The sequence below is a fragment of the Mytilus californianus genome, unplaced genomic scaffold (assembly GCF_021869535.1).
Source record: "Mytilus californianus isolate M0D057914Y unplaced genomic scaffold, xbMytCali1.0.p SCAF_2, whole genome shotgun sequence".
NCBI classification, from domain to species: domain Eukaryota; kingdom Metazoa; phylum Mollusca; class Bivalvia; order Mytilida; family Mytilidae; genus Mytilus; species Mytilus californianus.
Window position 1 is genome coordinate 14,051,724 of NW_026262668.1, and position 63,215 is coordinate 14,114,938.

Here is a 63,215-nt window from a genome sequence, read left to right on the forward strand (position 1 = left end):
AGATTTATGACAAAACAATAAACGAAAAAAACACAACAAAAAAACCAGACAGCAACAAACTACAACCACTGATTAACTGAATGAAGACAAGCACAGAAGGAATTTGGCAGGGTTAAACATGTTTTGATCGCTGAACCCTCCCTTAACCTGGGACAGGGGTGTTACACAGTTGGAAATAACTTGACTCATTATATTGACAAGAAGCACACAACACAACTAACATAAAGAATAAAGACAAACAGTACCTATCACAGTTACTGAAAGCTAGGTCAAAGCCATATATATCAATCATTAGATTTAAGGCAACAGTAGTTTACCGATGTTCAAATCTCATAATCTATTAAAAGGAGCGATGCCATGTGTATCTTCAGCATAAACGTCCTCTACTATGCATGCATCACCTGTCATGCAAATCAACAATCAGTCGAGATTATGACAAAATCATCAAATCTACAGATCAGACGAATATTCTGTTATTTAAAGATCCATGACCGTTAAATTATGTCGAGACACAAACACATCGTATCAACCAATTATTGTTGTTGACCGTAATACTTATAAAATGTCGATTCAGTCGGAGTAGTTCTTGTGGTGTATTTGTATACACCATAAGATGGGATAAAGGGTATACTTCTTCCGAAAAGTTGACAATTGTAAAGTTGAAATCTTGTCAGTCGTCGTCCATCCGTGTTAATAAAGAGGAAGATCAAGATATGTAGCCGGTCTTTTAATTTCGGTAGTACCCAGAAGTTACAAAAAAATCATTTTACAGAGAGACAAGACAAGTGTCTATAGCAATTCATTTAGAATTTGTTAGTAATATTTCCATTGAAGGGATTAATGTTAACAGTATTTCGTAGAAAGGAATTATGGTCAAGCTAATGTTGTAACTCCCTTTGACAACGATTTATACAAAAAGACATGGCGGATACATTTAGGTTTCTTTCAGCATTGATGCTCTTGTCGCGAATATTTTTCATGTACTTTCCTTTCTAAACATTTGTTTTAATACTATTACAAGACGAGCGGGCAAAGGAAGTCTAATTATATTTCCTCCTAATTTATTTTTTTTCTCAGTGATATACTGATATATATAACTACTAGTAGGTCGGTACCTCAGTTTGTTGAGTTTCCATCGTCTAGGGTACTATCTGGTTAGTTGTCAGTGCTTTGATATTGGCAAGATTTAAATGACACTTACTTTAAATCGTTAAACCTTACATATATATAAATACTAAGGCTGGAAATCTTTCAGCCAGCCGATCAGTCAGCACTTCTGTGTTGAAATAAATTATGATTGATATGGTCATTTATAAATTAACTGTTTATTAAACTTTGAATTGTTCGAAATACTAGTATTAAGGATTTTCTACCCCATGTTAAGATTACCTTAGCTGTATTTGGCAAACCATTTCGGAAATAGTTCCTAAATGATCTTCAATTTCGTGCTTTATTAAGCCTTTTAACTTTTTTTATTCAAGCGTCACATATGAGTCTTTTGTAAACTGACGAACAAAATGATAAGCCTGTCATCTTGAATTTTTTACCAAATACTGTTGAAATTTGGAATTTGATGTTTTGATAAGGTCATTTCATATCTTGGTGGAACCTTGGTGCCTTAAGGAAATAGTATAACCACCATGATACCATGATATTGGACATATTGATTTTTTTCATACAATAATTTATGCATTTTTTAAAGTGCAGAGGATCATAAAACAAAGATGTTTAAACTATATGGTTATACAATATCTAAAAAACTGAATTTCGAGACAATTTCGTAGCGTTAAAATTGGGCTTTCACTGCGAGATGTCGTATTGCAAAGGACTCTTCAGGGTTCGCCAAATTACGGGGGAAATTATCTCATTCAGTACCCCAAAAAAATGTAAAATGTTCTCGGATTCTAAACGAACAACTCTGCATAGCCAAGTTTACAATGTGGACAAAGGAATTTAAGTAATTACTACGACTGTAGAATTCTTGTGTTACGTTCTAAACTGTGCGACCATAGACACTATAAATATATTTATTCAAAATTAATTTTGGCGCCTTCCCATCCAACAGTTTGACTTTTTTCTTGTAATTCTTTATCCAACCATTCTGTCAATGGGCTGAAATATTCTGTTATAGCATCGGCTTTAATATCCATGGTGCCAGTCAGAACTTTCATTGCTTCACGCCAAGGTTTACTGTGCCCCAACTGCAGAAATGATCTGAAAAGATTTACAAAATAATGAAATACTTATAAGACACATGAAATGGAATTCCAATGTTTAAAGGGAAAGCTGGTACTTTTTACTTTGTGAAAAGTTCAAAAACCTTACAAAGATAACTTTTTTTCTGAGTTTTTTTAATTTGTAGCTTCGTTGTGTTTTATTTTGGCAGGTAATTTGTTATTCCTGATGCAAGTTTTATTCAGTTTCCGTTCATTTCTTTCAAAAATCGATTTAAAATTCATAGTTTTACATACGTTTTTCTATCTTTCTTTCTCAAGAAGCTGACATTAAAAAAACGTATATTCTATATTAATATGTCTAAATGTTTAAGCTAGATTATCTATGTTTATGGAATACATGAATTCATAAATTGTAAGTATTTGAGAACAAAACATGGGAAAACTATACATAATCATATACATTTACCTTAATTTATCACCTGCTCCTTTAGACCGATAGTAATCACAGGTATGCAATGGACCTGTATGCCCGCTCGCCTTACAAAGGGATTCATAGAATTGAAACTGTACTATAAAACTGACGAAGTAACTAAAATATAAGAAATATTAATGAAATTACATTAATATTGAAAGTAACATGTTTTCTTCATATGCTATATGCTATTGAAACAGTTTCTACAGATTACATATTTTCCAAAAAAATGTAGCTTTAAAAATGTTTCAACCAATCTGCAAAGCCTGACCGACTCGAGTAAACGACAGGGGATAACATGTCTTCTCAAACCGTCAGGTCAGTATCTTGCATATAATATAAAAAAATGATAGAAAGAAAGACTGAATTTGCATGGTTTATTTTTAAACAACAAATAACATACCATATATACGGCGAGTTGGATGGTATGTGGAATTTTGCTCCCGGATCAAAATCTTCGCTTGTTCTTACAACAGGGGAAGACAATCCTTGGTATTCTAACCTACAATTATTATAAAACACTGTATATAAAATATCGTTCAGCAAAATGAAATCATTTTCAACATATAACAAGGAGACGAAAGTTGCGCGTCAATGAGACAGTACCTCAACGACACAAAAAAGAAAAAGATATATAACTGTATGTGTAGAGCAAAGCTTTAGGTTGGAAGTTGTCTCTTATTCAAAAACAAAGACCCGTGGAATCAAAGTAAAACATACAGTATGGCTGTGTTTATGTACTTGTGGGACTATTATCATGAATATGTATCACAAGGTGTGACACAGTGTTAGTGGTACTGCAAAATATATATACTAGAGGCTCTAAAGAGCCTGTGTCGCTCACCTTGGTCTACGTGCACATTCAACACAGAACACTCTCCAACATCTGTTATGTTGATCTTGTATTACTGATCATTTAGTCTGTTTAGTTTCTCTCTATCTTCTTTAGTTTTTGCTCAAAACACAAAAGAGGGTGAAAAATCCTCATTTTAGGGCAATCACTCCTATAAAGAGTGATAGTCTACTAACTATATCGACAAAATTTGACTTGTTAGTAGATCTTGCCTTGTTGGTCATTTTTGTGATTTAAAGTGTCTATTTATCTTATATAATATTTATCATATAAAACAAAACGCCAAAAAAAAAATGGTAAAAATCGTCTTTAAAGAGCAATAACTCCAATAAGGAGTCGTCCGAAAATTGCCTCCATTTGTCTTAATTGTAGATCTTGTCTTGCAGGTTATTTATGCTTAATTAAGGTTTCTATCTATCTATTATAATTTTTAGAATATAAGGCAAAAAACGCAAAAATTGATAAAAATCTTCATCAAAGGGCAATAACTCTATAAGGAGTCGACTGACGATTTCTCGACCATTTGAAACTTATTTGAAGAACTTGTCTTGCTGATAATTTTTGCAATTTAAAGTTTCTCTCTATCTATTATTGTTTTCAAGATAGTAGGCAAAAATAAAAAAAAATATTAAAATTTGTCATTTGAGGGCAATAACTCCTACAAGAAGTCGTCTGACAGTTTTGACGTTTATGGACAATTAGTAGAGCTCAACATTCTGAGCATTTCTGCTCCGGTAAATTTTTTCTCTATTTATAACGGTTTTTAAAATAACAGACAAAGCTAGCATTTTACCCCTATGTTCTATTTTAGGCATGTCGGCCATCTTGGTTGGCAGGCGGGGTCACCGGACACATTTTTCAAACTAGATACCCAAATGATGATTGTGGCCAAGTTTGGTTAAATTTGGCGAAACAGTTTCAGAGAAGAAGATTTTTTTAAAAGTTAACAGATGACGACGACGGACGACGGACGCCAAGTGATGAGAAAAGATCACTAGGCCCTTTGGGCCAGGCGAGCTTAAAAACATTAAGAGATACGAAAGAGGCTGTCAGAAAGCACAATCTATTAATACGGACATCAAATTTAAAAAAGAACCTTTTGATTTTCTCCAAACATGGGATTTTGGGTACAGTTGTGCAGCTGGGATTTAAAAAAACACCCCCATTCATATATTGAATAATTGTGAAATCCCTACCTATACATATATTTCACAGCGAAATCATTACCCTTTCATATATTTATCAGGTCAAATAGTACTTATATGCATGTACAATCTTATTATATATTAAAAACACTGGTTACGACATTAGGAACATAACCGCTATCATCTGTAAAACGGATATTTCATAACAGTCAACCAACTCGTGATGGCGTCTGTAAAACTTACGAAGGGATGATTTCAACTTCACCACTTTGAACTCTTGGTTTAATAGCTTCCTTGTGAGCAGCAACCCTCTATCAAGGAAATCATGATAGGAAATACAAGCCCTGGAATATCGTATCAACTGGGAGATATATTCTCCATATGCAGGCGCTGCTGGAATGTTGCTACATAGAAATGGAAAGTTCACACTTTGGAAGCTGAAATCATCTTTTATGTTGTAAAGTTTTGTTTTCAACCGACCCTCATTGTCAATTTCTAGATGTAAGTCAAGTTATGAGGCATACTTAATTGTATCTGTTGTATCCTTTATTTCAAGTTCGATGGGATAGATGTATTAAAGGATTGTGCATTGCTGTTCAAGAGAATGACATTGAAACAGTTTACAAAATGTTGAAATGTTTATGAAAAAGAAATTTGCATCGAAGAACATCCGTTACTAAAATGAATTATTTGGTATCTGAAAGACAAATGACAATATCTATATATGTAAAATTTCGGTTTTGAAAGAGAATGTCGTTCTACTTCATTGATTTGGAGAAAAAACAGTTTTTGAGAAATACTCGAAATTTATCTATTTTTTTCAAAATTGCATTCTTTACCCATCTTTTAGCATTTGATAATGCGGATAGTTATTCCGAAATGTGAACTAATGATGTTACAACCTGAATGAAAACATACAAAACTGTATTACTGTAAAATTTAGTAAAGATTGACGGACTTGTGTGAAAAAAACATAAGGAGAAACTGAGCCTACCTGTGTATATAGTTTTGTATTTCCCAAAATATTGAATTTATGGAAATACAAAAAAAAATTCCATTACATTTAATATAAATTATTAACAGAGATCTTACCTCAGTTTCCACCATTGTTTATTGTAATCACCCTCATGAATCGTACCGTCAAATACCCGAAATCTCCAAAGATCGATCAGATAACCATAAGGCAGGAAAGCTATCTTAAACAATGCTTGTTTCATTAGCATGTTCAAATCCCTTTCTGAAAAAAGAAGAATGTGCATGTACATAATCTTGTGAAATGAACCGGTTAGCTTGCTTTCTTGTTTTTAACTACAAAAATACACGCTGTTGTAAAAATTAACGTTCCGCAATTTTGTTCAATGTATAGAATTTTAGTCTTCTTTTTATTAATGCTTTTGTTTGTGAAATCTTCTTTGCGATAACCGATCTGTAGGTTTTGATTCAAAGGTAGATATTAGAAAACGGAGAAAGAATGATATAGTGAAAAAAAAACGAAATATTTAACGGAAAGAAAATAAACCAAATGTTTGGGTATTGTGAACCCCATTAAATTGATTTTATGAATTGGTATGCGTTTAACGCCGCGTCAGCAAATAATGGTCATGTTGAGGCAAGGAGAAAAGTATCAATTAAAAAATAAAATTATTTCATAATAAAAAAGGAGCGCAGCAAATGTAGGAATGGGGTTGGATGAGACCCAGGATTAATTCGCACCCTTACTAATGAGCACATTCTATATGTGCTTGTCCCAAACCAGGGGCATGTAGTTCAGGTGGTTGTCGTTTGTTGCTGTCTGTCGTATTTGTTTTTCGTCTATTGTTTTGTCATAAATCAGGCCGGTTGTTTTCTCGTTTGAATGGTTTCAAATTTTCTCATATCAGAACCTTTACTAGCTGATTATAGTATACAGTATGGGTTTACTTATTATTGTAGGCCGTACCATGGTAGTTAGTTGCTTATATCCGCGTCATTTGGACTCTGACGTATAGTTGTCTAATTGGCAATCATACCACATCTCCATATTTGATATACATAACATTTACTTTTTTCTTCCTCCAGATTGTTTGTATGATCTTTAGGAATGAGTCCGACAGCTTTTAGATGTTTGTTTGTATTTACAGATAATGATATGGTATCACCAATGGCCTCGTGGAATGCTTGGTTGGCACCGTCTCTGAACACGACTGGTTGGTTCCTATATTCCATGAAGTACTGTATATGGCCCATCTCATGATGTATAGTTTCAAAGTATGTAGAATCGACCACAGTACACATTTTGATCCTACCAACATTGAAAAATAATGATTATGGTAATCAATAAAATCAAATTTTATTTTTCAAAATGTTTCACCTCTACTTCCTTACAAGAAAATTTTACCACATTCCGAACATTAAACGAGATTCGTTTTTGAGTTCTTTGATGCTAAAAAATATTGCATGCATTAACATGAATACCAATTACAGATAAAGTATGAATAAGAATATTTGAGCTCATGATTGCTATATTCACAAACGAGCGATTGAAATGTGTTATTTTTATTCTATTCAGTGGCCTTTTAAGAACACCCCCATTCAATAAAGATATTTAGCATTAAAGACAACAAGTCTTGTCGACGACACTTTCTTTTCGACATCATTTCCCAAACTTTAATATATAACTACCTGAAGTCATCATTTTGTTCGTCTGATTCGTCAGTAAAAAAATCGGTTGCTGAAGCATGGCACTGAATTTTTTTATTTTTAGGTCGAACCAAAATTGACTTTTTCCAAAAGGTTTTTGTCATTGGATCCAAACCAAGAGACATGTAAAATTTTTCCGCCATGGTGAATAGTTTATGTACATCATAGTTTTGTTTCGACATTTCTTTCGTGACGTCAGTTTCTGATACATCCGGGAAAGGTTTGATAATTTCATAGACGCCTTGCCACTCTTGTGCCCACATATTTCCTGTATAAAAATTGCAATTCATTAGTACTCTTTTATACCCGGTTTGATTTATACATCTTTAGGAACTTAAACTATCAGCTGTTCATCAGTTAGTGTAGTTGGAATCATCATTTTAGACATATGAAACTGTCTTCATGAAAAATAGTAAAAATGTAGCCATGACAGGATTTCAAAAGAATATAAAAAGTTCACATCATGATTGACATGAGTATAAAGTTAATTATAAGTTCACGTGACCGCAGCTTCATGGTTAACTACCTTAACCAAAAATGCTATCACATTTCTATGTTCAGTGAACCGTGAAATCGGGCTCAAAATCTTGGCGCACAAATGAAAAAAGTTTACATAATAGTGAACATGAGTATCAAGTTTCATTTTGATGTGACTACACCTTCATGGTAGTTTTAGACCTAGACCAAATACTTTGACCAGATAATGATCGAACAAACTGAATTTCGAACGTTGAGACGCACAGTAAACGTAAAGCCCCACTCTTATTGTAGGCGGACGTATAAAGCTAATCTGGTATCAAGAGAGTACAAGGGGAAAAGGGCACTGAAAATGCTTTCGGTGATATTTTGTTTCTAATGTAAATGAAAAACTATTCTCATTATTAACATAAATACATGACACTAAAATTATATTCATATGCTCATAAAAACTCTTTAAATATATATATATATATATCTGTGAAAGGAAAATAACGTGATGAATTTTACTTGCATGCATAGTAACAATATACATATCATCTTATTACCAAGTAGATGTGCTGGTATTGTTCCGTCAGTTGGAAACTTATAGCTTGGAAAGTGCTTTGAGTAGTAATCTTTTAGTCTCATTCTTACAAAGGCATGTAGCTTTTTGTACAGATGTGAAACTTCTTTCCATAATGTCTCGCACATTTGAAGTAATTCAGGTGTATCATCAAACTGACCTTGTCTCCAAGCGTCACCATAATCAGAATATTCTAAAAAAAAAAATAAAAATAATATTTTTTCGACTTTCTTATTATTTGTTTATTATATTTTTTTTAAGCGAGTACATTTCTGTATAAGACTTATCTCGAAAGACGTATATTTTGAAAATAAATGTATTTTGGTAAAAAAAATATATACATTTCTCACAGAAATCCAGAATATTTTCACTATTTTCCTCTATTTTAGAAGTTGTTTTATTGCTTTTTGATATTTCCTATTGCGGGAATGTTGATCCCTACCATTTTCTTCTGCTCCCAAGTTTAATAATTTGACCATTTCTGCATATAAAGACTTCATTTGTTTGCCCGTCTCGTTCCGCCATCCTTTCCATGCCCAATTTAATACATCTGGGTCTCTTTCCTCTTGCATTAGTTTTGTAAGTTCTGGTTCCATGTTATAAACCTTGCCGTCTTTTTGAAGGGTACCAGCAGCATAAATATTTTCAAGTTTAGATCGAGTTTTCGTCAATTGCCTTAAAAAGTTGAATAGAGTTAGAAATTAGCAACTAAAAGTTAAATGTACCCTTTCTAATACCGGGATATTCTTTATGGTTTAATCAAAGCAGTGGTGGCTTAGAGGGCGTACGCCCCCTCTTTTACGGATCGATAAAAATCTTTAAAAAAATTCGACTGGCTACGCTCGACGGCTTTTTTATCATTATGTACTATTTCCTCCCCCTTTCCTTGGACCCTGATACGAAATACGAATGATCGATTGTTGGTTGCTTTATACGTAGCGATAAATATTACTTGCATATTCAGAAGAACAAGTTAACAATTATCGGTTTGTAGGATGTAATATCTTTACGGATATTGAATGGGACATTGTATTTCCTAATGTCTGTATGGCAACAGACTCTCTTCAACAATATACATGTTTTTTTATAGAATATGTCCAGCGCTAAAGTAACCTGAATCTCGAAATTTTTTTTGAATAGTTCAAAAAAAAAAGAAGAAAAAAACGTTTGTTGAATTTTTATTTTATGAATAGGCTATAAAAAATACTGACTTCTCACTAACGTCTGTCGATAATTTGATAATTTAGAGTTGTTAGTTTTAAGATGGATTTGGTATTCTGGTGCTTCAAAGAACTACATATAGAAACTGTTCTTCTTTCGTAACTTATCAGAAGTATCATTGAAATGCTTACTTCAGCAACTATTATTTCAAGTCGGAATATGTATAAGGTGACAGAGGAAAATAAATATGAAGTCAGGTATCCAGTACAATATGAAATTAATATATTAGAGTGGATTTCAGTTAAATTTCCTTTCAAATTTTGTAGAAAGTTAGTTTTGTTTTGGTTTATTTGTTAATTTTCTCGATTAAATTTCTTTTTTTTTACTCTCATCATTTGACGATTTGATTGTTTTCTTGATATTATATATCTTCTCTTAACCACGTGACTGTGACATGTGTTTTTTCTTACAACAAACTTACTCTAAAACCTTTTTATCAGTTGGATCAGAAAACTGTGACAGTAATCTGAGCCTCCGCCTGGTATCTTTTCTCAAATAGTGCAGTTTTTGTTTTTCTCTAGCCTTTAACGCTATTTCTCTCATTGATCTGGATGCCTTAATTGCCATGTGAACATGCTGTAAAATAATAAAAGTATTATACAGCTAAAGCTTCAGTTGTTGACTATGAAACTTTAAAACAAAAAGCTTTGCATTAGCTGTCAATTTGATGTTCACCGATTTCACTCAAATTCTCATATTTGATTTACAACATACTAGAACGTATATCCAAATTACAAAAAGTTCAAAAGAACATTTACCAAAATATTATGAACTCGTTATAATGTATCATTATTGTGTGTGTATTTTGGACTCGACGCCATCTAGTTAACGATCGAGATGACCTACGAAGACTGCCGATATTCATATCATCCGATATAAACATAAATATAGTCATAAAAACACAGATAAGCACTTTCAATCGTATAATGACGATTTTTATAGGTCTGTTTAATTTCGTGTCATAGATTAAAATATTTTAACATTTTTTTTGTGGGTAGAATCGGTCATCGAAATGGTTCTTCCTGTTGGCTTCCTATTTTCACTTTCAATGTTGACACTCCTTTTTATTTACAAATTTTATTACTGAACGTTCTTAGCATTTTGTTTTAAGGGCGTTTTCTAAAATAATTGAAATTTACAAAATGTTTTCTCGACAAAAGATCAATTATTACAAAACTTTTTAAGTAATTTTGAGGTCTCGCAGATTAAATTAAATCTATCAAAACTCCATGATTAAGGATTGCTGCTTACAAGGAAGATATTAGTAAGGTTGAATGAATCTCCTCGAAAGTTTTAAGGACGTCATCATGATGTGGTTGACTGTTATGGAATATCTGTCTTGGACGACAACGAAAACATACAAGTTATGGCAAATATTATTCCCGTCCTCTTTTGCAATTCAACAAATATATGCTCGCACAACGTAACGTTGTTTACCTCAGTTTCTGTTTTATTGGACATATTTGTTTCAAAGTCCCATTCAGCATTAGCATACTCATTGTTTAAGCGTCTCATTTCCTCGTCAATAGAACTGAACCATCTTTGAACATGATTTTCATCTAAAAGTACAGTTATAATTATAAAATAGCTATTAACTATTATTCTGAGTCCCTTATAAGCATGACAATGGAATTATAAGTTCAATTGGTTCATTTACATTAAAGGGAGAAACAATTGTTGTTAAAATTTTAACTTTTAATTTAATTTTGAAAAAAAAACAACATCTGTAAACATTTCTATATTCTATGCTAATATTTCATAATTTTAAGCAAACTTTTTTTTTCATTTTTCATATTTTTTATTATTGGCTTGAACTAGCTTTTTGTATCTGCGGTACTCAGTTGTCTCTTTCGTGTTTTTGTTAGTTGTTTTTGTGTGTTTTGTATCAATCTGCTGAGTTAAGCCCTTTTCAACTGATTTTTATATAAAAAGGAGATGTGGTATGATTGCCAATGATACAACTATCCACTACAGACCAAATGATGTTGAGGTTAGCAGCTATAGGTCGCTAATGAACGAAACCCATACCTCATAGCAAGCCATTAAAGGCCCCGACATAACAAAATGTAAAACAATTCAAAAGAGAAAAAACCAACGTCCTGATATTTTGTTCTTATGTTACACCACTTTCACAGGTTAAGGGAGGATTGGGCGCCCGAAAACATGTCTCATCCTGCCACATTCTGTATGTGCCTGTCCCAAGTCAGGAACCTGTAATTCACTGCTTGTCGTTTGTTGCTGTATCTCATATTTGCTTTTCGTTTGTTGTTTTGTACATGAATCAGTCCGTTAGTTCGCTTGTTTGAATTGTTTTACATTTTGTTATGTCGGGGTCTTTTAAAGCTTGCTATTCGGAATGGGTTTTGTTCATTGTTGCAGGCCGTGCGGTGATCTATAGTTGCTAAGATCTACACCATTTGGTCTTTGATAAATAGCTGTCCCATTTGCAATCATACCACATCTCTTGATCAAGTTCATATTAATGATATTATAACAATAAAAATCTTATTAATACGAAGATGTAACTAGATGGTATAAACAATGATTTTCTTCATGACACAATTCCGTTGTAAATACGATTATAATTATCAAAGAAATTTCATAAACGTTATTATACACGTAATTTTTTGCCTTATTCCAAAGATTGCACTTACCAAGTTGCATACATGTTGTGAGAACTAGTTATACACTTAAGATGCAGTTTACATCTAATTCCTACGAGTCGTTTTCAATTTCTTCTATCTTAGCAAGGTTTGCAATTAAACACTTTGACGGTACTTTGATTAATGAAGAGCATACATTTGCACAAACCTCTTTGAAATTCATGTTCTAATTCTATCAAGGCATTTTTTAGTCCGTCTAACTTAGCTTCGGCTTGTATAATTAACCCTCTGTTAAGTGATGCCACCAATGTAACGCTCCATAATAAACACACGACTAATTTCATCCGTCACAATCTACAAAATATTTCACAAGTTTGTCACATTCAACTTAATCGCTATAACTACCATATTATGTCATGGTTCCAAAATTGTTTAGGTTTGTATGATTTCGTTAGAAATAAAAAAGGCATGTTGTGATGTTACACTATTGTTTCAGAAAAAGGGTGAAGGTTTGGTACCATTAAAACGTTTAAACCTGCTGCATTTGTTTGCACCTGTCCTAAGTCAGGAATCTGATGTTCAGTAGTTGTCGTTTGTTGATGTGGTTCATAAGTGTTTCTCGTTTTTTATGTAGATTAGACCGTTGGTTTTCCCGTTTGAATGGTTTTACACTAGTAATTTTTTGGGGCCCTTTATAGCTTACTGTTCGGTGTGAGCCAAGGCTCCGTGTTGAAGACCGTACTGTGACCTATAATGGTTTACTTTTATAAATTTTGACTTGGATGGAGAGTTGTCTCATTGGCACTCATACCACATCTTCTTATATCTATGTACTTTATTTAAAAACCAGTTGTTAGCATGACACGGGTTATGTTCTTCTCATATATGTTATGATGGTATGATACTAAACCCCTAACGGGAAGGATTGTGCCTGATATTCATATGATGAAGACATAATCTTTCAATCAGTCTGGAGCTGGCATGTCAGTTAACTGCTAGTAGTCTGTTGTTATTTATGTATTATTGTCATTTTGTTTATTTTCTTTGGTTACATCTTCTGACATCAGACTCGGACTTCTCTTGAACTGAATTTTAATGTGCGTATTGTTATGCGTTTACTTTTCTACATTGGCTAGAGGTATAGGGGAGGGTTGAGATCTCACAAACATGTTTAACCCCGCCGCATTTTTGCGCCTGTCCCAAGTCAGGAGCCTCTAGCCTTTGTTAGTCTTGTATTATTTTTAATTTTAGTTTCTTGTGTACAATTTGGAGTTTAGTATGGCGTTCATTATCACTGAACTAGTATATATATTTGTTTAGGGGCCAGCTGAAGGACGCCTCCGGGTGCGGGAATTTCTCGCTGCATTGAAGACCTGTTGGTGACCTTCTGCTGTTGTCTGTTCTGTGGTCGGGTTGTTGTCTCTTTGACACATTCCCCATTTCCATTCTCAATTTTATAATGAAAGGTAAGTATGTACATTTTAGTCATCTTATCATGTACATTGTATCGGTATTCTATGGACCCAATCGAAGAATTTCATAAATGTAAACACAGCACCTTGAGCCAAGCGTATACAGAAAAGGTACCGTGATAACACCTATCATGTGAAATAATTCAGCAGAGAATATTCAAAAAAGCAAATTATCCTTTTTTCAGTTAAATCATACACTGATATATTTAAAAAATGCGGCAGTATATACGTTTTTACAAAAAAATGATTTTACAATTTTCTACAAGAATATAGTATATTTTATATATAAAATGAGTATGAAAGCTCTGTTTTGGCAAATCTTCACGTTTTTTCACAATAATGATCGATCCAGAGAACATGAAGAATGTTTCTTAAACAGTGGACAATGATCTAAAATACATATTCACTGATGTAGAAATATAAAATGTAAAAAAACATTAAAATCAAAATCTTTAATCAAATCCATAATGGACAGGGAACAACTTCTGTGAAGTTATAAGGATCTGAAGCAACGTCTTTGTTAATCAGTAAATGTGTATTTTAGATCATTGTCCACTGTTTAAGAAACATTCTTCATGTTCTCTGGATCGATCTGATGAGTTATAAAAACAAGGAGATGTGGTATGATTGTCAATGAGACCACTATCCACCCAAGTTCAAAAGAAGTGGATGCAAGCAATTATAGGCAACCGCACGGCCTACAACAATGAGAAAACCAATACCGTATAGTCGGCTATATAAAACGGCTATGAGACGTCGCAAGATACTGGTGTCACTTACCGTAACACGCTTACGCCGTTTTTTTTTATCATTAACGTCAAAAATGGATTCTCTGCAGAAGATTTATTTAACGTTTCTTTCACTAAATAAAGTAATTGTATATTTTGAAATTTAAGGTTTTATTTACACACTTCCGTTATGATCTATATATAATCATCGAGACCTTGTAAAATATCTAAACGTAATGATTCTAGTATCAAAATGTCATTATTTGTGTGAATTTCGGAACAGATAAAAGCAACCGATGCAGCAGGTATATAATGGCTGTTTTACCTATTACGATTTTGTAATCGTCAGTAAACATGGAAACTAAAGAACCGACGGATACTAGGGATTTCAACGGTAGAGCTGCTTCTTCTTATTATTCATCTTTCGGATCTGCATCATTGCTGCCTTTTCATGGAATGAATACGAATTCTACCAATTTTGGATTGATTTAAGCATACACCGCGGTAGTTCCGGTTCACACAAATATTACACGTAAAACATGTTTTAAATTTCCTGAAATTAGGAAGTTTTTTATAAGTGATTTATTTGTATTAACACCAGTGCGCTATATATTATGACGTTGCGCACGGTATTGGTACCACTGAGCGTTACACGACGTCCCAATAAAACAAGGATGCTGACGTTGTTTCAAAGAACGTTTCAAGCATACAAGCTTTTTACTTATGTGAAAATGCCACTTAATGTAACCATAGAATTTACATTCTTTTAAGAAGTCTTTATTTTGCAGAGATTTTCGTAGTCGCTTCGATTCATTATGTATTTTCATTTTTCCATGTTGGGGTTGGCATTAATAAATGCAAACATTGATATCCAAATTTCCATAGAATTAAAAAAATATTTTAAACACTCATGAAAAATTGCCCCTAACAGCAATGTTTAGCACTGAATAACAATTTGACGTTTTGAATCATTTGTATGTGAGAAGATTTAACATCTTTTTTGTATATTATTTAGCGTCTTTCATTTTCAAAATCCAGAATGTTTTGAAACTTCAAAACTGATTTTGATACAATAAGCGAAACAAATGCAGGGAAAAACTGACACTACCGTTTTTCTCTTATGAAGAGTGTGCTTCCAAAATATTTTGTGCATATATATCTGTATTATCAGTTTCTTCTTTTTCTAAAAATTAAGTAAATGTTCTTTGTGCCGCAAAACTTCTTCAATCTTGGCTAGTAAAATTGTTAATACTTTGTTTCTTGTTTCTGTTCCTTCCCTTCTATTATTAGTTTCTTTTTGTCACGTTGTTGATGTTGGTATTTTCTCTCCCACAATTTGTCTTTTTAAAATTTAGCTAATATTCAAATGCTTCTTAATTTGATTATTTGAAAGATGTTGATAGACGATAGCCTGATATTTTTCTTTTCATAATCTCATTTTATCTCCACTTTATTCATAAGAGGTCCGTTGTATTCATTTTTTTCTAAAAATAAAAGTCGCTTATACTAGTGTTATAATTCATATTTCATATACTAGTATTATCGGTTTAACTCGATGAATCATCATCATATGCGTATTAGTTCACGATTTTGACATCAATAACAATTTTGTGGAAAATGTTTAAAATTGGCAATATTTTTTGATAAATCCCTTAGGAAAAACTTTATGGAATATGCATCACGTATGAAATAGAAATACGTGTACTTGTGCTGCCATTGTTGATTTTCAATATTTGAAGGTAGAACGGGGTTTAGATTATTATTTTGCTATTGCAGAAAACTACAAATAATCGATTTAAAATTTTTACCATTATTGTTAGCAAGATTGAATGATGAATAAATGAAATTAATTTGTGAAATTTTCATTAAAAAAGAATAAATAATGAGCTTATCTTATGGTTACATCTTTTTCATTTAAAAAAAAGGTTTCATTGATTGAAATTTTTAAATCATGGTTGTTTTATCAAGTAAATAATCCAGAATGTTTATAATTTATTTTATAAAGGAATTTACAAAACATTTACCTATTTTGTGATGAAGTAAGAAAACGAATATGGGGATTCCGTTTTGTTTTTTTTTTGCTTTCGGAGAGCACATTTTAAGAGCTGTCTTCTCATATATATATATTATTTAAAACTCTATCTTTTAGTTATCTTTATATTCGCATAAATTTACATTTCCCGTGTATAATCCTTACAAAATCTGAACATTTTTCACAAACTTTTAAAAGCTCTAAAAAAAGGTCGGCGATCCATACTTTTTACTATGTTTTTGAAATTATAGCATTTTGGCAAAGTATGAAAAACTCTACCCCTTTTTATATAGACCCAAATAAAGCTACATCAACTGATATTTGACCAACAGCAGAGTGAAACCGATTTTAAAAAATATACTCAATTTGTTGTGACAAGATATATATTATTTAAGTAGCTGTGTGGCACCGTTAAAGTCCACAATTCATCTTAAGTCCACAACACCGCTAAAGTCCACAACAAATTTCCGCTAAAGTCCATAACGCCGCTAAAGTCCACAAACTTTCCGCTAAAGTCCACAAAATGACCTCACCTAAAGTCCATAAGAAAACGCCGTTAAAGTCCACAATTACAAGTTCCGCTTAAGTCCACAAAAAAGCACCGTTAAAGTTCACACATTTTTTTTTTTATTATAAAAAAATCAATTCGCTTTTTTATACTCCCGATAGTATAGATCTAATAAAAAGCATGGACTTTTGTTCTTGGAAAGTATTTCTTATCAGCTTGAATTATATTTTTAATAAATGAAGAGATTATAGTATCTGATTTTGATTCCAATAAATTTGATCTTTGTATTGAGATTTTCTATCAATCAAACAGACAACATTTCTGAAAAGTTATCTAGCTATGGTGCTTTTTTTGTATTTTTTAGTAAACATTTGTACATCCACAAGAAACTCCAACATAGCGTTTTCTTTAATAATATGTATATGTTGGAGACACTACCAATCTTGAAACCTGTATTTGACATTGAAATTTCCTTTGCAAATATATATAAAACATAAGAAAGAAATCCATTCAGTGTGTAGGCTCCGCAGCAGCCAAAACGGTCCGTTAATCTCAAAAATAGACTTTAAACCATAATGTTCTTGTTTTAATTCAAAATAATGATAAAGAATTCCACACAAGCATTTTGTGGTGCTAAGCAGATTTCCATCACTCATTTGTTTGCATGTTTGTTTGGTTTTCAAAAAGGAAAAAATGTATTTGTTTCAGAATGCGTTGAAGATGAATTGAATAAACTATACTCGGATGCGGTTCTGTATTGTGTCTTACCCATGATGAGTACAAGTATATTGATCGAAAACAAATACATAGTTTACATTACACAGTACGGAATAAGTAAACAGTCAATATAAAAATAAGGAGATGTGGTATGATTGCCAATGGGACAACTCTCCACCAAAGTTCAAATAAAGTGAGTGTAAGGAATAAGACAACAATTATTATTATATGTTGTTTTAAATAAGAGAGTGCGGAACAATAAAGAAGTAGTTAATAAGGATTGGAGTCGAACGCCCTTGCTTCGAGCGGGGTTCATCGAATTTACAACATTGGTGTTGACATCCTAGTGATTATTTTAGATACACTTCCTAGATCGCTCACAAACCGCGCCTAGGAAATTATATAACTGATAGAAAAAAATATGTGGTATGATTGCTGATGAGAAAATTCTCTACCAGAGAATTTAACAACTATTATAGATCACCGTACGGCCCTCAACAATGTGCAAAATCGATACCGAACAGTAAGCTATAAAAGACCCCGAAATAAAAAAAAAGGGTTAAACAATTCAAACGAGAAAAGTAACGGTCTGATATAATTACATAACAACAAACGGGAAAATAATATGTTATACAGAAACTACGACATCAAACGAGTTACAGGCTCCTGACTTGGGACATGCACATACAGAATGTGGCGTAGTTAAAACACTTTGCTGGCGCCAAACCCTGCTCTAACCTGGAACAGTGTTGAAATAGTACAGCACATACACTGTTGTGCCAAAGTTTGCGTTAATTCATTATAAGTCAAAAACTAATCAATATTCTATTATTAGATATTAATATTATACAAGTATGATGCAATGATATTTAATTTTCCTCTTTGGTCTCCGGAAAGGAGTAAATATGTATTATATTTGTTGTTGAGTTGCTGTCTCGATCATTGAAATGTACTCAAATCAGGTTTTATTGAAACAAAATTGTTATATTGAAAAGAGGAACACATTTCAAAGAAGGGAACTAAAAAATTAATTCCTATTTTATGTATTCTCTTAGTAAAATAGACACGTTTCAAAAACACCAAAACGCAAACATACGTTGCCTGTAGTACATATTAAGTGAACGTCAAGTTAGCGATGCTGTGACATTTTGGTAGACCACCATGCGACCGCTTTATTTTGATGATTTTTACTGTGACATTACTCTTTACTTTATAGTTTATATATATCAAAATGTTCCTTTTGCAAGGGAATTAGACATTATGGTGATGTTTTTCGAAAAAATTGATCTGGTTTTTACTCGTTTTGAAGATGTGTAACAACTTGTCCTTAATTTTTCAAAGAAAAAATGAAGACGCTTTCATTGTGACATTTTGGTAGACACCCATTCAACACATCGATATTCGATACTAATCGATAAAAATATAATTTAAAGCATAGAATATTTTCTTTTTTATTTGGAATTTATCCGTTCTGAAATACATAACACATTATTTTTCGTTGTTTTCTATATATATAACTTTATTTCCTCTATCATAGAGATTTGGTGTACAATTAAATATATAAATCAGAAAATTAAAAACAAAGAATTTAAGGTTACTGTTTCAAGTTAATGTAAGAAAACATGAGCACTGTCAATAATAGCGATAACGGACACATCTTCTATCGATTGTGGAAACCTCTGCAGATTTGTTCCACATGACGAACACAAATCTTAGAGAAAAATGTTAATTCGTCATTTTCTAATTCATATGACGTATTGCATGAGAGGATTGTTGTTGTGAATTCATGTGCTGAAAGACTGTACATAAAAACACTGAATTGAATGGGATTAACGTTAATTATGTCCTGCCATAGATCATCTCGTTTGTCTTGTATACAATCACAGGATACCAGTAAGTGTTCAACGATATTCAAGAAGAACTTGCCACATTTGTCATAAAGTAAATGTTCATCTGCATAACGTACTACAGAACATAAGTCAATAACATACTTGGCGGAGACACGAAGTTCAGGAAACTGTTTAGCAAGTGTCCATGCTTTATGTGGTTTGATTGCAGAATGAATATGTCTAAACATATAAAAGTCATTATCCGCTGAAATTCGGCATAACCATCATGTTTCTTCAGTTGCTTTTATATTCCGATTTACAATAACTGACCAGTTTTTTTTTATGGGAAAGAACCAGTATTTGCAAAATTCACAATATAATCTGTCATGTTATATTTTTCGACTGCTTTATAGATGTCAGGTATAAAACCAAGTTGTTCTGGAACGCATTTATGTTTGAATTCCATTAGTCTGCTTATCATTATTCGTTTTGGTAACGCAGAAGACTTCAATCTACATAGTCTACCAAACAATAAAAGTTTACATCTGTTGATAATGCTTTCAACTGAAAACCAACCAAGAAGACTTGTACATTTATCAGAACGGGTTTGTTTCGCAAGTCCTTGGATAATTTTACACACAAATCTGTGAGATCTTTCTAACATCGTAAGTTCTGTTTGAGTCAAATTGTTCCATAACTCACAACCATATAGAGCTTTGCTGTAACATATTTGAAGTATAATCTTAGAACACGTCAAAGGGTTTAAAATTGATGGATGAATTCCAGAATTTAGAACTGAAAGAGCAGAATTTCTCAACACTCTGCACGCATTCAATGTCTGGTCTATTGATCTAAATTTACAGTTCAGAAGAATACCGACATGTTTGGCAGACGTCACGAGTGGTATGATGTCATCATATAAAGAAAGATTGCTTGAAAATCTCTTGTTCTTCTTTGAATAATGTAAGACGTTGCTTTTAGTCGGAAAAAACTTGAATGCCCAGCTCTCACTATAAGTCTGACAAATGTTAATAAGGTGCTGCATTCCTTTTTCTGTTGTTGAGAGTAACGCAATGTCGTCGGCTTGAACAGAGCTGATTACACTGATATCTAGAAGAACGTATCCCCATTTAGAGTCTATAATGTCGCATAAAAAATTGTATATATACACTAAATATAACAGAACTGATAAGACGCGCGTTTTAGTTCAAACCAACGAGATATTCTACCATTGAATCTTACAGAACTGCGCATATCACTGTATATTTCATCTATAAGCAGACATAAATCACAAGTAACTGCATATTTATGCAGTTCATAAAACAAAGCATCATGCAATACGCTGTCGAAAGCTTTCGTGCTATCTAACAGCACAACAATTACGTCACTGTTACGTTCAATATAATGACGAATCGGTTCGTGTAAATTGAATGAAGCGTGAATACTAGATAATTCCTTTCAATATTAGCTTCAGATGAAAAATTCTCTGTTAGAAGAAATTGTTGAAACTAAGGATTCTGATTTTAACAATTAAGGCGAGCGGAACGAGGCGTAAATATTGATGCCTATGGACGACGAAGACATCGCCATAACATTTTACCGCGGCAAATCTATAACTATATAAAATTGAATGCCACCTTTCCATTCCAAAAATGATAAAATTAAAATGCCCCTTTATTTCTTCCTACTCCCCCTTTTGCGGTTACAAATGACCGGTCCCTTATATGAGCCATTACCCTATCAAAGTCCGATTTTTGTCCATTCTTTTGTGTCTATCATGAGAATATATAAAGAGAAACTCGAACAGCTAAAATGATCAGCAAGGCAAAATTTACATAAATGAACATACTAGAAATTTGTGTATTAACTTCTTATAGAAAAAATGCTAACGTTAGTTATACAGAAACTGACAAATATAATGCCTTCTCTTGTTAAAATGAGCATAGAGCATGACATAACAGAGTTATTTCTTAAATTTTATAACTTAAACCGTATGTTTTTTTTATTGTAAACCCGTCGATTAAAACAAAACTTTGCAATTCATATATATTTTGACAATTTTCCAACAATATCAGATGTGATTTTTACATCTTAAAACGAGGTACTAACATGCCAAGGTTTATCTTTTTTTTTTTTAAATCTCAACCATTTTCCAAACGATAGCTACAGATTTGAGCCGGATTAATAGTTACTCCGCAGAAGGAGATCGGAATCAGTTATGACGTAGACAGTAATCATTCTAATCGTAATCATGTTCATTGACCATAACGATGATGAAAGCACATCATATAATGACGTTTCGACATCATATAATGAAGTAAACCAAACCACATCATATAAGATTACAAGCACATAATATAATGACACAACCACATCATATAAAGATGTTAATTTGCACATAATATAAGGGAAACTACACATCATATAATGATATGTACTCATCATATAATAATATTTGCACATCATATAACTAAAGGATCTTTGCACATAATATATATTAAGTACATTTGCACATCATATAAGAATGTTTACACATCATATAAAAATGTTTGCACATCATATAAGTACATTTGCACACCATATAAGTGTATATGCACATCATATAAGTATATTTGCACACCATATAAGTGTATATGCACATCATATAAGTATATTTGCACTTCATATAAGGATATTTGCACATCATATAAAGGTGTTTGCACATCATATGATGACAAGTGCACATCATATAAAGGTATATGCACATCCTATAATGAAAATGGGCGTAACAAGACAGTATTGGCGTTTCATAGGATTCAATAAATATCTTTATTCTTATTCTTGTCCCGATACGTTTGCTATGTACATTAGTTAAGTCATTAGTTGCGAACAAAAAGTGATTATTATTTACAAAGAATAAGAAGAATTTAAAGAAAAAAAAACAGTACTTGAAGAATGCAGTAATTATGTTAGAACTAACCAATTTACTATGACTAGACAACTTTTTAGAAATGATGTCCAAATTGGCCTGTTTTATTCATTGATAGGATCATAATAATACAAAGATCAAATTAATGGAACAAAGTCTTCTAATGTAAGATACTGTACTTTTTTTCATGTATTAAACTGATAAAAAAAATAACTTCCAATCTTTGTATTGTACTAACGGGATAAAAACAAAGAGAATTGATTTTTTGGATAATAAAAAAAAGTGTGGACTTTAACGGTGTTTTTTGTGGACTTTAGCGGAACTTGTTATTGTGGACTTTAACAGCGTTTTCTTGTGGACTTTAGCGGAGGTCATTTTGTGGACTTTAGCGGAAAGTTTGTGGACCTTAGCGGCGTTATGGTATTTGGCGGAAATTTGTTGTGGACTATAGCGGTGTTGTGGACTTTAGATGAATTGTGGACTTTAACGGTGCCACATAGCTGCTTTCGTAAATATACATGGATCAATGTTTTCTGAAAGGAAGTACTATGGACCAGGAGTGCATTTCATGTACGTTTTATACTATGAATTGGGTTTTTTAGCGCTTCCAATTTTAAAATATAACTGGGTATTGGTTAACACTAAATTTTCTTTGACATTTTTAGACCGTTTTCAAACGGGTTATCACGTTAGGGGTTTCGGTTTTGAGTGTTTTTGATTTTTTTAACAAGTATAAAAAGCAATATTCCAGCCATTTTTGTGACGTTTTGCGAAGAGAAAAAATAAATCTACTATACACAAAAATGAACTTTTCCACACAGCAAATTAGTTGATTGATTTATTTGTGTTTAACGCCAAATTCAGCACGATTTGTTATTTCGTGGCGGTCAATTTTTATTGTTGAAGGAAGCCGAAGTGCTCAGAGAGAACCGCCGATACACACAGCAGACATTTTGTAGTTGATTTAGTGGTAAAAAAGGAACTATGGTGTCAATTTGTTACACATACAGCGTGTTCAATGCAGTATATTTATTGTATTTAATATTCTTTCTTTAGTATTACTATAAATTGGTTATGCATGCAAACAATGATGTACTTCCCACAAAATATACGCTTTCAAGAAATATGGATAGGTTTTTTTTTGGAAGATATGGGGTAGAGTGCATGGTGACTTTTTTCTAAAGGGAGCTTAAACTAGGTTAAAATGTACTTGGGAGTGTCTTTAAATTATTACACTGCACCTGCTACATACATAATGCGTGCAATCCATCATATTTATCGGACAACTATTACCCTAACACTCAAATTAATGTAAAATACAAGTTTCAATTAACATTTTAATACTCGTCCATCGCATGCCTATGTAGCAGTAAATTCTGTTGGAGATTCGAGACAACAAACTCCATTATTCCACACACATTACTTCTAGAAGTAACACTGTGACCTTCCTTTTCATACATATGTTGCTAGGTAGATGATAAGAGATTGTTTTACTCACAGTAAACATTTCTATATTTATACTACTACATGGAGCTAAGAATACAAGTACGAAAACAAAATCCCGGCTCTGCAAACTGGCTAGAAAAATTGATTCACATATATACATGTATATAGTTCCGATTCTTTAATTGCAACGCTAGGAATTAAGGTCAGGGTGTAAAGCTTGGGTTTGAGTCGTTTATAATCTGGCTAAGGGAAAACAATAAGGTGAGCCAATTTTGGATGCATTTTCATTTTTACTGTATGTTCTTTTTCTAAAAGTGAGACTGTGATCGTATGTGAACTTGTCTCACATTTTTGGCCTCGGAGCCTGTTCTGTGTCAAGCATCCGAGTTAAATATTTCGTCATATTTGAATTATTTATACAATGTAGATCTACTTTGATGCATATTTAAACAAGAATTTATTTAATATAGATCAGATCATTTCATAAGATTAATTGTATGCCAAATATGCAAAAAATTAAGCGTTATCATGACGTGAACGTCAAATTACAGTTATGGGGACAAGTTATTGGACATCTAAGTTCGTTTCGTATTTTATACCTGCAGCTCAAACAAAAATATATATCACATCATTTTAGAAGAAATGAAATGTATTTTCCGTTCATATCGGTTAAAGAGTGTTCAAAATTGGGGATCAAATAAAATTTCGTTTAATAAACAGCCTCTGGGTTACTCTATGCGTCATTTTATCCATCGGGACATTTTATTGGACACGGGAAAACTGACGATGTTTTGAAAGTAAGACTGCAGTTATATAGTGATGACTTCATAAAGCTTCTTTAGGACATGTATAAATTTTCTGATAATATTAAAAGCCACTTTCATCTGTTATATCTTGTAATAGTGGAGGCCGAAAGTTTTCATAGGAGCTGAGCAGCTGAATGGGATATTTTTTCTCTTTCTAAGCTCAACGCTCCTGACAACCTTCTTTCACTCACAGTTAAAAACGTTTATGACGCTATTTTTCATCAATTGTATACAATACTGTTGTAAAATGTTATCTCATTTAACTTACTAACAAGTCCGCATTGTGATTTCAAAGACACAAACAAAACAAAATTGTAACAGCGGGACACCCTTAAAATGACGTTATAGCCGTCGAAATGAGCAAAGTTTTTCTTTACATGATATAAATAGCACGAATTCATCCATTTTATTGATTTCTGTGGTTTATTTCCTTTCTAATGATATACTGATCATGGATATATATTGTATAGGAAAACAGCGTGAATTGGATTAACCCGCTATTTTTTTCAAAGAAGCACCGATACCGTGCACAACGTCTATATAAAAGGCCCCGACATAAAAAAATATGAAACATTCAATTGAGAAAACTAACGGTCTAATTTATAACAAAACAATTTACGAAAAACAAATATGACAGACATGAACCGACGACAACCAGTATACTACAGGCGATTTCAACTAATTTTCACAGTTTGTTCTTAGTCAGGTGAGTGTATATAAGTAAAATTTGCTCACTTTATACTATCTTTTATTTTATCTTTAGTATGAAAATAAGGGTTCCCATAACAAAACATGCTTTAACCTTCCTAGTGGTGTCAAGTTAGTATAGGAGGGGCAATTGATTTGCAGTATCTGTTCACAGTACTTCTAGCTTTGTAATGTGTTGGTTGATTATAAACAAATATATAATGGCAAACATTTCATAATATTCAGGAGGTTTGCATATTAACAATGATAAATCGGCAGTGTTTCGATTGGGATGAATGCTGCAAATGGTTAAAATGGTATATCGGATAGGGGAACATGGTTTGTCTTGCATCACGACACCTATGAATGAATGAATAAAGAGGGAAATGTCATGGAAAACTTGATTCTAAACTTACCAACATTAAAAGCAAATCAGAAGTAATTGGGTTCGAAAATTTGAATTGAACTTTTCAGGTTAAATATATGTAATACTGATAACATGTAACAAAACAATTAAAATAAATAGTTATGATCTTTTAGGGAGCGTGGAACGTAGTTTTGTGTTTTTATTCAGTCACAATTAAAAGCGGAATATTATTTGGTCTAGAAAGTCCTTTAAATTAAAAATTCGATGAATTTATAAATAAGTATAACAAAAATACCAAACTCCAAAGTAAATTAAAAAAGGGGGAAGTCCTTAAAGACTGACAAAATATAACATTATCAACCAACGGAACGAGTGAAAAACACTTGTCATATTCCTTGACATTTTACATGCATTTTCAAAAGAAAATGGTGTGTTAAACTGGTTATATAGCTAGCTAAACCTCCCAATTGTATGACAGTAGTTTATAGATCTGTTATATTGACGAATTTGAATGAGCAACCCAAAAGGACATAGTAGGACATAGTAGGTTAATTGGGATCCATCAGCCTAAATTGTGTAAAATTGAGAATGGAAATGGGGAATGTGTCAAAGAGACAGCAACCTGACCAAAGAGCAGAAAACAGCCGAAGGCCACCAATGGGTCTTCAACACAGGGAGAAAATCCCGCACCCGGAATCGGGCTTCAGTTGGCCCCTAAACAAACATGTAAATATACACCACAGACATACAACACAATTGACTAAAAAATTCAAACAAACATACATACAAACATATTCAATATAGACGCCACAAAAAAGGTGTTGTTGTTGATAGTAAATCTGACAAAGACGCCAAAAAATAAGTTTGTAGGTGATAGTAAGTTGACAAAGATACAGAAAAAAAGATTTGTGTAGTTGAGAGTGCATACCGTATATAGCTTTTATTCTCTATTCTACTTTCTCGATAAAGTACAAATTAAGTAAAATATAATACAAAGGTAAACAAAATGGGAAAAAAACCAACACTATAAAAAACCTTTTGCGTCAGAATTGCACCACAGGACCCAAAGTCAAAAACCCGATAGCGGGATGCACAGATACCGAGTCACGTCAAAAGTCATATGACCAAAACAAAACATGATAGCACGAAGACAAATAAAGGGAAAACTTTAAAGTAAATAAAAAGATACACAACTCCAGCGCATAGAATCTAAAACTCAAGACCATCTTGTATTATTTGTGAAGTAGACACTGAATATTTATCCACTATGTATTGGTACCTTCCGATGAATTTTTTGAGACAAAGGACGAGATGTCCTTTGACAAAACCCTGGCTCATTATTTTCCTGCTGAGACACCGATGACGTTTATAAACTAGATGCGTATTTAACACCAGTTAATCGTTAACCTTTGAAGATACATTAAATTACAACATGCACATGCAAACAATTTAGAAACTCATTTATAATTGTTTTTTTTATAAATGCCGTTCGAAGTCCTAATGCAATTGTCAGTTTTAAATGGTTTTGTCATTCTTGAACAATGTAAATTATAATCAGATCAAGCTTACAAAAAAAATCCTGTCTACTCTAGAGTTAATAACTCCATATATAAAAAAGAAAAAAAGAGGGAAAAAAAAACTTGAAAAGATAAAAATAACCTGAACGAACAGTATCCTTACAAAACCCATTCACCAAAATGTTGGAAAGCTGGACTGAAAAAAAAACCCCATCTTCTCTAAAGTTAATAACTCCATATAGAAAAAAGAAAAGAAAAGGAAAAAATAAAAAAAAACTTGAAGAAAAGTTGAAAAAAAACAACCTGATTGAACAGATTCCTTACAAAACCCTTCACCAAAATGTTTGAAAGCTGTGCTGAAAAAAACCCGTCTACTCTAGAGTCAAAAAGAAAAGAAGAGAGAAAAAAAAAAAAGAAAAGTTAAAAATAACCTGAACGAACAGTATCCTTACAAAACCCATTCATGGACAGAAAATAACCTGTGCTATCAATTTTTTTCCAGGTTTTGATAGATACTATTTTTAGACATTAACGCGACCGTGTTAGAGAGCACCCTTTTTCTTCCCAACGTAAGTTTACATTAACAATTACCATTTTGACACTCTCAATTGAAATCTTACGTTACTTGTAAGTATTTTCGTAAGTGTAAATCGTACGATTTTTTGTGAAACTATGGTCTGGGATGTATAAGTACCGAAACACGTGATGAGCTGTATATGACCAAGAGGGACCTAAGAATAATAGCAAAATCTAACTGTACATTAACCTACCTTTCTGATAGTCTTGATGATAATATTACCTGGTCTATAATCGAAGTACACGTTCATTCCGCGTACGTTAAAATAGAGTGACGTAATGATGACGTAATTTCAGAATATATTTCAGTACACCATTAACATTTGAAAGACACAAAGGTGGCCATTATTATATATGCGAGTGCGATCGCTTTATATTAGATAAACAGATATTTATAGTTTTGAAGATAATTATTGGTCTGTTCTTGTATCGAGTAGATAATCATAAAAATATGTTACAATCAATAGATTTTTACTAAGTTTTTGTAAGAGTTGTAGACATCTTGAATGTGGGTCTCATTGGGGTCTAAGCGTGACGCGGGATTGCCGATTTTTTGTAAGCGTGACACGTGAAAGTCAAATATTATTGTGCCGTGAACACGGGAAATGAAGTCTAGCGGGACACGGGAAATTACAAAAATATGAGAATTGCTTACGTACATAGTGTAAGCGGGATACGGGAATCTGACAAAACAGTAAGCGGGATCCGGGATTAGAACCCCCAATGAGACCCCCTTGAATAAAGAAACTGTTCCTCGAACATTATGAACTTGAAAGTCATGAAATAAACATGTAACATATGCCTAGTCCAAATAATTATGACGTAGGGAGGCGTCACAGACGTCATAATTGTTAGGACTAACATATGCCTACTAGTTCAGTGGTTGTCGTAGGTTCATGTCTGTCATATTTGTTTTTCGTAAATTGTTTTGTTATAATTAGGCCGTTATATATTTTTCATGCCGGGACCTTTTATAGCCGACTATACGGTATGGGTTTTTCTTATTGTTGAAGGCCGTACGGTTGCCTGTAATTCACTTTGTTTGAACTTTGGTGGAGAGTTGTCTCATTGGCAATCATACTACATCTCCTATTTTATATAGTGTCCTGATTTTCAGTGGTCATTATTGGATATTAAAAGCAGAGTTTTTGATGCTCAAGTAAAATTTTGGTCATCTTTTGTTCATTTAAAATCATTTTGCAATGGACCTTCTGTGAAGAAATTTTATGATCTACATTTTGTGTAGTAGTTGGGAGAGAGGGGCAGTAGGAAGGGGTGTCATCCCGAATTCACGAAAAAATTGACATTCTTTCCCGGATCCCGAATTCACGAAAAAATTGACATTCTTTCCCGGATCCCGAATTCACGAAAAAATTAACATTCTTTCCCGGATCCCGAAAAATTAATCTTTTTAAAATTTCTGAGTCCCGATAAGTGTAAACGCTGAATTCCCGCGAAAATAAAGGGAAAACCCGAATAAATAAAAACAATCCCAATCCCGACGTCCCCCCCCCCCCAAAAGTCCCTTCAGCCCCTCAGGAATAACAATATTACTTTAAAAGCAATGGAATAAAAATGTGAGAAAGTGAAATACAAAGTGTTTTGTTGAGCTTTTTCGTATGAAGCGTCGAAATTTACACATCAAAATAGGCCACAAACAGAGATTTTGGTAATATTGAGAAAATCCATGGGATTCCAACGACATTTAGGTCTATAAAACATAAGGATAGGGTTTAACAAACCAATTAATATTCAAATTTACGAGATTGAGTATTTCCTATAAAGAAACGTTTTTTTTATCAACGTATGCTTTATATGTTTACGGGCCTAAAAACCAATAGAAAATTGGCATTTCATAGAATTTAGTGGACAGTTGAAATTCAGTATGCCAAATGTGATGCAAGTAAAAGAACGCGAACACACAGAAAAGACATCTAGAAGGTTTCATTATAAGACAAGTTACTATCATATTTAACAAAGATCTGTCATCCAAGGCTGATGGTATAACAACTATTGTATTATTGTGAGCGATTTATCTCTCATGATTTTTCCTCTATATATATGATCATATATGTATACACATGCATATTATTTGCAGAATGTGCGAAGTATTAGGGCGTATAGCATTTCCGCTAATTTTTCAAAGTTCCAATACTACGTTTCCGGAAACTTAAAGTATACGTTTCCAAAAATTGTATTTATTACTTTTCCGGAAATTTACCTGGTAGTAAATTATTAATATCTGAATATATGTTAGATAAATTATTCAGTTCATATTTTTATACATATTGGTTCTGGTCTTATATCTACAATATACTATATATACTATATGAAAGTTTCACCTTAGAGAAAGATGATGATGTCGGAATCGTTATATTTTTATGTTTCACCAACTTGAAATGTCTTTGATCGTCTATGTAATGAAATAACTGATATTTTCATAGTTGGCACAGTTAATTATTCGATACACGGGTGTAAAATGTTAACTATATTTCTGTTGTGTTTGCGTTACTTCCACTTTTTATCAAATTATGGGATCTGCTAATGTATGTGTGCACTACCCGAAGACTAACTCTCCAGCCCGAGGTAGATCATATTGACTTGGAATGTGCAATGCATACTGCTGTTACAAAAATTTCAGGCTGCTACAATCAGTTATTGCAGGTTTCGTTTAGGACAAAGTTCAAGGTATTCCTTAATTATTTTCCCGAAAAAGTAATAGTTTATTTTATCCGGAATAGTTACTATTTTTTCGGAAAAGTAAGGTATTTATTTCCGGAAACGTAGACTTTTTTTTTTGCGGAAACGTCATCTTTTTTTCCCGGAAAAGTAATGCCAATTTGCGGAAACGTAAAACGCCGAAGTATTAGTCTGATTGCTTTTGTATGTATCTAATTGTGTTTTTTACAAAAAAATTACCCACTATCTGATTTCGATAAATGATTAAGAAAAGATACAAAGAGTAACCAAAGACAGTAAGTCGAAGCAAAATGGCAAAATAGATCTAAATCGTGGTGATTATTAATGTTTAGGCTCATAAATCCTACAAGCTTTCATTCAAACACTTACAAGTGCATTTTCCGTAAAAAATAAAAGTTTTAGCATACTAGGTGTACTGAAAATTCGACATTTTCTAAAAATGACCCATACATAATGTACAGAATATTGCTTAATTTATACATGTCGAGTATACGTTTACTTTATTATTTACAGTAAATCATATACATGTGTTTATCACCTCCTTTGTATAGTCTTGCAACTGGACGTTAAGCAAACAAGAATCAATCAATCCTTTGTATAGACGTATTTCCCCCTTTAAGTTAAATCCTATTTAAAACTATTAGAAAATCTGTTGACCTCAGTTGTTCATTTCTATAGATGTTACGATAGAGTCTATTTTTTGTTTGTTATTTGAATAAAATAGATATATATTTTTTTCAGTAAAAGAGGCACGCGGTACTATGTAAAAGAATATCATATTACATGTACCATATGTTGCCAATGACTGATATATCTCACAAAACAAAATATTGATCTTATCATACATTTGTATCAATTTATTTGAAGTTATCAAACTATCAGTTACTATATAAACATTATATACATATTTTTGGTTTGACAAGCTATAGGTGTTTCATGCACATGTTTAATCAATAATGTGTATCTGTATCGAAGTGAAACAAGAAAATAAGAACAGTCTTTCTTTTTAATCCTTCATTACTCGATTACATAATTTATATATGGTAAATTTAAATATTTGTTGTTTTGTGGTTACACAAACGAATATAATTATATAAAAGTGTTGTAAAACATAGCGTAAAAGGATGTTGTGTTTATCATTTCCTTGAAATACTTATATGTTTACCGAGGGCAAATTTTTGTCACGATATGTGAAAGGAAGCTCTTTTTTGTAGAACTATTGTTGGAATTTGGATTGATATAAAACAAAAAGATTTGGTAAGATGTCGAATGAGATAACGCGTTGGCCTGGGAACCTGGCTCACTGCTGGCTAATGCTGGCAAAGTAAAGATTTGTCTAGTCAAGGAGGTCATATAACCTCCTTGGTCTAGTCTAGCTTTTAACGCTTCAGCAGAGACCAGTTTGATGTGATATATTCTTCCTTAGACTTCCTAATAGTTACAGAGAGACAATGGTTGATTCGTTCATAAACTGAAGCTCATCATAAACCAATTACTTCTAAACTTCAAAAACATTTTATAAACAATACAGAAAGTTGTTTATAAGGTATAATTACTATTAGCACGACTTACAAAGTGATAATGCATGCGATGAACAGTCGCGTTACAACCAGATGCGGATCCAGGATTTTGAAAAGGGGGGTTGGGGACTATCCAACATTTGGAGTGGGACGTGTAAATAGTCTATGCATTCACATATTTAGCTCCATAAGGGAGGGGCACTGCTCTACCCAAATCCGCCTTTGACAACCCTCCTTTTCTTGATTCAAAGTAAGTTCAAATCTTTCAGATATTACACTTGAAAGTAAAAAGTTACACATTGTGACACGTATTATAAGTTAGTATTTGTAACATTTAAAAAGACCCTTAAAATAACTACAATAATAATAGCAATTCGCATATAATAGTCACAATTATGGCTAAATATGAGATAACTACTTTTTATACTTTTGTCTACATAAACTTACTGTTATATATGTCGACCGTCTTATCTCTGTACATGTACAAGTTTGTTTATACCCTGGATTTCTTTACGTCATGGTTCCTGTTCACTTAATCGTTAAACTTTTCAACAAATTATTTTAATATTTCCATTTAAAAGAGGCATATTTCGTTGAACCCAAACTACTGAACTGTGAAATATAAATGTCACGAACGACAACCTCTTTCCCAAAGCCATTTAAAATTGTTGATGTTAACACTTTTATACAGGTATACCGTTTTGTAATGTTTTTACCTTCTTTTTTCCCGTATTCTGTTTTTGTTTTCATGAAATATTATATATAATAAAACAATGATATATAGAAAAACGGTTTAATCTGTAAACGAGACTATTAGAGCAGGTTACTATGACTATATGGAACAGTGAGGAAAATGTTGGAATTAAAAAAAAAAACACACAACCAAAATTACATTAGATTACATGTTTTCTTTTGTGTCGATGATAATGACCGATAATATGCCGCCGCAAAATAATACTTGATTTCATTTTAATATTAGTGTTCAAAGAAAAAACATAGTAAACTCTATAAATAATTCATTGATCAATTTTGATAATAGTAAATACTTCGTAAACATGCCGTAAGCAGGACATATGTATAGTGTAATGAATAGTCAAGGACAACGACTGATATTTAATTATAATATCCGTCCTATCTAAAGTTTAATCATAACTGGAGAAATATCCGAATGGTTTCATGTTCTCTGTATTGCTCCCGGTATTCCCAAACAAAGCCATGGTAGTATTGCTTGACTTCTTGGCTTACCGTACCAAGCAAGGTCAATATTTTTTTTTTTTCAGTGTTATTCATTCTGTACTGAATTCTCCCGATCCGACACTCTTTTACGTCCTCGTGTATAAAAAGAAGATTCCTGTAAAAAGTCACGATTACATGAAAAAGGGATGAAACAGAATGTATTTATTACAGTAAATGTTCCCTATCTATACCAATAACCGTTAAGATGTGTAAGTCGGAGCAGTATTCATATCTTTTTTAATTGAATAAAGTCCCCCCTTTTTTCCACACACACACATTGTTAATGTGTGCCTCGTTCAAAACGGGATACGGTTCAATATGTCAAGGTATTTTGTATTTGTTAAAATCCATTTTGTTTTGCAAATATAGAAATCGTTGTCACATGACTTGACTCAAGCTAGCAAACAATTGTAGCAAACAATTAGAAGGTATAAAAAAAAACAAAACAAAAAAACAAAAAAAAACAAACTACAATATGACATAATTAAGACAATCACTTTTTATCGAGCTAGAGAACACTTGCTAAGAGTTAGCGAACAATTCTGACAATACATACAATATTCTTTACAGAAAAGGAAACTCAACATAAAACAAAAGGAATGTCATACTACACAAATAACATAAAACAAAAGGAATGTCATACTACACAAATAACATAAAACAAAAGGAATGTCATACTACACAAATAACATAAAACAAAAGGAATGTCATACTACACAAATAACATAAAACAAAAGGAATGTCATACTACACAAATAACATAAAACAAAAGGAATGTCATACTACACAAATAACATAAAACAAAAGGAATGTCATCCTACACAAATAACATAAAACAAAAGGAATGCCATACTACACAAATAACATAAAACAAAAGGAATGTCATACTACACAAATAAAGAATACAATAAAGTTTTTCTTTCTTTATTTAAATCTATACTAGTATTAGACTTTCAATAGATAACTGAATTAGTTAACATTGACAGCGTTAAGAAAAACCTCCAGAATGGTTTATGCTAAAGTGTAATTCTATATGTAATCACATCAAAAGTCAAAATATTGTTGGTGAACAATTGTTTTTGTTTTTTGTTGTTTTTTTGGGTGGGAGGGGGGGGGGGGGGGGAGGAGAGGGGAGGGGAGGAAGGGATTATGGTATTCTTTTTAAAAAATTATTTGTTTGAAGTTATTTTTCACAAATGAATTGATACTCCATATTACAATCTTCATCAGCCCAAAAATAACCAGCACTTAATTTATAATATGCTAAGCAGTCTTGATTGTTGTAATTGTTCGGTTGATTAACTCCCCAGTAGAATTTTGTAATCAAGTTTTCTGGATTTGTCGAGTTATACCATGTCCAATGTCCTTCAATTGATCCATCTGTTCCTCCTATCCATACGGGCTGTGTACCTGAAATAGGCAAAATGCATGCTACTTTAATATTTTTCATTGTTTATGGTCATCAATTATGACGGCAACATTCAATTGATCAATTTTAATTTAAATATGTGAATTGAAAATTGCTTATGCTTCTGTATCTCTATTTTCTAATATTTATAAAATACAAAACACAACATAGTCGCTCTGTCTTAGCGATATTGATGTAAAACACAACTGAGCCTCTTTATCTTTACAGTATTAAAGTAAAAACACAACAGCCGCTCTGTCATAACAGTATATTGATTTAAAACACAACAGCCGCTCTTTCTTAGAAGTATTGTAATAAATGAATAATAGGATGTTGATATCAGTATAACATGGTACATCTTTGTGCTTCTATCTCTGACTCTCAACACAAGAGCGAGTTCTGTGAGAGTAGAAATTAAACCTTTCCATTTTGGGGGAAAAGTAGCTGGTTGCAATACCTAGGATGGTATAAGGCATATCTGTCGCTGTAGAGACAGGCCGGAATCGACTGACACCTATTAAGGAGAGGTTCGCATTTTGGCAAGCCAGCTCCAATTCACGCTTATATAGCAGTACGCGCTGATGCTATGGCAACGTAATTTTCGTAGTTATTATAGCCAAATATCGAATTGTCCCAAAGTAAGGCTAATTCGTCAGATGTTTAAGAACAGATGTTTATATTAAGTCCAAAGTTATGTTATAGATAATGCATATTTTAAGGTTTTTCTTGAAGTATAACACACCTCGGGGTGTCAGGATTGCCCAAAGAAAGACCTCCCGTATATAACACACCTCGGGGTGTCAGGATTGCCCAAAGAAAGACCTCCCGTATATAACACACCTCGGGGTGTCAGGATTGCCCAAAGAAAGACCTCCCGTATATAACACACCTCGGGGTGTCAGGATTGCCCAAAGAAATACCTCCCGTATATAACACACCTCGGGGTGTCAGGATTGCCCAAAGATAGACCTCCCGTATATAACACACCTCGGGGTGTCAGGATTGCCCAAAGAAAGACCTCCCGTATATAACACACCTCGGGGTGTCAGGATTACCCAAAGAAAGACCTCCCGTATATAACACACCGAGGGGTGTCAGGATTGGTCAAATGAAAGACAGACCGTAGGGAGGTCTTTCTTTGGGCAATCCTGACACCCCGAGGTGTGTTATACGACAAGAAAAACCTTAAAATATGCATTATCTGACTTATGTACCGTCTATAAATATTATTTTCTGCAAAGTTTTGCAATATTTACAGCCTATTTTACCGACTACACGAAAGTGGGATATTCTTTTCTGATGTGGTCAAGTTTTAATATGCCCTACGGCTCATTTATAATGTGTAATAAAACTCACTAATTAAACTTGATGTATAAACGTTAGAAATCATTGTCCAGTTTGAATAGAAATATTACTGTAACGGCATGAAGCAAGACACACATGAATTGTTACGGTGTATGAAAAATACAAAAGTCACTTTGTAAGTAAATTATTGTATCAACTTTATTTATAAAAGAGGGATGCTTTTTTGTCTATTTTCATGACAATTTTATCGCGGAAAAGCAAATTTTTTTCAACAACTTTGTAAACGAACAATTCAGAGTAATTGTTTTCTCTCTTTTGTTTGGCAATGCAACTTTTTTTTTAATATAAAACTCAGAATTAGGAATACATATTATATCCCCTCCCCATTTTAAAGTACATGGCTGTTATTCTATAGAAAATAAGAATGTTGGATCATTTGATTAGATAGAGTAAAAGGCATATACAGATGTAAAAAACAACTGGCATGAAGAGAGCACGAAATCGTGATACATGTACATGTAACACGAAAAACAAATATCCATAAGTCAAAGTATGATTTCCAATACAATGTGAATAAATAAGATTTTCAAAATCCTACACATAATGTGTTAAATATGGCTTGATTTAAAGTGTTATGGAAATGTTTGCATTATTAAATTCATCTCACATAATGTCCCTTTATTGTAGAGATAAATTAACAAAACTTCACATTATTTGTTTTGGAAGTTAATATTTGCGTCAACGACGATTTTTGGTATGTCAGTCTAATAAACGGAATAAAGGATTGTTTCTGCCTTAAACCTACGAAATATGGAAAATTAAAAAGTAAACCCTCAATTGGCAACACCATACGATAGCTATCAAACGATTTTAGTGTTCAAGTAAATTAAAGTTTGCTTTTTAACCAGGAAAATAATGACCTTATATAGGTCATTATGTTATGCCTTGAAGCAAATTTCATTGAAACTTGGTATCGTCCGGGTTGATTCTTCGGAAGAATGACCTATCGTTCTGAAAGAAAATAACTCCTTGTAGGTATATAAATAATAAATGTTGACCTGTTTGTGATGTTAATTTGATTCATATATCATCAAAGATTTGTTCTATCAAAAAATAGTTAATTATTCATTTGCGTCAATTTTGTAATGATGAATTAAGATAATGTCTTAGAAGATTATTTAATTAGTATTGACAATACCCAACTATAATTTGTAGTAGTGATATTGATTCCACGTAAAGGGAAATAATAGTTTCCGACCTGGTTTGTTATAAAGTTTTATCAAATATTTTGTCACAAAAAAGTATTAATGTAAAACACAACAGAGTCGCTTTGTCTTAACAGTATAAATGTAAAACACAACAGAGTTTGTTTATCTTAATATATGAATGTAAAACATAACAAAGCCGGTCTGTCTTAAAAGTATCGATGTAAAACACAACAGGGCCGCCCTCTCTTATCAGTATTGATGTAGAACATAACAGAGCTGCCTGTCTTACAAGTATCAATGTACACCACAATCGAGCCGTCCTGTCTTCGCAGTATTAATGTAAAACGAAACAGAGTCGCTCTGTCATAGCAGTATGGATGAAAAACACAACAGAGCCGATTTGTCTTAGAATTATCGATGTACAACACAACTGAGCCGTCATGTCTTAGCAGTATTAATGTAAAACAAAACAGTAGCTTTGTCTTAACAGTATTAATGTAAAACACAAAAGACTCGCTCTGTCTTAAAAGTACCAATATAAAACACAACAGAGCCGCCCTCTCTTATCAGTATTGATGCAAAACACAATAGAGCCGTCCCGTCTTTTCTGTATCGATGTAAAACACAAAAGAGTCGCCCAGTCTTAGAAGTATCAATGTAAAACACAACAGAGTCGCTTTGTCTTAGAAGTATTGATGTACAACACAACCGAGTCGCTCAGTCTTAGAAGTATCAATGTACAACACAACAGAGTCGCTTTGTCTTAGAAGTATTGATGTACAACACAACCGAGTCGCTCAGTCTTAGAAGTATCGATGTACAACACAACAGAGTCGCTCAGATCCCCATTTATAGCGTTTCAAACAATCACAACCGTAATAAAAATTGTACATTTTTGTTGTGGTTTTTTGGTCAACTATTTGTTTAACTTCGAGTCGAATGAAGACTAAACATTGCCGTTTGCGTTTTTTTGTACGCCGTGAGAGCTTTTAAAATCATGGAGATTTGTCCCATATGCTAGTATTTGTATGGAACAAAGTAGATGTATAAAAAAAACAATAAACAAAACACAATACTCTATGTGGAGTATCTGTTAGAATAAACATCTTTGGATACCAAATACTTGGTGGACACATTATTGCTGAACATATGGATTTAGATGTTTAAAAATTCTGTGGGTAAACTCTACATGCAAGAGAGAGATAGGAATGTCTAATTTTACGCAGTTAGGAATTCTCGAAGTTGAAATTAATGAACTTTTTCAGAGGGAATGGTACTTTGATCACCATCTTTTCATGATCTGCGTTTGTTAATTATCCAGCTAATTAACAAATACATGTGCATTCGACCAGTTGTATGGCAATATCTAGATGATAACAGTGAAGATACGTGTATTAAAAGTTTGGTGTTTCTTTCGAACAAGAATCAGCAGTTAAGTGTCCGATTCGGACAGAAAATTCATTATAAAATTGAATGACCAAATAGTCCAGTAAAACGAGTTAGAATTAACAATTTATTTAAATGCTTTTACAATCAACTATTCGTATAGCCGGACCATATAGAAACGACTTCGATTTATCGAATCTATATACAAGATGTTTTTTGTAAAATAAATAAAAACGTAATACATGTACTGGAAAATGTGTACTTTCTTTAAAATAACAGCAGTTCCAACTTCTCATCTATTAGTTTTCGGAAACTATTGATTGATCGAATGGTTATTAATGTCCAGTAGCAATTATTACATGCACACCAGGACGGGAATACGTTTACGTGTTGTGAAAATGAAGTATTCGTGTTGTCAAGACCTACATACTTGGTAAATTTTAAACAACTTCACAAGGTAACAGTCATTATTCCCGGATCGATACGAGTTGAAGTCTTCGTTCTAGTAAGATGTGTGTTTTGGGGCGAAGCGGAAAATAATAATTTTCAAGTTTTTTTGTTAACCCTAAAGGGATTATGTTGTTTTTTGCACTCAAGGCGAGTATACGTTATGGTGGTGGTACCGACAACTATGTAGCTGGTTTTTTCCTAAACAATGTCCGTAATATAAAAAGTTCCGCCATGTTTACACCAGTTGTATGTATTTATCGTACACATTCATGTCTTACAGGATTAAAAATTTCGCTGCATGTGTATTCCTCTTGCTCTTATTCTTTGTGTAGTTTTTAAAATGCATACATAGAAAGACTAATTCCTATAAGTTAACTTTGTCCCCCCCTCTCTCTCTCTCTCTCTCTGTTTTTTTTTTTTTTTTTTGGTGAAAACGACGTGGATGCACGTGCTGTCATGCCTCCGGGTAGCTACGCCCCTGAGGACACATGTGTAGTAATAAGGCATCACACACAATAGTGGATTGCTTAATGCACTTATGTAGCCATAACACATTTTGAGATTTATGAACCATTGTCATGTGTTAAGACTCAAACTCTAATACAGGGTATTATAAGGGTTTCGCATATACTCTAACCCCAATATACGATAAAAGTGGAAAAGCAGAAAAATCTTGATAAAAAAAACCAATTTCATTATGAAGTAATTTGAGATGATAAAAATAGAAAGCTATTAATCCATTTTTCTCCAGAGAAATATATACATTAATTTATTGTACGGCAATTTATTGATCAGTATTTGCTAATTATTATGTTTTTTGTGATTTCATACTTACGATCTGTCAAATCCAGCATGTACTCATTCTCAGAAGGGCTTGATACCGTGGCCAGACCTCCACCCCATGACTCACAAAAGCCCTGTCAAATTAACTGATACATAATATATACAATCTCAAGGTTAATCAGAATATATTTTTTTTACTCGTTATAAATAAATGGTTTACAAATAATGATAATTAAACACCTAATGGTGTATGGATTCATCGATTGAAAGACAACAATAGCAACATAATTCACCTCCGATTGTAAGAGTGGAACAGTGAACATGTATCTTAATCTTAAGTTTCTGTATTTGTGGATCGTTGTTTCGGAAATCTTTCTTTTAGTCATGATTAAATTCGCCACTCTGATTTCTGGTTTTCATAGCCTAAACAGAAAGAATGGCATAACTTAAACAGATGATAAGGTATAACCCAATTCGTAAGAGTGGTACATATAACGTAATCTTAACCTAGATAGATAGTTAGGAATAACCTAGAGTCATTGTAGGAAACTACATACAAACACAGTAAGAGATAACATTAATAAATGGTAAGGAACAACCTAAACACACGGTGAGGAATAATATTAATACATGGTAAGGAACAACCTAAACACACAGTAAGGAATAACATTAATACATGGTAAAAGGAAACCTAAACACATGGTGATAAATAATATTAATACATGGTCAATGACAACATAAACACTTGGTAAAGAATAACATAAATATATGGCAATTGACAACCTAAACACATGGTGATGGTAAGGAACAACCAAAACACATGGTAAAGAATAACATAAATATATGGCAATTGACAACCTAAACACATGGTGATGGTAAGGAACAACCTAAACACATGGTAAAGAATAACATAAATATATGGCAATTGACAACCTAAACACTTAGTGATGGTAAGTAACAACCTAAACACATGGTAAAGAATTACATAAATGTATAGCAATTGACAACCTAAACACATGGTATAGAATTACATAAATGTATGGTAATTGACAACCTAAACACATGGTAAAGAATTACATAAATGTATGGTAATTGACAACCTAAACACATGGTGATGAATCACATTAATACATGGTAAGGAACAACCTAAACACATGATAAGGAATAACATTAATACATGACAAAGGACAAAGGACAACCTACACCCAATGTTAGGAATAACAAAAATACATGGTCAAGGACAACCTAAACACATGGTAAGGAATAACATTAATACATGATAAAGGACAACCTACACCAATGTTAGGAATAACATTAATACATAGTCAAGGACAACATAAACACTTGGTAAAAAATAACATAAATGTGTGGTAATTGACAACCTAAACATGTGGTAAGGAATAACATAAAAACTAGACTGTTTTTTATGGATAGATATGCATTCAGGGTAAATTTCCTTAATGAATCAAATTTATTAATGATTCAACCATAGAAAAAATAAACTAAAAAAATTTAACACCTACAGATCAATCTTCAACCTTGAAAGATAGAGAAGTTAAGATACTATTTAAGGTAGCACAATTAGCAGTCTAATTTTCGAAAGTGCAACTGTTCACGTTTAAAATGCCGTATCTTTCTGATCTGATGAGATATAAGGGCATCTCATATTCTAAATAAGGAAAAATCAAAGAGGTTCCATATTTTGAGAAAAAAAATGAATGATTTAGTTACTTCCTGTTTCCATAATTACAATGCAGCACTTTCAGTTTGCAGCAACTAAGTAGTTTATTTTTCCTAAGTAAGCACAGTATACAATATGCAAAACTATATCTCAGATTTCTAATACCACGTCATATGTTATATTTATTGACTAATCAAGTCGGTATATGTCATTTAATCTGCACGGCTCGGGCGACCCTACCCTACAAGAGCCCTTTCCCAGGAGCGGTGGATTGTATATTGTCCACACTGTCGGGATGACTCCTACGTCGTTTGGGGTCAAAGAGTAATCCCGAAACAAAAACAAAACTAATCCAGTTGAAATCATATTTCAATTATTTGGATATTATTTTTAATAGAAATTAGGGAGCTACCATTTGATTTTTATGGGGTGCTAGGATGAAAAATTTTGTCCTGCTTTTTTTTTTAGTTGTAATCTCTGTCCTGCCTTTTTATTTTTTACTCTATTCGGTCCTGCCTTTTTTTTTACTAGTTTATCCTGAATTTTTTTACACAAATTGTCATCCTGCCTTTTTTTTTTTACCAAGTTGCTCATCCTGCCTTTTTTTTTACTCAAAACTCCTGTCCTGCCTATTTTTTTCAAATTTCATCCTAGCCCCCCCATAAAAATCAAATGGTAGCTCCCTTACAAGAAAGAAAATATAATCATCTTGTTTGACTTTTAAACACTGATTGAAGAATAGCAATGTACACAAAATATCATAAAATGTTCCCAGTTAAAGTTTTCTTTTTCGTATTTTGAAACGACGAAGTTTGTCGTAATTGCAAGGCCACTGGCGGATTCAGGGGGCGTACACCCTCTTCGCCCTTTGGAAATGATATCATTTTTATGCATAAAATCGTGAAACTCGGAAGTATTCTTCCATTTTATGGAATTACACACCCCTTTTGAAAAGTCATATAGATCCGCCCCTATAGGCAAAAGTACATGCATTCGAACCGTGCAGAAAATCTGAGGTAGTTAATGCACAGCTTAGATGTGCATTATCCAGATTATATATAGCACAGTAAGATCAACGAGATTTTGCCTATGTCATGAGTTAATATGGAATAATGGCCGACTCTGATTTCTTTCCAACGACTAATAAATCGGAAATATTCCAAATTATATTTTTTTATAGGACCTTATATAAAAAATCTTAGACACAATTTTATGGCATTGTTTATGCTTTTTATAATGAAACCAATCAAACATTTTGTTTCTCGTAAGATGGCAACGCTAACTTTAGAATAAGAATGGTGTATTTTAAACATTTTTCTTCTAAATGTGGTCATTTAGATACAGGGGCTCATTGTTGATGGCAGCACTGTGACACGTAGTTGCTCACGTCTACGTCATTTTGACCCTGGTGGAAAGTTATCTCATTGGCAATCATACCGTATCTCTATATTTTGATGCACTATTTTTAGCGACAGGTACAATCACCGACGAAAATTCTTGGAACAGACAGTAAACTAAGTACGGAGCAATCCGGTGTACATACACTTTGATAAACTCATAAAACCGGAAATCGGAAAATATTTTGTGAAAAATTTATGACATACTTTAATTGCTTGAAATCTTGATTTTAACGTTTTTATATTTGTGTATTGTCAAATGCCGATATAGTAACGATGAATTGGGTCATATATTTTGAAAATAACCAAAAATGTATTAACATTATTAATAACTATATAAATTTTACTGCAGAAGATGCACATTTTGACAATCATATCTCACAGTCTATAATTAATTCAAAGATTTTCTCGAGTTGATGACCAAATTATCTATTTTTAACAAGAGTGGAGGCAATATCTTCTAAGCATACAACTTACCTGAGCATCAATCCATGTTTTATGTATTGCAAAGTACTGTTTCGTCACTGAAATCAAAATTATAACGTAAATAAAGACGTTAATAAATATTAAATTTATTTATTAAAGCATGCGAAGCACACATTATTACACCAAGTGTACACTAGTTGTATTTAAGAAATGATTAAGAAAGTAATTTTCAAACTCCCTCAGACAAAGATGATCTTAGATGGATTTGGCTATTCTTTTTGATTCGTTATGGTCATAAAGCCCTTGACATGATTATATATTTTAACATCCTTGGCGAGATTTTGAAACCCATGCATGATTCTTTAAGGTTTGAATCGATACCCACAGTTTAAACAATGTTTCATTTCCTTATAGTCGAGGTAGAGAAATGCAAATTTGAATCCGGCCATGAGAATATTGTAGGCAGAAATGCGTCAACGTGCTGTTAATAGGCAGTTTCACGACAGAAACTCTTCTTAACAGTCCTTACAACTAGTAATTTTTGGGGACCTTTATAGCTTACTGTTCGGTGTGAGCCAAGGCTCCGTGTTGAAGACCGTACTTTGACCTATAATGGTTTACTTTTATAAATTTTGACTTGGATGGAGAGTTGTGTCATTGGCACTCATACCACATCTTCCTATATCTACTTACAACAACGGTATAGGCAGACGGGATTTGTTAATGACCACACATTAACAGATCAACCTGCATTGACTATGCCACCCCAATAATATTTCAATACATAACGCCATCCGCGGGACAGATTTACGACAGCAACGTCAACTGCTAACCATATCTTTGGATGTCATGGCAGACAGGTTCACGCTATTCATCTTCCCCATATACTGAATAGCCATATAGTCTACTGCAGAAAACATTTTAAGGCCTACAGTTTAAACGGCATAATTAAAAAATTAACCCAAACTGTAATGAGCAAGGCGGAGGTCAAATCAGAAAGGACAAAACAGAACTCATATATGTATAAACTTTCATTCCAATCAAGCAAGGAAAACTTTAGCTACCACTTCAAAACCGTTTTTTCTAAATTTTTATATTTTTAGTAACAGTGACCTTTACCATTAACCTATTGACCCCAAATGCAATAGGCTACTTCCCCTCCCTTATAATTTCTATTTGTACAAGTTTTCTTCCAATCAAGCAATGGACATTCAGGTTACCATCCGGAAACAATTTTTCTATGAACATTTTTTTAACAATGTTTTTAAACTTTTTTACGTATTATCTGTCTATTTGTATAATGTATTTAACGTATTTAACATTGGCCACAATATATCTTTGTTACCTAGCAATGTGTAGTTTACTTTTCAGTATACGGAAAAGGGCAGTAAACTGCACTTTGTTATAAAACAAAGAAATATTGATGCCAACGATAAATACGTTTATAATGTAATATAGACAAAACATTGATTAAATCTGCTAACCGAGTTCCTCGCTTTACCGAGCCTTTAATTATTAAACGTTAACTGAAGAGAGTGGAATATCTTATCGCACGAGATTTTTGTAGACGATATTTAGGCAGTCTTTCTTTTTTCAATGATTTTCCAAAAGCTCGTGTTCTGTCTTTGATATATCATAAGGTATAACCGCCTTTTTACGTGACAGAATCAAAGCAAGTTCGATATACAAGATATGAGAATAATTAACTCTACGTTGAAAGTTTAAATCAAATAAGAATTTTAAGGTAGGTTCTCCGTACTATTCTTATAGGTGACAGACCACCAAACCACCCGATCCGATTAAGCCCTACGCTAGAAAGTTGAAACATGTATAAAGTAAAATAATTATACCGAACTCTAAGGAAAATTCAAAAAAGAAAGTTCCTTATCAAATGGAAAAATCAAAAACCCAAACACATCAAACGAATGGAAAACAACTATCATATTCCTGACTTGGTACATGCATTTCCTCATGTAGAAAATGGTGGATTAAACCTGGTTTTCTAGCTAGCTAAACCTCTCACTTGTGTGACAGTCACATACAATAGTTCAGAATATACATGATTTTCATGAAGTTAAACATAAGGCAAAATATTTAGAGAGCTGTGAAAATGGAAAAATTTGGTTGAATGTATAAAGATCTTGAATTGGTGGTCAGATTGTTATCAATCTAAAGAAAACGATTTCAATTACTATACGTAAAATACTGAACAAAAACAGGAAAACAGTCAATTTTGATTTTTTCAAATAAAAAATAAGCTTCAAATTAAATGGATAAATAATAAATGAATACATGAATGTGTAAAGACATAAATTATTAGTTTATCTTTACTTACACAGTTTTATTCTCAGGACTACCCATCCATTTTCTGTATTTGTCGGATCATAACAATGATCATTATCCACGAGGTAACATTCTCTAACAGACTCAAGAAAACTAGCGGCACAGCAATTTCCGTTTGACAGACATATTAGTGCACAAGATGAAAAGTTCTTTAAAACAATTTTGTTTGATGATAGAGATGAAAACTTGGTATTTTCCACTACCTCGTAAGTTTGCTTTTGTAATTCGCATGCATTGAAAAATATTTGAAAGTTTACTACTTGATAAATTAACCAAGCTGGAATCGATTTTTTCATTGTCCGATGCCGCCTTGAGAAATTAAGCATTATAGCAATACATAGATAGGCGTATAAATTGAAACAAGTACTAGATATATTGACTTAAATTGTGAAATGTATCGTACAATTATAAATTCTGCCAATCAAAAACCATTATATAAACATATGACACTAATTTCAGAGCACAAGCTTAAGACACGTATACCTCATCTTTACCACTATTCGTTAAACAATTGATATTGTTCCTAAGTAATAAATGAAGTAAAAACAAATATTGTTGTTTTTTTCTTCAAAAAGGCTAATTAATATTGTAAAACGATGTTGCATCAGTACACATGCAGTTCAGGATTTGTTTTATTTCTGTAACACTATTATTGGTTGGGTCTTCTAAACAGTAGAGTATTTTGAAAGCTTAAATAAAGTTTATCCATACAAATTGATTCATCGTGTACAAACATCCAAATAAGCACCTTCTTTATTGACAATTTGGTCTTAGAGGCATTGTTGAATGAATCTTTATTGCATTAGTGACAACATTGCTGAAGCAAAATAACAAGGTATATACATATAAGACAAAAAATGACAGAATACAGAGAACAATAAAATTATGCAGAAATAACACATAAAAATATTATCTGATAATCAGCGATTCAAATTTCCATGCCGCCTTTAAAAAGTAACATAGTTTCTTTGTAAAGCTTTTTGACCCAGCTTGTAAAAAAACATAACTTTCGTGAATTTGAACAGTTATTTCCTTGACAGAAAGTTACATCTAAGTGTTCTATATACGCGGTTACTGACAGCTAGTTAAAAGTCGATAACAACTAATAAAAAAAATCATGTATCTAAGACTAAAACAACCATCAGTACACATCCAACATCCAATGGATTTAGGATAAAGACGCCATTAACAGTCTGAGAAAAACATTACCTTGTGCAATGCCAAAATATAGGTATCGACAGATTGTAGAACTGTGTATGTACATATGTGTATAACAAAAATATATAGTATTGTTTTACTTTACTGATAACAAAATCATTATTTATACCAACAAAAACAATATTCAAAGATCTAATTACAGTGTTGAATTATGAATCTTATAGAATAAGTTTATTTAAAGGAGTGATACGTTGACCAGGACCGTATCTAAATTTCCGTGCTCGGTAAACATCACCGTAAAAAATGTGCTGTTCCGTTTGAAAGAAGTTTTCTACCGGTACAGCATAACTCCCAAACCAAATCTTTGTATCTATGGAAGAATTAATACGTAATTTGTTATGTATGATGGCATCAACATCATATTGCAAATAATTCTCCATACAATAATCTTATTTAAAACATTTTTTCACAAGCATTTGTATTCGAATACCAGTTTTGATAATATTAATGATCGTTGGTACGAGATTTAATAAATTCTAACGATGCATTTATGTTATCTGGGTAAAACAATTTATGATAAACCTACTTTTGCATTTTCTATTAAAAAAAAACTAATATACATACTGTGAAACATAGTAAAATGTCATTAATGTTAATTATCAGAATGTTGTTACATAGAAAAAGTAAGAATTCAAATAAATACGAGTGTAAAAAAAAAATAATAGAGAAATAAACTGAATATTAAAAAAGGTTGTATAAACATATTTAAAATGTAATGTGGTTTTCTCAAAGTAGCATCTAATTTAACACAAAACACAATAAAAAAAATTATAAAAAACAACACATACATACATACACCTTACAAATTACAAATGTAATTTTGACTTTTACGGAAGTATACAATCATGAGTGCAAATTGCTTTTCAATTCTCGATGTCTTCTTATCATATTATACAACATGTTAGATAACTCGTATTGAAATTCAGCATTCTGTATTTAAAATACAAATTGGTCAAAATCTGACTTTGTGAAAAAAGAATTATCCATGACCAAAGCTCTGTAATACAGATTAAACCTCAAGTCACTGCAGATGTCAAAATTAACCAAAAAATCATGTACCAAAGTTTGGTAAACCACAACTGTTCATTAATAATTCGTATTTTACTTTTAAACACTTCCAAAGGTTTTTTTTGCTAGTTAGCTGCATTAAGTATTCTACAGGCATATTGCGAAATAATTTAACCACATTAAAATTCCAGGATCTACGCGTTCGTTTCGACCATAGATGGATCTTATGTAAAATGCGAAAATTATCTGTATTTTCAAGTTTATAGTAAAATCTTAATACGTCTTTGCTAAGAAAGACATGACAGCTATCCAAAAAACCTTGTACTGCAGTATTGCTTGTAAATAAATTCACTCCGAGGAATATTCTACTAGCCCTGTTTTGAAAGTTATTAATAAGTCTATGTTCCGTTAGTCCCAATATCTGCGCGCCATATAACAATATTGGTTGAAACAAACTTTCATACAGTTTTGTGAACAGTTGATTCGGCATACCACCTAAAGCATAAAATTTCAGTCAAACAAAGCCCGACTGGCAGATCTAGATAGTTCTTTATGAGTATTACGGTAAGAAGAGACATTAATCAAAAATAGCTAATTTTTACCAACGGTTAAACCTTAAATAAGTACTATTCAATCGATCCCAAGAATAAACCAGGCTTTGTTTTTTTGTTGTTATGTCCTGAATTTGTTGCTATTGTTAATGGATAATGTGTTGAGTTTTGCTAAACTAGTAATGATTTGAAGACTGAACACTAACTGTAAAGAGAAGGCTGTAAGTAAGTTGGTATGGGTTACATTTTGTAATTTCTCTGTATAAATATAGGTTCAGACGAGTAAAGTTACTTATTTATGAAGATCATTGAAGAATTGGTGAATGCCAATCGCCTGTTTAAAAAATCTTTCAGAAAAAAATCATTTACAGGTTGAACATTTTTATAAGCGATGCTTTGTGGTATTTTTTTCTATCTCAATTAGAAATCTTGTTTAATGACATATGTCTTTAAACCCATGAGTGCATATTCATATTGTCTTTAGAAATTGGTTTTTGATAAAAAAAATAAAAAAAAAAGAATTATGTATTAAATTCTTTGGACGGTATTTAAATTAATGCAAGGAATTTAATTGCAAAGATATGTTGAAAAATCCAAAGTGTGTTTACTGTTGTAAAAGTGTCAATATTTTTAAATCGTCTGATACATTCTGAAATGTCAGAAATGAAAATTCTCTTGCTTGTGTACATTTAGACACCAATATCTAAATCATGTAAATCAATCATAGCGTGAAGTGACAAGCAATCGTTGGTTTGAGTGAATATATTCATTTATTCTTTTATTTACCGTTGTTTGATTGTTTGGCTGTGTACTTTAATTTTTGCATCTGAGAAAATTAGAAATGCAATTATCATAGTAATAGAGATTATATATATACCAAGGTAAAAAGAGAAAGGACATACATTAATGCGACAGTAGTTTTCTAATGTTCAAATCTCGTAAATCGATTAGGAAGAGACAAATCAAGATAACAGACAAAAACTGAATGAGTACATGAACCCCAAACGAGATGAGATCTTGTGCGTCGACATGGTATACTAAGTCCTTGAAGCAATTATGAGTTAACAGTAAGTAATGAGCAACACGAGCCCCCTGAAAAAAATGATGGTGAACTCAGTGGCTCTCGGACGGTAGGTAAGCAATAACTGCTCCACTAGTTGCACACGAGACACACTGATTTAGTTAGCCCTCTCGTTATTTAATATTTCATGCAATGACCTTCGTTTATGTATATATTTGAATATGTATCAAATTGCGGTTTTTCTTCACTGAACTCACCAGGCATATATGGTATAAACATATAATAGAAACTATTAATATTTAATTCCAAAACAGCACCTTTGAAACGTCTTCTGAAAGTGTAACTTCTTATGGCAATTACTTTTCATGCACATGACATATTTTCTTCTCTAATGTTAACAAACTCATCAGTCTTACGAAACTAGAGAAAATGAATAGTTTCAATTTCTTCCAAGATGAATAAATATAAAAAAAAAATAACCAATTGCGACGAAACTGCACAATATCAACTATTTATGATGATGACAAAAATATTTAGTTGGCTACCTTTTAATATTTGAAATATAAAAATTTAAAACGAAATCTTGCATATTTCTTTAAAACAAATTTGTTATTAAGAAAAAGGATACAAATATAAAAAGATAGAAAGACAGAAAAAGGGGTCAGCCCACAAAACAGATCAAATACTATCTAAATGATTATGGAATGCTGTTGGAAAATCAATGAAGTGTTGTGGAATTTTTTAAACAATGTACATTAAGTTTAAGTCATTAAATCTTGTATTGCTAGACGACTTAGTTTTTAATGATATTTCTTATGTTTACACTATGGAAGAACTAATAACGTGTTAAATATCATCTCATTTAGATTTAAACAAACAATGTTTTATATTCTTTACATAAGGTTCACCTGGTGCATTTGAGATGATGACACTGTTTCTGTTTTATTAAAATATATTCTTCTTTCTAGAATCAGAGAAAATATAAAACAATTTTTTATTACTTTCATGTAAATTGATTACATTCCATCTGTATCTATTCTCGGTCTCTGATGCGACCTCGGATAGATAAGGGATGTGATGTAATCTTAACATACAGATATAAGCGAAACGACACGATTTTTTAATATCCTTCAACAGATGAGCTCTCTTTAATGTGACCGTGATGCCAATTACATTAAATGATTGCTAACTTTTTTGACGAGAACAACTAAACCCTCCTCTTACATTTCTAATGTAAACTTTTAACTGAAGGAGTTAAAGCATAATAAGATGGTATTGAAACGCTGCCTCCCTGGTGCTAGAGTCGGCCACCAGAGAACACAGTGTTAGTAGGTCGAAAATACAATACACGATTTTTTTATAACTATTTCAAATCAACTTGGATTTTCATCAAACTATACAGCTATCTCAATTATATATTGATCTTATAGAAATTAGAATGCCAGGTTGTTTGGTACTTTGGTTTATTGCTGTCAAATTTAGGATTTAATTGATAGGTAAAACAAAGGTAGAATTTTCAGTCGACTGAATTCAGATAGTCAACTTTATATTCGTTTATTACTTTTTCAAATTAACTTGGATTTTCATAAAACTATACACCTATCTCAGTTGTATATTGATCTTACTGAACTCTAGGTTGTTATGTTGTTTGGCATATTGCTGTCATATTTAAGGATTTAATTAATCAAGGTAAAAAAAGCTAGAATTTTCAGTTTGGACTAAATTCAGGTAGTTATCTTTAAATATTTTTATAACTATTTCAAAGCAACTTTTTTCATCAAAATCTACAGCTATCTCCATTATATATTTATCTTACAAAATACCAGGTTATTTGTTAATTTGGTTTATTGCTGTCAAATTAAAATATTTCAGCCTTTTTTACCTGTTACCTCAGTCCTTAAATTTGACAGCAATACACCAACATACAAAACAACTTGGCATTTTGTAAGATAAATATTAATATATATAATAAAGATAGCTGAAAAGTTTGATTAAATCCAAGCTGATTTGAAAAAGTTATAAAATTTTAAAAATGCCACCTTTGTTTTGTTAAAACAAGAATTTAATATAATCATGATAATAGAACTTTCATAGGAATCCTTGATAACCTTTTAAAATAATTTTTGACTAAATTCAGATAGTCGTCTTTAATTATTTCTATAACTTTTTCAAATCAACTTGGATTTTCATAAAACTATACAGCTATCTCAATTATACATTGATCTGACTGAATCCCAGGTCGTTATGTAGTTTGGTGTATTGCTGTCAAATTTAATTAATAGGTAAAAAAAAGCTAGAATTTTCAGTTGGACTGAATTCAGCTAGTCAACTTTAAATTTGTTTTATTATTTTTTCAAATTAACTTGAAACTGAAAATTCTTGCTTTTTTTACCTATTAATTTACTTCTTTAATTTCCCAGCAATGAACCAACTACCAAATAACCTGGAATTTTGTAAGATCAATATTTAATTTAGTTAGATGGGCTTATTCAGACCAGTCAAGACTTAATTTGAAGGTCAAGAATAGTTGAGAGAGGTCCAGACTGCTCGAGACTGAGTCGAGACTGGTTGAGACTGAGTCAAGACTGGTCGAGACAGGTCGAGACAGGGTAAGACTGGTCGAGACAGTTCGAGACTGGTCGAGTCTTGGTCGAGACCATTTCAGACTACACCAAGATCATCAAGTACTGAATCAGACTTATTAAGTAAAGTCGAGACCAAAGTCGAGTACAGTTAAGTACAGTTAAGTACTGTCGAGACAATGTCGAGTCTAGTCGAGTAAAATCTGTGCTCGACTTTACTGGTGGAGCACAAAAACTGGTCTTTTCAGACTCTGAGCATTTTGTTGTGAGGGTTAAGTATGTTTGTTTTTGTGCTCAACCTGCCTTAAGCATGGGACAGTGTTATAACCACAACATTAGAAAAAACATAAAATCAGTTGGAAAGGTCTTAACTAATCACATTCGCACGAAGCACAATACAAAAAATCTAACATAAAGACAAAAGACACAGATATTAAGAGTAATCGCAGATACTGAATGGTAGTGCAAAACCAATAACAGCTAATAGATGAAAAATATTCTCCAAGACTTAAGCATCAATCAGTATACATCCAACGGATTTAGTGTGAAAGTATCATAAACGGCCTAGGAAAAGCATGGCACCTGTTTTGCACCACCACACGTAATATTATTCCTAAGTTACACCCAGTAGTCTAAGCCATGAGCATGTCAAAATCTATAGAAATCGTTTTATATGCGTTTTTATGTGAAAATCCACCCGTAATAAGATGATCACTCTATAACTAAGATGAGTGTTGCTAAGTCTTTTGTTTTATATTTTCTGTCTTTTGGTCGATTTTTGTCATGGCGTTGTCAGTTTGTCTTCGACATATTGGTTTGATATACCTTTTGAATGTTCCGCCTCGAATCAAGCTCAAATGATATCGATATGAACATGGTCCAATACAAAATAAGAAGATGTGATATGATTGCCAATAATACAATAATACACTACCTTAAAGCCTTCAGCACTTTTGTTACAGCTATTCAAATGTTAGTGTATGTATATCATTCCCTGAGTACTTAATGCTAAAGTTGTAAATTATATACTGCTATTTATTTACACGAGATTACATATTCGAATTTTCGATTATTGTCAATCATTTAGTATATCTTAGCATTTGTCATTTTTTCTAATTCAAATTATCGGAAAACTGTAAGTAGGTATCTCTAAGACAAAAAAGTGCGTACATGTTTCATCTTATTTCCTTCAAACTGATGATTTAATATGAATACATTTTGTCGAATAGCGGTTAAGAACAGTATTTGACGAAATTGTTAAGTTTTAAAAAAAAATGAAAAATTAAGTCATCGGCAAACAGGAAGAAGGTACCTTAGAGATCCGGGAGTTTTTCACACTTTACACTTCATCAATATAAGCTGCTGACTAAATATCAAGTCATTTTTATCAGTTGTACCTCAGAAAAGTGTGACGGAAATATTTTTGTGGCAAAAGGACGGACGAACAGACATGCAAGGTGAATGTAAAGTATCCTCCACTCCTCGATTGAGGGTTTATTACTCACCAGTAACGTCTAAAAATACCTTTGCAACAGTCAATTGAACCAAACAACTAAACGGCTTAATTAATCACAAGGACAAATGTTAAGAGTGGGCGTTCAGTACACTGACGATAGTTTCCGTTTAAGTACCGTTTAGTTAAGCTATGGTAGAAAATTGAGAGTGAAGAGGATGACAGGGTAATGTAATCGACTGAGGCTTTTTTCTGTAACAAAAACAACGTTCTGGTCCTATTTGGTTTGATCAGATCTTTCAGCTTTTTCGATTTTCAAAAATGTTAACACGGACATCTCTAAGAACAGAGACTGTACCAATTTTATTACTTCAGATGCACATGTCGATAATGAATGTCTATTCAGCGATGCTCAAAGTATTTTGTAAGTCTTAAACCTGATATACACGTCAAAGAGCAAATATAACAAAAAAAGAGAAGAAAATGCAAAGCCAAATAATTAGTCTTTCACTTAATCTTCATAAAATTCCGTACAAACAACGGTATATTGCCGGCTCATCTGCATATTCTACAAAGGAATTGTCCATTAGATTGACAATAGTTCTGTCCGCAGTGAAAGAGGGTATTCAGAAATTCTGTTAAACTCTTTACTCGCGTATACGTAATGGCATTAACCATATGTGGATTCTAAAAAACTCTTAAGAACTGCTGGATAATTTTAAATCTCGATTTTTCTCTGAAATTAATTCTATCAAAACTTTTGATTTTTCAACTCTGTATACCACCATTCCCAATGTGAAACTGAAAAATCTTCTTAAAGAAATAATCCACAATCCTTTTCAATATAAAAATGGTAGCATACGCTACAAATTTATTACTTTGGGATACCATACGGTATATTTTGTTAATAATGAACAAAAAGGTAAAACATGCTACACGGAGGAACAAGTGATCAGTATGCTGGGGTTTCTTATTGACAACATATTTGTTGAATTTGGAGGTAGACTTTTTCAACAAATTGTCGGCATTCCTTTGGGAACGAACTGTGCGCCTCTCCTTGCCGACCTCTTCTTATTTTCATATGAGTCGGAGTTCCTTCAGACACTTGTCAAAAACAAGAAGGTCAAAGAAGCCAGATCATTTAATTTCATATTCAGATTTATTGATGATTTTCTTTCCATTAACAATCCAAAATTTTCTGATTGGTTCCATTAATATATCCTCCAGAACTAGAAAAATAAAGAAACAACAGACACGGCTTCCTCCGCCCCATTTTCAGATTTATACCTCGAATTTGACATAATCGGTCATCTTAGTACCAGAATCTATGACAAACGAGACGATTTTAATTTTGAAATTATCAATTTCCCCCACCTTAGTATCAATATACCAACTTCACCTGCATATGGGATATACATTTCCCAACTCAATCGATATTCAAGAGCTTGCAGCTACTACTCAGACTTTATAAAACGTCATCAGTCTGAGTACAAAGTCGATGAACCAGGGTTATGTCAAAGAACGTCTCGTCCTTTTTCTAAAAAAGTTCATCGGAAGATACCAAGACCTTGTTGATAAATATCCAAAACAAAACTACAGAACTCCAAGGAAAATTCAAATCGGAAAGTCCCTTATCAAATGGCAAAATCAAAAGCTCAAACACATCAAACGAATGGAAAACAACTGTCATATTCCTGACTTGGTACAGGCATTTCTTTATGTAGAAAATGGTGGAATGATCATCGAAATGTGCATCTGGTGCAGTAAAATTGGTACTGGTAATGTTGTCATAACAAATATTTAATCCTTATTAAAGTTGTTCCCTACAATCCTTATTAAAGTTGTTCCCTACTGTTGCATAAACAAACGATTCCACAAAAAAATAAAAAAAACAAAATAAAAAAATATCACGGATTTTGGACAGTGCTTGTTAGTCATGGAGTAATTGTCCCCTTTGAAATTAGTGAAATAGCAATGATTTCTATGTGTTCATTTTTATTTTATTTATTGACAATAGGTAACAAGACATGTATACACTTCTCAGTCTTTTGGAAATGATATAAAACAAAAGTTACTTAGTCCGTGACATTTAGCATAATCTCTCGGCTACAAGAACTCAGCCAATAACGATGACGTAAATACTTTGGCTGAAAGAAGTCTGTATTAAATGTGCCAAGTTATTTGTTGAGTACTATTCAGTTTTTCTGTGATGTTGTGTGTCATTTGTTTACTGTCTAATTTTCCTACACCTCGCATCTCCGTTTATTCGTATGGTATTTTATTAGTTTAAATCAATATGGACTGCTGTCTTTAGCTGCTGTTTTCTTACTGTATGCATTTCTGTGTTGTCACCATGAGGTAGTAAAATAGAAAGAAGATATCAAAAGGACAATGAAAAATCTTAAGTCGAAGAAAAACCGAAAAAAAACAATAGCTAAGAAGAAAAACCGACAAAATAATAGCTAAGAAGAAAAACTGCGAAAAATTATGCGGTCATCTAGTTGTCTGTATGCAAGGTTATAAGTCAGATACAGTTTAACACAAATATTGCTATGTTTATATGACAAGCTGCAGGTCGACATATAGTGGTCTGTAGGTATTTATTCCGACATAGTTGAAGACGGATATTTGTATGTTTTTATACCAAGCTGTAAGTCGCACTCTAGCTGTCTGTAAATAAGGTTATAAGTCAGACACAATTGAAAACATACATTGATATGTTTCTATTACAAGTCTTACTTTGCCCTCTAGCTGTCTGTAATTAATTTTATAAGTCAGACACAATTGAACACAGATATTGGAATGATTATATTACAAGTCGTAAGTCGCTCTCTACTTGTCTGTAATTAAGGTTTTTACTCTGAGCACAGATATTGGTACGTTATATGAAAAGCTGTTGGTCAACATCTAGCGTCCTGTAGGTTGTAACTCAGATAAAGATGAAGACGGATATTGGTATGTTTTTATACCAAGCTGTAAGTCGTCCTCAAGCTGTCTCTAAATAAGATTGTTACTCTGACACAGTTGAAATCAGAAATTGGTATGGTTATATTACAAACCGTAAGTCACCCTTTAACTGTATGTATATAAGGTTGTAAGTCAAAAACAGTTGAACACAGAAATTGGAGTTTTTATATGACAAGCTGTTGGTCAACATATCTAGCGGTCTGTAGGTTGTTATACACACATAGTTGAAGACGGATATTGGTATGTTTTTATATTAAGGTGTAAGTCGCCCTCTAGCTGTCTGTAATTTAGCTTGATAGTCAGACACAATTGAACACAGATATTGGTATGCTTGTATTACAAGCCATTAGTCCCCCTCTAGCTGTCTGAAAATAAGGTTATAAGTCAGACACAATTAAACATATACATTGATATATTTATATTACAATTCGTAATTCGCCCTCTAGCTATCTGTAATTAAGATTGTTACTCTGACACACTTGAACACAGATATTGGTATTTGTATATATCAAGCTGTAGGTCGACATCTAGCGGTCTGTAAAAAGTGTTATAGCTAAAACAGGGTTATAACTCAGACACGGTTAAACAGACGATTTGGTATGTATATACCACAAGCTGTAAGTCACCATTTAACTGTCTGTATGCAAGGTCGAAGTTGAAACAACTAGTCATTTGGCACTTGTATAAAATTTAACATCTGCTAGTAGAACAGGAACTGCTTACTTGTCCAACGAACTTAATTTTCCGTCCTGTTTGTTTTCGGGCTTCATACAAACTCATCATAGATGCCAGGATTAAAATTTTGTACGCCAGATACGCATTTTGTCTACAAAAGACTCTTCCGTAATGCTCGGATAAAAAAGCTTAAAAGGCCAAATAAAGTACGAAGTTAAGGAGCATTGAGGACCCAGAATTCCGAAAGGTTTTGACAAATGCTGCCAAGGTAATCTTTTCCTAGGGTAGAAAATCCCTAGTTTTCGAAAAAGTTAAGGTTGCATATTTTAAAGTTTTCTGGTGGGTTTTTATTTCGCCTTTTCTTTTTTGCCATGTTATTCTATGTCTTTCTACTTAGGGATTGCCACCTCAAAATCAAGGGTTGACAATGAAACAATAGACTGATGGTCATGTGCGGGATGGTGCATGAAAACACAGACATTTCCGGTCGGAATGGGGACGTTGCACTCTCTGACTTGTTCAGATGGAGTGCCAAGCTGTCTGCAAGCTTACGAATTCTTGCAAAAAACTCAATGAGAAATTTGTAAGTGGCCTGTTGCAAGGTGAAATGACTGCCCCATAGCAAACAAAACCTCTTTCCAGTGGCAGTCCAAATTTTGGTGCCATTCATCCCAGTTAACGTACGTTGAATAACCTGTCTATTGTATTAATTGTTAATTTGTTTTCGTCGTGAAAAGAAAATCTAAGTAAAACCGACAACACAATGGCAAAAAAAAAACGAAAAAAAAAAAAAAAAAAAAAAAAAAAAAAAAAAAAACAACTAAACAAACATATATATAAAGATATGGAGATGAGGTTTGATTGCCAATGAGACAGCTATCTATCAAATTTCAAATTTAGTGGATGTAAGCAAATACTTTTTTCGCGCATACGTATTTTCCTGAATTGGTATTGTTGATGAAATTGCGTGTATTTAATCAATATCATTGTTTTAACTGTGTTTTTGTCATACTATGTAATTTTATTAAGTATTCAGTATCAATCAAGTCAACAATATCGTTACCAATCCATTTAAAATAAAATCTCCACTCGCTGATTTGTTTATCCTTGGTCGGAGCAATTAAGCATAAAAAGTGATCGAGTGGAGATTTGATTTAAAAAGATTGTATGGCTGGTGTCTTTATATAAATGAATCGTTTGACCTTATTGAATTTTGTAACAACGATTAATATTGTCAAAGTTGGTTTTATAATGCTTGTGAAAAAGTGTCTACATGGATCTATAAATGTTTTAAATGAGATTGCTGTATAGATAATTATTTGCAATATGACTTTAATACCTATATACTTACCAAATTACATAGTGGAAGTTTATAATTAAACTTAGAAACAGGTCGCTATGCCAATATTCATAAAAAACAATCGTTTTTGTAGATGTTGTAAAATGAACAATAAGCAAGATGAGTATCATTTTGTGTTGATTGGTCCTGTATATAGAACACTTATATGTAGATTGTTGCCAAAATATTATTGTTCGTGGTCAAATGCACGTAACCTATTATTTTGGTTATAATCTGGGTCACAAAGCCTAACAATGACACTATATGTGATTATTTAAAGGCGGCATGAAAATTAAGATTACAAATTAGCAGTCAATATGTTGTACAACTGTATGCGTTATAAAAAGTTATCTCTGCATAATTTAATTGTTATCTGTATTCTGTCATATTTTCATATTTGTCATAAATGTATATACTTGTTATGTTGCTAAAGCAATATTGTTGCTAATGCAATAAAGATTAATTCATATACAAATGTATATATATAGGCCAAATTGAAAACAACGTTCACACCTACGATTGCGTTGGATAAACATCGCTATTTTTATACGTGTGCATGCAAAACAAATTTCTTTGTAGAGGGGTCTCAATACAGCACAAACAACACTTTCCAAAAGACCAAAAAAGTGAAAAAGGATATCTAAACAAAACGCATTTGACTAACAGGTCGAACAATGGATGTTCTTAAACCCTGCTGACTGCCATTGGCGATTGCCAAATAAACGGATCACAAGATGTAACAAAATGGATCTTTACTATTAATCTAATACCAAACAGAAAACAATAAACTTGCGGAAAAGATGGTATACCGCAAACATGAGGTGCAAAAATTTGTACACCATATCCGGCTTTCGACAATTAATGTCTCTTCAGTGATGTTAGGAATCGAAACGGTATTTGGAAGGCCATATAATTTACCTTAATTTGGGATTGACTCTTGAATGTTGAAGAGTCGAAATAGGATGAACGGATCACATAAACCCAGAGGCAAATATGATACAAGCCCAAACGAAAAAATAAAAACAAGTCTAAATTGAAAACAACGTTCAAACCTATGACTGCGTTGGATAAAAACCGCAATTTTTATACGTGTGCATGCAAAACAAATTTGTTGGTAGAGGGGTCTAAATACAGCACAAACAGCATTTTCCAAAAGACCAAAAAAGTGAAAAAGTATATTTAAAAAAAAACGCATTTGACTAACAGGTCGAACAACGGATGTTCTTAAACCCTGCTGACTGCCATTGGCGATTGCCAAATAAATGGATCACAAGATGTAACAAAATGGATCTTTATTATCAATTCAATACCAAACAGAAAACAATAAACTTGCGGAAAAGATGGTATACGCGTGAATATATGAAATATAACAACTATTTTTATAACACCCAGTCGTGTGTAAAAGTTACATTCTGAGGCATTTATATTATTTAATTTAGTAACTGCATCAGTTTATTTTCAAACTAATCCACGCCTTGATAGATTGAATGTTGATTGTTGCTATTTTTAGACACTATGTTTACGTGTATCTGCCCTTTATCATTCTTAGACATACGGTACTACACTGTATCTAAACTACCCCGGCAAAAAATGTTTGGACTCGATGGTATCTAATATCCAGCACGGTGACGGAACATCAAAAGACAGAGAAAAGATAGGTTTCTGTTTATTTATTTGTTATTTTTATGATATCGAAGAATAATTATACATATATAACTATTTTCTATTGTGAGATGTAATATTTTTTACAACCGTTCTAGATTAACGGAGAAATAAGTAAAAATGCACGTCAAAATCACGAATTGAGTGAACCTTGCCTCGAATTTGTTTAATTTCTCCTTAAATTGTTCACATTGTACGGAAAGAAAGACACGAAAAGAAAGATATTGACAGGGAGATTGCAAAACTAGTCACTTTGAGCACCTCAATAGTTGTATATTTGTGTATGGAACGAAAGAAATGGGTCATGTCAAAATCGAAGGACCCGGTTTTGTCAATGTGTACAACCCGGTTTTGTCCTAGATTTCACAAGGCAGAACCCGGTTTTGTCAAACAAAAAACAATGCATAATCGCAGAACATAATTGAACTTCAGCATTTAAAAGGAATTTGGTGGCTCGTTGGAAAACGATTTCTTTCAGAGGACAACTTATTATTTATTTGAATCTGTAAACACTTGAATTCCTACTTTATTGGAACAAAAATAATTATAATTTTGCTTGGCATTTTAAAAAAAAAAACTTTAACTGCGAAATTGCAATAATGATTATTTTATTAACAGTTCTATAAATAAACGGTTCTGTTATCTCTCCATTGTGTTATGATTATCGTACATTGACGGTTGGTCATTATTTTATTGACAATATATAGGGACGGAATCAGGTTTTTTTTTTTGAAGTGGGCGTAATTCAAACAACTTACATACCGCCGAGCGTAGCGAGGCGAACAATTTTTTGGACGATTTATGCTTAAAAAAATCGTAAAAAACATGATTTAATATTTTTTGGACCATCAAAGGTGGGGGTGGGGGGCGTGCGACCTATACGCCGCCTGGATTCGTCACTGATGATATAACTAAATCGTATACCAACTGAACATTTTATAAGAAATAAGAAAACAGGGACACCCGCGAAATCGAATGTATGTGAGTAGGATTATCATGTTTATTCTAAAAATTCACATTGATATTTTGGAATCGTCGGAATGCGATACCAATGGATGCAAATTCGTGGCGGCTTGAACTATTTGTATGAAGCTTCATATGTCAGAAGTTAGAAGGTTTGACTGCAACATACCAAGCACACAGATCTTTTATGTTACGATGTTTCTATCTGTCATATGTCCATTGCCCTTGACCTCATTTTCATAGTTATCCTTTTACTCACAATGAGTAAGAAATTCATATGACAAAAAAATATGTAATTTGTTTTCAAGCAGTCGCTGAACCATATAAATGAGGTCAACGACAATAGACATCTAACAGACGGCACCGTCGTAACATAAGGTATCTGCATAAGAGGCATAAAGCATCCAGGTCTTCTACCTTCTGAAATTTAAAGCTTTATATAAATAGTTAATGACGCCCACACCTCCGGATAGTTTCCTCAATGTCTCGCATTCGGCGAGTTTTGTTGCAGGCTAGAGATAATTGAGGCACTAGAAGAATTTGGTATCACTCATCGTCCCGGTATGTAATTTTTCTTTCATTTAGTTTAACCGTTTTTGTTACAGTGACCACCAATTTGACAAGTTATCAAGGAAACGAGGCAAGCAAAAACGGAAGAAAGGAGACGTATCCCAACCCAATGAACCTGCACGAGGCATTAGACCAGTCAGACAATTTCATAAAAGGGACGAAACAAAAATATTGCCACATGTTCGACGTGGTCTTTTTTTAACTGATTTTCAGTAACACTCTATGTAAAGAAATAAAACGTTTATTGCATAGTTACATTATTTGAATTAATTTATGTTATATCCCCGATCATAAAGAGGGGGATACTGGTTAACTTCTGTCCTTCCGTCAATGCGTCCGTCTGTCCGTCCGTCTGTCCGTCCCATACAACACATCCATCCACATGTCGAAGTTAAATTTACTTTCAAAAAACCTAATCCTATGTGGTAAAAAGTTGGTTTGTCGGTTTCAAACAATAAATGAAGTACCCAAATGAAGACGGGCAGTGGTTGCCATGGTTATCATTTAAGGAAAAGACACACTAGATGTCGTATGGGTATAAAATAGATCTTTCATATGTGCGTGTTGAAGCACTGAGTTTAAATTCCCAATCAATTTCATTACAATCTTCCAATAGATTTAACAAACAATTGTAACCAATAATAATAAAAAAGTGGTATAAATAACAATTGTAGAAAAAAGAAAGTGTTTCTCTTACTAACATTTGTATAAAAAATATTCAAATAGATTGTTAACAGTATAAGAGTTCTCTATAAATATAATTGAGGCCTGAAAATAACAATACGACTTAACAGACTGTTCATCCTCATTGATGATAATTCCTAGTATGTTTAGAATTGCTAGATCTGTATCGAAATCCTTTGTTACATATTTGGCAACGATATTGGGCTACACCTTGTTTGTGCTTTCCTGTCACATGGTCAGATAGAAGATATTTCCTCTCAGGACACATTGAACACTGGAAACTTTTTGCAATAAGAGTGGTACAAACTTTCAAGTGCCTCTTGTATGAACCTTTGTAAGTGTACTGTTTTTTTTACATTTTTCACACTTGAAAGGTTTATTTCCCATATGCGTGTTCATGTGGTCAAGAAAGTGGGCGTTGTCTACAAACTGTTTGTGACAGATCTGGCATTCACGTCTCCTTTTGTCAGTGTCAGAGTGACTTATTTCATGACGTCTGTGGCCACTTTTTGTTTTTAAGTTTTTCCCACAAAAACAGCAAACAAATCCAGGCTGATCATTGGTGCTGTTTAACGCAGCTGTAACAGCTGTTGAGTTTTCATTGATAAGTTCATGAATTGACTCATCTAATCCGTCAATAGTCACGTTTTCTGTCATCTGAAATAAAAAAAAAAACGATTGTTTAGAGGGTGATAGAAATGTCTATCAATATGATAAATTCATACATTTTTGGATAAGGGGACGACCATTTGATATTCTGGGGGGGGGGGGGGGGGGGGGGGGGGCAGGAGGATTTGTTTTGGATCGGTTATTTATTTTTGTAAACTAAGAGGACAGATTATCTATTTTCTGCACTATTGAAGCAAGATTTTTCATTTTCATTAAAGCAAGGGA

General features: G+C 32.8%; 1 protein-coding gene across 2 annotated transcripts; it reads right to left on the reverse strand.

The window, feature by feature from the left end:
- Positions 1-2,011: 2,011 nt before the first annotated feature.
- Positions 2,012-54,481, reverse strand: LOC127729297 (angiotensin-converting enzyme-like). 2 transcript variants are annotated; one of them, XM_052237037.1, is made up of 13 exons: positions 54,468-54,481; positions 32,453-32,549; positions 12,401-12,546; positions 11,027-11,148; positions 10,011-10,165; positions 8,811-9,043; positions 8,352-8,561; positions 7,309-7,594; positions 6,690-6,928; positions 5,740-5,884; positions 3,053-3,151; positions 2,644-2,766; positions 2,012-2,214 (listed from the first exon to the last, which is right to left on the reverse strand). In XM_052237037.1, the coding sequence occupies exons 3-13, from the start codon at positions 12,534-12,536 to the stop codon at positions 2,028-2,030; spliced, it is 1,935 nt and encodes a 644-aa protein (XP_052092997.1). In that variant the 5' UTR covers positions 12,537-12,546; positions 32,453-32,549; positions 54,468-54,481; the 3' UTR covers positions 2,012-2,027. The 2 variants fall into 2 exon arrangements, with proteins under 2 accessions (XP_052092997.1, XP_052092996.1); XM_052237036.1 differs by lacking the exon at positions 54,468-54,481 and having other exon boundaries at positions 32,453-32,626.
- Positions 54,482-63,215: the final 8,734 nt, after the last annotated feature.

Bases quoted from the DNA above. Each gene is read 5' to 3' on its own strand.
- LOC127729297 (XM_052237037.1), bottom strand. From the start codon at position 12,536: ATGAAATTAGTCGTGTGTTTATTATGGAGCGTTACATTGGTGGCATCA. The intron at 10,166-11,026 runs GTAAACAACGTT...ATTATTTTACAG, and splicing joins CCAATAAAACAGAAACTGAG to CATGTTCACATGGCAATTAA. The intron at 2,767-3,052 runs GTATGTTATTTG...CTTATATTTTAG, and splicing joins TCCAACTCGCCGTATATATG to TTACTTCGTCAGTTTTATAG.